Source organism: Saimiri boliviensis, chromosome 1, assembly GCF_048565385.1.
Source record: "Saimiri boliviensis isolate mSaiBol1 chromosome 1, mSaiBol1.pri, whole genome shotgun sequence".
In the NCBI taxonomy this organism is placed as follows: domain Eukaryota; kingdom Metazoa; phylum Chordata; class Mammalia; order Primates; family Cebidae; genus Saimiri; species Saimiri boliviensis.
The window spans coordinates 69,557,199-69,629,287 of record NC_133449.1 but is presented as its reverse complement, the minus strand read 5'-3'; the positions used below and the strand labels follow the sequence as shown (position 1 = coordinate 69,629,287).

The following is a 72,089-nucleotide window of genomic DNA, read 5'->3' as shown; positions in this document are numbered from 1 at the left end:
AGAGACGAGGGTTTTCCTGGCACTGAATTTAGGGAGAAATCGTGTACATGTGTGGGCTCTTGTGTAAGGTACATACAGTAACTTAATGGCTATTATCTTGAAATGTGGTTTTACAAAAGACAAAATGTTCTCCAAATGGATTTTTATATTAGTATGGTATAAAAACTAAAAGACTCACAGTAAATCTTAACATAATGAAGATAGCTATGCAAGATACCAAAATAATAAGGCCAGATAAATTTCATTCTTCAGGTATGAACCTAATGTAAGGAAATCCCAGCTCTTCCTTTCACTTACCTAAAAGCATCACTTCTTCCAACATAGATCTAATTCACAGCATTATTCTTAACAAGTGGATGTATTTGTGGTTAGTCTGCGCACATTCCTCATTGAACAGCAGAAATTTAGTCAAACATATCCAGTTGAATTTGCTCTTCTTTCCGGTTATCTCTTTCACTTCTTTCCCATCCCCAATTTTCCATACATCCTCTCTGATTCAAGTTCACCTCTTGACCTCAACTAAGGAGATTCAAGGTTTTGCCTGCCTTACTCAATAAAACAAAATATGGGTTAGTTAGTAGAATTATTTCCATTTATTGTTCTTAGACAAAGGCCTTCAATGCCTTACCAACCTACCAAAAGATATTCTCTTGGGACTTCTGCTTTTGACATGATGGTGAACCATACAGCCTTAAAGAGCTCTCCCCTTACCAAACAACTTGATCCAACACAAAACCTAATTTTTATAATGTTGCTTGTATCACAGAAAATAGGAAGCTTTCCAAAGGAAAACAACAACAACAACAATAACAACAGACATCCAGTGAGTCTTGAGTGCCTCTGAGAAGGCAGAGTTGAAGAGGGGGCAAACAAAATTAAGAGATCAGTCCTGCAGTTCATAAACTCAGCTGATGCCCAGTGGTAAGATGAGGGAAGTTGGGGGAAGGGACAAGTTTGAAATGCAAATTCAAGATGCTGCAAATATAGATTAAAAGTGTTTGCAGGTTTGTTAACAGTCCCCAAATCCTTGACAAAGTGAATAAAAATCATCTCTGGAGGAATAATTCTTAATTTAGGCCTATACATTTTTCAACAGGCAAACTTCAGCAAAATATCAGCTTGTCATCAAAGATCACCAAAACCATATAGAAGAAAAAAGAATAAGATTTCACACAAAAAATAAGCAACACACTTAGACCATTAATGACTTCAGTTACTGGAACACAAGATAGGAAATATAAAATAGCTATCGATGAAATGTTTAAAGAAATAAAAGCTTTTTGATGTGCTGTTGCAATCGGCTTGCCAGTATTTTATTGAAGATTTTTGCATCTATGTTCATCACGGATGTTGGCCTGAAGTTGTCTTTTCTTGTTGAGTCTCTGCCGGGTTTTGGTATCAGGATGATGTTGGTCTCATAAAATGATTTGGGAAGGATTCCCTCTTTTTGGATTGTCTGGAATAGTTTCAGAAGGAATGGTACCAGCTCCTCTTTGTATGTCTGGTAGAATTCAGCTGTGAACCTATCTGGACCTGGGCTTTTTTTGGGTGGTAGGCTCTTTATTGCTGCCTCAACTTCAGACCTTGTTATTGGTCTATTCAGGGTTTCGACTTCTTCCTGGTTTAGGCTTGGGAGGATGCAGGTGTCCAGGAATTTATCCATTTCTTCCAGGTTTACTAGTTTATGTGCATAGAGTTGTTTGTAATAATCTCTGATGATGGTTTGGATTTCTGTGGAATCTGTGGTGATATCCCCTTTATCGTTTTTTATTGCGTCAATTTGGTTATTCTCTCTTTTCTTTTTTATTAATCTGGCTAGTGGTCTATTTTATTGATCTTTTCGAAAAACCAGCTCCTGGATTTATTGACTTTTTGAAGAGTTTTTTGTGTCTCTATTTCCTTCAGTTCTGCTCTGATCTTAGTTATTTCTTGTCTTCTGCTAGGTTTTGAGTTTTTTTTATCTTGCTCCTCTAGCTCTTTCAATTTTGATGATAGGGTGTCAATTTTAGATCTCTCCTTTCTTCTCATGTGGGCACTCATTGCTATATATTTTCCTCTAGAGACTGCTTTAAATGTGTCCCAGAGATTCTGGTATGTTGTGTCTTCGTTCTCATCGGATTCGAAGAACATCTTTATTTCTGCCTTCATTTCATTGTTTATCCAGTCAATATTCAAGAGCAAGTTGTTCAGTTTCCATGAAGCTGTGTGGTTCTGAGTTAGTTTCCGCATTCTGAGTTCTAACTCGATTGCACTGTGGTCTGAGAGACTGTTTGTTATGATTTCCGTTCTTTTGCATTTGCTGAGGAGTGATTTATTGCCATTTATGTGATCAGTTTTAGAGTAGGTGTGATGTGGTGCTGAGAAGAATGTATATTCTGTGGATTTGGGGTGGAGAGTTCTGTAAATGTCTGTTAGGTTTGCTTGTTCGAGGTCTGAGTTCAGGTCCTGGATATCCTTGTTAATTTTCTGTCTGGTTGATCTGTCTAATATTGACAATGGGGTGTTAAAGTCTCCCACTATTATTGTGTGGGAGTTTAAGTCTCTTTGTAAGTCATTAAGAACTTGCCTTATGTATCTGGGTGCTCCTGTATTGGGTGCATATATATTTAGGATCGTTAGCTTTTCTTGTTGCAGTGATCCTTTTACCATTATGTAATGTCCTTCTTTGTCTCTTTTAATCTTTGTTGCTTTAAAGCCTATTTTATCAGAGATGAGAATTGCAACTCCTGCTTTTTTTTTTGCTCTCCATTTGCTTGGTAGATCTTCCTCCCTCCCTTTATTTTGAGCCTTTGTGTGTCCTTGCATGTAAGATGGGTTTCCTGGATACAGCACACTGATGGGTTTTGGCTTTTTATCCAATTTGCCAGTCTGTGTCTTTTGATTGGGGCATTTAGTCCATTTACATTTAGGGATAGTATTGTTATGAGCGAAGGATATGAACAGACACTTTACAAAAGAAGACATACAGGAGGCCAACAAACATATGAAAAAATGCTCATCATCACTGGTCATTAGAGAAATGCAAATCAAAACCACATTGAGATACCATCTCACACCAGTTAGAATGGCAATCATTAAAAAATCTGGAGTCAACAGATGCTGGAGAGGGTGTGGAGAAATAGGAACACTTTTACACTGTTGGTGGGAGTGTAAATTAGTTCAAACATTGTGGAAGACAGTGTGGCGATTCCTCAATGACCTAAAAATAGCAATCCCATTTGACCCAGCAATCCCATTACTGAGTATATATCCAAAGGATTATAAATCATTCTACTATAAGGACACATGCACACGAATGTTCATTGCAGCACTGTTTACAATAGCAAAGATCTGGAACCAACCCAAATGCCCATCGATGATAGACTGGATAGGGAAAATATGATACATATACACCATGGAATATTACGCAGCCATCAAAAACGATGAGTTCGTGTCCTTTGTAGGGACATGGATGAACCTGGAAACCATCAGTCTCAGCAAACTGACACAAGAGCAGAAGATCAAACACCGCATGTTCTCACTCATAGGCGGGTGTTGAACAATGTGAACACATGGACACAGGGAGGGGAGCACTACACACTGGGGTCTATTGGGGGGAAATGGGGGAGGGATGGGGGTGGGGAGGTGGGAAGAGATAGCATGGGGAGAAATGACAGATACAGGTGAGGGGAAGGAAGGCAGCAAACCACACTGCCATGTGTGTACCTACGCAACAATCTTGCATGTTCTTCACATGTACCCCAAAACCTAAAATGCAATTAAAAAAATAAATAAATAAAAGAAAAAAATGAGAAAAAATTTGGAATTTTGAAAACTGCCTTGTACAGAAATTGATCTTAAAAACTCAATAAAAACTCATCAGTGTTGTTTCATTTAAAAAAGAAAAAGAAAAAGAAATAAAAGATGAAGCCCCAAAGATGGGCTCAGTCATGAGACTATAAAATATGCTAAGGTGGCCATAAAAAATAATTTAAAATTCAATGAGACCAGGTAGCAGTGATTAATTTCCAAATAACATTATAGAGCTGGGGAAAGAATCATCTATCCACCAGCAGTAGAATGGATACATTATGGGTAATAGAACACCATGCATTAATGAAAATGAACCAACTAGACCTCCATGTAATAATACAAACGCATCTCTCAATACCAAACAAAAGAAACAAGATCTTCAAGAATAAAAATAATAGGATTCCATATATTTCAAAAACAAGTAAATTATTATACCAGTTAGAGTACACTTTCATTTGTGTGTTTATATGTGCACATAAATGATAAAGGAAATCAAGAAAATGATTATCATGCAATCAAGATAACTAGAATCCTGGGAGTGAGTGAAGGAGGGATGCATGCAGGAGAGAGGCACATGGGGTTTCTAGGACGCTGGAACTATTCTGTTTCTTAACTTGAGTGGTTACACACACATTCATTTCATTATTTTTCTTTCAACTACACATTTTATGCCCTACTCTGCATATGCATTACATGATAAAAGCAAAGAAAAAAGCCATACAGGGACCTACACACCCATAAGTGAGGACGATTATGTTATTCTTATCTGACCACAATCCATCAGTAGGCAACGTATCAGAGCTGCCTCTCAAAAACAAAAACAAAATAACAACAACAGACCAACAGTAACCCCCCAAAAACCTAATCAAAAAGTAGAAAAAGTTATTAAAATGGATTGTACTACAATTAAGAATGCTTGTTCATCAAAGACACCATAAAGGAGAGAAAAGACAATCTAAAGAGTGTGAGGAGATACTTATAAAAATTCCAGAAAAGTCAGATATACACTAAGGGCTCATCTGGGGTAACTACCTCATTCTAGATGCCTGGTGTCTCTGTCTCTAATTTTGCTTGTAAAAATAGTTTTATTATCCTTTCATATTATAAAAATAATACATATTCATTATTTGTTGTAGGAAATATAGTCAAGGAAAATGAAAAGAAAAGCAACTGTTACTTTAAAAATCTTATTGTATATTATCTGATTCTATATCTTACTGCCGTGCCCCAACTGCATTATTGTTATTTGGTTGCCAGTAAGAAAAATTGACTCTGACTTACCTAAATAATAATAATAATAATTTTATATATATATATATATATATATATATATATACTGTGAATTCACAAAAGAATCTGTGAATTATTTTGTCTGGCTTCTTTTGATAAGTGTATTTTTGAGATTCATTGTTTGGCAGCTGTCTGTCCATGCATATGTTATTAGCCTTTCCACTGAATAAAAATACCATGATTTATTTGGTATATTTATTTACTGCTGAGGGAAAGTAAGCTGTTTCTACCTTTTAGTTAGTACAAAGACTACATTGATGAACTCTATACAGGTTTTTTTTCTTTTTCTGGTGAACATACGGATGCATTTGCAAATGTTCAACTTTAGCAAATATTGCCAAATAGCTTTCCAAAATTGTTTTGCTAATTTACACCCCCCCATCGGTGTACAAGAATTTCCAGTTCCTCAGCATTATTGTCAACAGTTGTAATTGCTCATCTTCGAAATGTTAGCCATTTTGGTGGGTGAGTATGGTATCTCACTGTGGTTTTATGTCTAGATTTTAAATTACATTTCCATAGTGACTAATGGGATTGTTTCCCCCATAAATTTAGTGGGGCTTTAAAATATTGTCTTTTGTAAAAAGTACCTGTTTGTGTCTTTTGAAAATTAAAAAGTCTATCTTTTCTTATTTATTTGTAAGAATTATTTGCATATTCTGGATATGATTCCTTTGTTGCCTAAATATATTCCCACTACCTGTTCCCACTCTGTAACTTATACTTTCATTCTTTCCAATGATATCTTTTGATAAAAAGAAGTTCCTAATGTTAATATAATTTTATTTCTTAATTTTATATATTTCTTTTTGCTTAACCTAAGTTCTTAAATATCTTTCCCCATATTTATTCATTAAAGCTTTCATTTTCCCTTTCACATTTAGATCTATACACATTCGGGATTGGTTTTAATCTCACTTCCCTCCACTAAAAAATAAGGTATAATTTTTAAACAGTAAAATATACTGCAGTGAGATATTCAGCTCAGTGAGGTTTTTTTTTTTTTTTTTTTTGAGACGGAGTTTCGCTCTTGTTACCCAGGCTGGAGTGCAATGGCGCGATGTCGGCTCACCGCAACCTCCGCCTCCTGGGTTCAGGCAATTCTCCTGCCTCAGCCTCCTGAGTAGCTGGGATTATAGGCACGCACCACCATGCCCAGCTAATTTTTTGTATTTTTAGTAGAGACGGGGTTTCACCATGTTGACCAGGTTGGTCTCGATCTCTCGACCTCGTGATCCACCCGCCTCGGCCTCCCAAAGTGCTGGGATTACAGGCTTGAGCCACCGCGCCCGGCCTAGTTTTAACAAACACATGCAGTTATATAACTATTACCACAGTTGAGATATAGAACATCTCCATCACCTCCCCAAATACACTCATGCCTTGTAGTCAACTGTTTCCCCCATTCTCAGGTCCAAATAACCATAGATATTTTTACTGTCTTTATATTTTTTCTCACCCAGAATGTCATATAAGTGGAATCATACAGTATGAGGCTTTGAGGCTTTTTCACTTTGCATAATGCAATTGAGAGTCATCCATGTTAGTGTGTATCTTTTTTATTGCTGGATAGTATCCCATAGTGTGGATATATCATTGTTTACCATTTACCAGCTGAATTACATTTGAATTGTTTTCAGTTTTGGACAATTATAAATAAATGCACTCTAAACATTCATGTTTATTCATAGAATTTTAGGTTAGCTTTACTTATCATTTAAGCGGAATGATAAGTAAATTGTGGAATTTTTGGGTAATGTGATAAGTATATGTTTAACTTTATAAGAAATTACCAAATTATTTCTTAAAATTTCTGTGCCATTTCATATTTTAACCAGCAATATATGAGATTTCCAGTTGTGGAAATCTCAAATACATCCTCACCAGTACTTGGCATTATCAGTTTAAATTTTTTAGCTATGCTAGTAGATGTGCAATGGAATCTCATAGCTTTAATTTGCATTTTTCTAATGAGTAACGATGTTGAACATCTTTGCATGTGCTTATTTTGTCACATATATATCTTCTTTGGTGAAGTATTTACTCGTTTCCCATTGCTGCTGTAACAAATAACCACAGAGTTAGTGGCTTAAAAAATCATAAATGTAGTATCACGCAGTTTGGAGGTCGGAAGTCCTAAAACAAAGTGTTGGCAGGGCTGTGTTCATTTTGAAGGCTTGAAGGGAAAATCAATTTCTTTGCCTTTTTCTAGCCTCCAGAGGCCACCTGCATTCTTTGGCTGATGGACTGAGTCAGCAGCATATTATCTTCCAATCCCTTTCTGCTTCCGTCATCACACTGCCTTTTCCTGACCTTGACACTCTTTCCTCTCTTTGATAAGAACACTCTTGACTACATCAGACCCCCCTGGATAATCCGTGTCTCAAGATCCTTAACTTAGTTACATTTACAAAGCCCTTTTTGTATGATAACAGCTTCACAAGTTCCAGGATTAAGATATGGACATCCCTGGAGATGGAGAAGCATCATACAATCTACATAATGTGTTTGTTTAATTTATTTTGCCCAGTTTTGTACTGGGTTGTTTGTGTTTTATTATATGGTTTTGAGAGTTCTTCATATATTCAACACAGAATGTGATTTGCAGCTATTTTCTCCCAATTTATGCCTTGTTTTTTCTTCTTCTTGATGATGCTTTTCAAGGAGCAGAATTTGTTCATTTTGAAGGATTTCAGTATTTCAGTTTGTCTTTCTTATTGATCATGAGTTTGTTGTATCAGACAAACCTTTGCTAACCTAAGGTTGCAATGATTTTTTCCTATTTCTTCTGCAAGTTTTCTAGTTTTAGTATTTATATTTAGAGATATTATTCATTTTTAGTTAATTTTTGTGTATGATGTAAGGCATGGATCTTTTCTAGGAATTTAAATCTTGAATAAATGATACGAAGACTAAAACATAGTTAGAATTCACTAAGCCAGGCATGGTGGCTCACTCTTGTAATCTCAGCATGTTGGGAAGCTGAGGTGGGCAGATTGCTTGATCCCAGGAGTTCGAGACCAGTCTGGGCAACGAGGTGAAACACTGTTTCTAGAAAAATTACAAAAATTAGCTGGGCATGGTAGTGCACACCTGTGGTCCCAGCTAGTAGGGAGGCTGAGGCAGGAGGATTGCTTGAGTCCAGGAGGTAGAGGCCGCATTGAGCTGTGATCATGCCAATGCACTCTAGTCTGGGTGACAGAGTCATATCCTATCTCAAAAAAAAAAAAAAAAAAAAAAATCATCAGCCGCAGTGGTAGTTGGTGGTGGATATCCTGAAGCAGCAGCCTCCTGGCCGTATTGTTTTTTCCACAGCTCCTTTAATTTCTGTCTTTAAGTATGATAAAATATCATATTGTGATTTATAAGAAGAAATATATATTTTGGTTTTTATCCCCAGTTTCTGGCACAGAGCTTCTAAGACCTTTGCAAGTTCCAGAGTAACAATAGTGTCTGACATAGAGCTCCTAGGTCCATTGGAATTTCCTGGGTGATAGAAACATCTTTTGTTCTAGCAAGGTGACTCTTAGTGGGCTCCTGGATGTTGGGGGTGGTCACCAGAAGGATCAAGCCATGATTAGACACTTGGAACTTTTAACCCTATTCCCCTACTCTCCAGGAAGGAGAGAGAGCCTAGAGATTGAGTTAATGATTGATCACGCCTATGTCATGAAGCTTCCATAAAAATCTCTAAATGGTTGGGTTTGGAGCTAAGCAGGTGGCGGTGCCTAGAGGGTGCTACACCCAGAGAGGGTCTGGATGCTCCACTCCCCTTCCCATATACCCCGCCCTATGCATCTCTTCCATCTGGCTGTTCATTTAAATCTTTTGTGATATCCTATATGATACATCTATAAATGTAAGTAAGTGTTTCCCTGAGTTCTGTGAGCCATTCTAAAATATTAATCGAACCCGAGGATGGGGTGCAACTTGGAATCCCGAATTTGTAGCCAAATTGGACAGAAATTGTGGATAACTAGACTTGTGATTGGCACCTGAAGTGGGGTGCAGTCTTTTGGGAATGAGCCCTTAATTTGTGGGATCTGAGTCTCAGGTAGATAGTGTCAGAGTTGAATTAAGTTATAGGACACTAGCTAGTGTCTGCTAAAGGACTGCTTGGTGTGTGGGGATAGCCCCCCCACACCCACCCTCCTACATTCTGGAGACCCGAGGTGAAGTGTACTGTGATCTGTGTTGACTGGTAAGAAAAAAAGACATGCTTAGTTTCTCTGATACTCAAGGCAGCTATACTGAAGATAGCAATTTTATGTTCAACAAAACAAAAAAATCCCTAAGCAAACAAGATCCTTGGATAATAGCAACAAACAAAAACATCTCCTTAGAAACCAGTGTGAGATGATAAATATGCATTTCTCAACCACATTTAAACATTTTAAATTAAAGGATTTGTTATAGGTACTGAAAAAGAATGTGACTGATTGACATTGTACTGCTCATATGAGGAGTTATGTGAGAAAACTTGAGCTGAATAGTATGATTTTTACTTATCCTTATGATTAGGTCAACAGGTAGACTAATGTCCTGGAATATATATGTGTGTATATATATATATATATATATATATATATATATATATATATATATATATATTTTATGTGGAGTCTTGCTCTGTTGCCCAGGCTGGAGTTCAGTGGAACAGTCTTGGCTCACTGCAACCTTGGCCTCCCAGACTCAAATGATTCTCCTGCCTCAGCCTCCTGAGTAGCTGGGATTATAGGGACTTGCCACCATGCCAGGCTAATGTTTATATGTTTAGTAGAGATGGGGTTTCACCATGTTGGTCAGGCTGATCTTGAACTACTGACCTCAGGTGATTTGCCTGCCTCGGCTTCTCAAAGTGCTAGGATTACAGGCGGGAGCCACTGTGCCCAGCTAATGTTCTAGAATATTGCTTGTTGGGCCCATTCCTTGTTTATGTATCTTGGTTCCCATAATGGAAAGAGATCTTTCCCTTATAACTAATATTATGTTATTATTTGGTGGAAAATTGAGAGAGAATTAACTATGAGTTCTTAAAACATTCTGGACCTCTAAATGCTTACACTTAATTTTTATGTTTACCTTTACCTTTATTATATCATGCATTGTATTTATTTTATTAGTAGTGACACAAGGATTTCCATGAATAATTTCTGAATGAGCACTTGCAAATGCTAACTACTACAGGATCAGAGATGAGAGAACATGAGCATGTGTACCAGGTTGGACATGGGTTTCAATCCCAGCTTTGACATTCATTAGACTTTACAGAGGTTCTTAGCCTCTTTATGCCTCAATTTACCCTTCTGCAAAATGGAGATGATGATACCTTCCTGGGATGCACAGATTAGGTGCTCTATAAATATAGCTCTATAGAGGAGGACGGGGGGTTGAGAAGAGATGGAATTTGCATTCTCAAGGATATTTATTGAAGAGCATTTTGGAGTGAATCCTAAAGGATGGATCTGACTTTTGCTTTTCACCTGCTTTTTTGTAGCTGTGACAAACTATGAGTTCCTCCCTTACTGCCTGCCTGCCTCTGCTGTTACCATGGTGATCCAGGTTCATTTTAGAAGGAGTCTGTGACAGGACAGATTGGTTTTTGTAATTTGTAAAAATCTCACTCTCTAAAAATAAGGACCAGGCAGCCAGGGTGGCAGTAACAACGTGGTGTTGGATAGCGTTTCTGCTGCCTCCCAGATAGAAGGTAGTAGTGAGGAACCTATTGTGAGCTTGGTATACCACCAGATTCTTGATCTCTGGGTTTATCTGAGGAATATTCAACTGACTGATAAATTATAGCAGTTAAAGATTGCTGTTAGCTCTTCAGTTTCCTTCCCTTCATTTTCTTTTTCACACCGTGTGCCTGCATGTTCCACCCCTTTCTAGCATCAAACGCCTGCTCTCAGATCATTCATTCTTACCAAGTGGACACAGTAGAAGTCATTTAATGGGCAATAAACATAGAGATTCCTATAAATTAATTTAAGAAAACTTTTTATTATGGAAAATCACAAACATGAAAAAGTAGACTGAACTCATCACTCAACTTCAAGAATCACCATCACCCTTGGCTATATTTTTGAGCAAATCCCCCTAATTATTACTACTTAGTTCATAAATATTTCAATAGAACCTCTAAAAGATGAAAGTTAGGTGTGTGTGTGTGTGTGCACATGTATGTTTTTAACATGACCACAATACTATTTAAGTTGACCTTGGAGATGCTCTTTATCACTCTTGGAGAAGTTTTGAAGACAAAAACTATTTTCTTGTGCTTCTTCCAGTGAAGGTTTAATGGCTGCTAGAACTTCCCTCCTGTAACAAACAACTAGAAAATTGAAGAAGTATATATAACAACTGTTTTCAGACAGTGGACAACAGGCAACTTAGGACTACGAAACCTGAGAGGAGGGAAATCAATACGACGAGCCCTGTGATGGTTGCAGCTCACTGTCAGAAACCAACTCAGGGCCACCGAGCAGGAAGGAGAACTGAAACAGAGCCTGGCTGACTCACCAAGTTAAGGAGGCAGCAAACAGAGTTAGGGGAGCCTGGCTCGGATTTGCAGGGCAGGTATCAGTGAGGAGGGGATGGCAGGGGCAGGGACCTTGCCTTTTTTCACATAATGGTATATTCATTAATTCATTCATCATTTAAAAATAATTTCAAGAGTTCCTCATATGTGCCAAGTCCTGTTCTAGACGCTGGCATTGCAGCCTGCCTAATGATATATTGTCCATATTAGCGGTAGTTTTGGTTTCAGACTGGCCATGCAACCAGTAAGACACAATGGGACTGAGTCTAACACTAAGTTTACTCTATTGACTGGAAACAGCATGCAAACATCTTTGGTCTCATCAGTGATCCAAAAACTGCTTGCTGGAAATGCAGTTACCAAGAACCAGGTCAAGGTATGTGCAACTCATTTTGAAACAGAAAATGTACTTCCCTAATACTCCACCTGTCTTTTGATATGCTTTCAGTTACCTAGGCCCAAGACTTAAGTGCCACTTTGCAGCTCCCACAGTAAGCAAGACAGATAGCCAACTCATGGTATTACTATTTGACATTTATGCAAGGAAATTGCGCTTTGAGAAGGAAATCCCAGGGTCATCTCTCCAAGCAGGCCTGCAGTTTACCCTTTAGTCACCTGCATACTTTTGATGGGGATACTGACAAAGCCAAGTATATCATAAAGACAGTAATCATAAATGTTATGATGGTCAATAAAATAGAAAATGATAGAGGATGATGGAAGTTGCTGCTTTATACCTTAGTGGGGGGAATCCTTGTATGTTTATCATTTGCACACAGCTAAGTATATCCATGAGACAATTGCTCAGCACATTTGCTGAGTCAAAGTAGATGTGCTTTTATAATTTGGTAAATATTGCCAAATTTCCTGTTGCAGAGTTGTTTCATTTTGCATTTCTGAAAGTAGTCACAGCGACTCTCCCTGACCTTCATCAATACCGGGTACAATCTAAGTTTTGCATTGGAACCATTTGATATGTGAAGAACAGCATTTCATTATTCCTTTGTGCATTCCTTTTGTTATAAGTGGCTTTGTACATTTTTCACAAGATTGAGAATCATTTGAGCTCTGTTTTCTGTCATTTCATGTCCTTTATTCATTTTCTATTGTCCTTATCATATCTCTCTGTATGAATTCCTAGTACTTTAGAGAAATTAGCCTTTTGTCCATGATCCGTAATAACTTTTTTTTTTCAATTTGACATTTGTCTTTTTACTTTGCTTGTGATGTTTTTCTCACACACACTTTTTTACTTTTGCAAATTAATCTACCATTATGGGATTATAAAAATAATTTCATCCCATGGTTTTGGATAGAATTTTCCTGATGTCATTTTTAATGTTTACATTTTCGATCTATCTAGAATTATTTTGATATAAGGTATGAGATATAAAATCTAAATTTATCTGTTTTTCCCATTTGACTATCCTTACAATCCCACTATTTATTGAATAATAACTTGATTATATTTAAAAGCATACATATTTACTCTTTATTGGCCACATAGAATATGCACTCTTTAGGGCTTTGTCAAAAACTATAACCTCAAACCTATTGCTGCTCAAGTTTTATCCAAAACACTGTGATGAAAAATGATTTATGTGGAGGGTTTTTTTAAAGGATATTAACCTGATATTTGTGTGTATTTCTTCTTCTTTTTCCAGTTTCATTTTTGAAAGACAGATGATTAGAGTTTTATATATGGCTCCTATTGTCTTAATATCCATCAGAAGAAGGGCTTGCTCTTTCTTTCCTTTCTTCCTTTTTTTTCTCTCTCTCTTTCTTTTCTTTCTCTTCTCTCTCTCTCTCTCTCTCTCTCTCTCTCTCTCTCTCTCTCTCTCTCTCTCTCTCTCGCTGTCTCACCCAGGCTGAAGTGCAGTGGCATGATTTCGGCTCGCCAACCTTTGCCTCCCAGGTTCAAGCGATTCTCCTGCCTCAGCCGCTCCATTAGCTGGGATTACAGCCACACGCCACCATGCTCAGCTAATATTTGTGTTTTTAGTAGAGATGGGGTTTTACCATGTTGACCAAGTTGGTTTTGAACACCTGACCTCAGGTATTCCACCCTCCTTGGCCTCCCAAAGTGCTGGGATTATAGGCATGAGCCACTGCTCCCCGTCTCGGCCTTCCTCAAGTTGAGCATTTACTTCCTTCCTTAGGATCTGTTGAGAGATTTTTTTAAATGGCTGTACAGAATCTAAGACTGCATTTACCATAGAGATTATTTTTTTCAGTGCTTTCTATATGAAATACACAGGAAGCAGTTGTTTTTCCTCTAAGAATCAAGAGTCAAAGAAGCTTTGTTTATCCTGTGGGAATGTGGCTCTTTTGGGGAGTTGATGTTAATTTAATGATTGATTTCTTTTGGCTGCCAAGCCAAACAGCCTAGGGGCTTAGGCATGCAGGCTGTTGTTTGGAGCTTGCAGGCTCTGGAGTGGGGCAGATCTGGATCAAGTGCCTACTGTTACTCAAATAAGCTGAGTTGCTCTAAGCAAGCTATTTAACTTCTCTGTTCTAGCTGCCTTATGTGTAAGACAGGAATAATAATAATGATAGCTGTCTCATTAAATTGGGAGGATTCGGTGAGATTAAAAATAAGTAAAAGATTTAGCATAATGCCAACATAGAGTAAGCAATACACATTAGCTCTTGCTGTTACTGTGGAATCATATAATTCCAAAAATTATATGATTCTTAATACCTCGATCAAAATACCTCATTTTGATCGAGGTGTTAAGAATCATATAGTTTTTGAAAAGGTTGATAGCATTTGGAAGATTAACAAAAGCTCTAGATGCTTTGACATCTGTCCCTCCCATGAAAAAGTGAATTATTTCTCTTTTGTTATTGTTCTGAATAGCCTATAAACTATGAGCTTGAACAAGATTGAACTATCCAAAGATAAACAAAATGTGAATGAATCCTATTTATTTTATAGAATTTCAGAATCCAGGTGTTGGGTTGGAACTTAGATATTATCTAGTCCAATCTCCCTTTACAAAGTTATTTGGTAAATCATATGTAAATAAATTCAGATTTTACCTTTTTCCCCTACGCATGAGACTAAAGTGTCTTTTAAAGAAATGTGAAGCCTACTTGAATCAGAATAAAATATAAACACATTATTCATATTATTTCTAAACTTTAGAGTGTCAAAATATTCTCAGAATTGAATTGTAATCTGACATTTCATTTGGTCTAAATGTCATTGGGAAGCAGTTTCCTCCACTTTTTAAGGGAGGTGGGAAGCTGCAGGGCGTGAGAGCCCTCCGCACTGAGGGCACCACATCCAGCTCCATGCCCTGCGCAGCGCAGCCAGGCAGTACCCAGCAAGGACTGCTGCTGCTGCAGAGAGGAGGTTGTACTGACCCCAGAATAACAGCTCTGAGCTGATGATGTCAGTAATGTTTAAAATAGCTTATTTAAAAATCTTTTCAGTGACCTCAGCTACACTTAATGCTAGTTAGCTCATCTGGACATGGGTAGGAAATGTAAGAAGGATGAGTGACAACTGGAACTCCAAGCAGCTGTATCCTAAGAAGCCCATTTTAGGAAAGAACTTGTCTGAACAAGTTGGAGATTGAAGATACCATCGGTATCTGGTGACCATGATGTAGATATAGATGCAGTGTGTCCCTGGCCGTGCAAGTCTGCTGAAAATCTGGCATCACAAGAACAGTTACACATGGTGTTTCTAGAGCTCTGCCCATATCTTCTGTGATGGCAACTCTGGTGCCCTTTCTGGGTCTCCTCTGTGTTTTGGAGTTTCTGCGGATAACTCACATGGACTCGTGAACTTCATTCTATCAGTCTCTATGTGTTTCCCCTATTGCCCTTCCTTATGATTCTCTCCTGCAGCCATGTGGCCACTGCAGCCGGTGACACCTGGATTCTGCTGCATCCAGGCTGCAGATGCCAGATGGCTGATGCTCTTGGGTGCTGATGTCTGCACCAAGAGCACGTCTTCCAACTGCAGAGTCCAGGTTGATGGTGCTGCCGCCAACAGAAGTGCTGATGGGCCAACCTCCTACAAAGTTTTTTTGGTCCTCTGGAGCCTTCAGTGTGTTGAAGCCACACCAAAGCAGAAGGCACTTTCTTATTAGTTCGACAGTCTGTTAATTGGACACCAAAGCTATGCCACAAAGTCACCCACATTGTATAGTGTTACTATTGAAATGCTTATGGTCCATTAGTAAACATGTTCTTATTAAAATTTTGACCACTTATTCCACAGCACCCAAATCATCACAGGACTAGAGACATCTTTTCAGCATAATAAAAATTACAAGTTTGCTTTGTAAAAATCAGCATATTAAAGCCATCAATGGGCTCATGTCCTATTTTTTCACTTCTACTGAATGCCTTTTATTTTATTCTAGATATATAATAATTCATTTACCAATCATCTGTTCTTGTATATTTAAATTTTCCCTCCAACTTCTTGTTATTATAAACTATACTGTGATGGACATCCTCATGGCTATTTTGTTTTCACAGCAACAGTTATTTCCTTAGGAGGCAAAGTCCTGATTGCTTCACAAAAGGGTTTGTAGTTTTTAAGGCATTTGGTATGTACTGTTTTAGTTGCCCCCTGAAATGGTGGGATGAATTTGCATTCCTACCACGTACTTGACAAGTTGTGGTGAATCACTAAAATAAATGTTTATTAAATAAAAATTTATTGAAAATGATACACGTTGTAAGACACTCAAACAATATAGAAGTGATTAAAGTATAAAGTGAAAGCCTTACCCTTCCTTCTCCTCCCATATCTTGAAACATTTGGTATCAGGGTAATGGCTTTGTGTGCGTCCTTCCAGGCAAACTTCTGTGCACATGCAGATGGAAGGAGGTAATTCTAATATTTTGGCATTTACCTCTTCTGATCTGATGAAAATTACCCTCTTGAAATATAAAATCACCAATTTTAATAGAAGACATTAATTCACTCTCTTTCATTTCCATATTAACTTTATTTGAAATGTTCACGTTTGTATCATTTTGATAATCCAAAACCACTCCAAAATATACAAAAATACTTTCAAATATGTTAGAATTGGATTAACCTCTAAGGGATGCTAAACCACAAAACAACATTTGTTGTATTTATTTTAATATATGCATATTGCATTTGAAATACTGACAAAATGGTTAGAAATTTAGTTGAGGATTTTTCTGTTGCTGTCTAGAGTTGAAAATGAAGGATTGTTCTATACCCCATTTGTTTAATTTGATCAAAGCAGGAATCCCAACCATTAGATTAGAGGTGGACAAACTGTGGCCCATTGGCTAAACCTAGCCTGCCACCTCTTTTTGTATGGCCTGTGAGCTAAGAATGTCTTTTACATTTTTTAATAGTTGAAAAATCAAAATAAGAATAATATTTTGTGACTCATGAAAATTATAGGACACTCAATTTTAGTGTCTATAAATAATGTTTATTGGAACAGAGTCACACTCACTCATTTATGCATTGTCTAGGGTGGCTTTTATGCCACAATAGAGCTGAGTCATATCAACAGAGACCTATGGCTTTTAGCACCTGAAATATTTGCTATCTGGTTTGTTTTTGTTTTTGTTTTTGTTTTTGTTTTGGAGTCACACTCTGTCACCGAGGCTGGAGTGCAGTGGCATGATCTCAGCTCACTGCAACCTCCACCTCCCAGGTTCAAGTAATTCTCATGCCTCAACATCCTGAGTAGCTGGGATTACAGATAACATGCCACCACATCTGGCTATTTTTATATTTGTATTAGAGGTGGGGTTTTGCCATATTGGTCAGGCTGGTCTGGAACTTCTGACCTCAAGTGATCCACCTGCTTTGGCCTCCCAAAGTGCTGGGATTACAGGTGTGAGCCTCCATAACCAGCCTTACTATCTGGTTTTTTACAGAAAAGGTGTACCAACCCTTTATTTTTATTAATAATTTTTTGAACTCAGCAAAATACTACCTATTTACCAGTTTATTGTAAAGGGTATAACTCAGGAACAGCCAAATGGAAGAGATATAAAGGGCAAAGGAACATGTTGAGGGAAGATGATGAGTAAGTAATTCTCCAACCCTTGATTTAGATTTTCAAATGAAAAAATAGATTAAGTTCCACTATTGAACATAAATTTAAAGAAGATGAATAATCCCACTTTGGATTTTGAAGAGGAGTTAGAGTATTACATTTGAGGTGCAGATCACAAGTGAAATCTTGAAGAACGAGTGGACTTTTCTTAGAAGAATCAATGCAATTGTTCTTTCAGGGATAAGCAAATGTGGGAAGTATATGACTCTTGAGACATATAGTTGATCTGTCTCACAGCATGCATTTAAAATTTTGAAGGGTACTGACACATTGTTCTCCAAAGAGATTTTTACTAATTCATATTCTCACTATATTTCATAGAGTGTCTGTCTGTAGGCTCTTACCAATATGAAAAAATTTTCAAGTCTGAAGAGCAACAAATAACACATCCTCGTTGTTTTAAGCTGCATTAAAAAATTACTAGTAGTGAAATCATAGCAGTCTCTGAGACCACAGTGCAATCAAATTAGAACACAGGATTACAATTCACTCAAAACCACACAATTACATGGAAATTTAACAACCTGATGCTGAATGACTCCTGGGTTAATAACGAAATAAAGGCAAAAATCAAGAAGTGTTTTAAAATCAATGAGAACAAAAAGACAACGTACCAGAATCTCTGAGACAGCTGAAACGGTGTTAAGAGGGAAATTTACATCACTAAATGCCCACATCAGAAAGCTAGAAAGATCTCAAGTTGACACCTTAACATCACAGTTAGAAGAACTAGAGCAGCAAGAGCAAACTAACCCCAAACCTGGCAGAATACAAGAAATAACTAAGATCAGAGCAGAACTGAAGGAGATAGAGATACCCTGCAAAAAAAAAAAAAAAAATCAATGAATTCAGGAACTGGTTTTTTGAAAAAATTAACAAAATAGACTGCTGGCTAGACTAACAAAGAAGAAAAGAGAAGAATCAAATAGACACAATAAAAATATGATCAAAGGGATATCACTACTAACCCCACAGAAATACAAACTACCATCAGAGAGTACTATAAACAACTCTATGCCAATAAACTAGAAAATCTAGATGAAATGGATAAATTCCTGGACACATACATTCTCTTAAGACTAAACCAGGAAGAGGTCAAATCCCTGAATAGACCAATGACAAGTTCTGAATATGAGACAGTAATTAATAGCTTACCAACCAAGAAAAGCCCAGGACTAGACAGATTCACAACTGAATTCTACCAGAGGTACAAAGAGTTGCTGGTACCATTCCTTCTGAGATTATGCCAAACAATTGAAAAGGAGGCACTCCTCCCTAACTCATTTTATGAAGCCAGGATCACCCTGATACCAAAACCTGGCAGTGACACAACAACAAAAAAAAGAAAACTTCAGGCCAATATCCGTGGTGAATATTGATGCAAAAGTACTCAATAAAATACTGGCATACTGAATCCAGCAGCACATCAAAAAACTTACCTCCCAAGATCAAGTCAGTTTCATCCCTGGAATGCAAGTCTGGTTCAACATATGCAAATCAATAAATGTAATCCATCACATAAATAGAACCAAAGAAAACAACACATGATTATCTCAATAGATGCAGAAAAGGCCTTTGATAAAATTCAACATGGCTTCATGTTAAAAACTCTCAATAAAGCAGGTATTGATGGAACATATCTCAAAATAATAAGAGCTCTTTATGACAAACCCACAGTGAATATAATATTGAATGGGCAAAAGCTTGCAGCATTCCCTTTGAAAACTGGTATAAGACAAAGATGCCCTCTCTCACCACTCCTATTGAGTATAGTGTTGGAGGTTCTGGCTAGGGCAATCAGGAAAGAGAAAGAAATAAAGCATATTCTAATAGGAAGAGAGGAAGTCAAATTGCCTTTGTCTGCAAACAACATGATTCTGTCTTTCGAAAACCCCATCATCTCAGCCCCAAAACTCCTTAAGCTGATAAGCAACTTCAGCAAAGTCTCAGGATACAAAATCAATGTGCAAAAAAATCACAAACATTCCTTTACATCAACAATATACAAACAGAGAGCCAAATCATGAATTAATTCCCATTTACAATTCCTAGAAAGAGAATAAATACAATTGCTAGAACGAGAATAAAATACCTAGAAATACAGCTAACAAGGGATCTGAAGAAGCTCTTCAAGGAGAACTGCAAACCACTGCTCAAGGAAATAAGAAAGCATAAAACAAATGGAAAAACATTCCGTCCTAATGGATAGGAAGAATTAATATCATGAAAATGGCCATACTGCCCAAAGTAATTTAATTTATAGATTCAATGCTATCCCCATCAAATTACCATTGACTTGTTTCACAGAATTAGGAAAAAAAAAAAACACTTTATAGCATCAAAGAAGACCCTGTATAACCAAGACAATCCTAAGCAAAAACAGTAAAGCTGGAGGCATCATGCTACCTGACTTCAAACTATACTACAAGGCTACAGTACCAAAACAGCATGGTACTGGTACCAAAACAGACATGTAAACCAATGGAACAGAACAGAGACCTCAGAAATAACACCACACATCTACAACCACCTGCTCTTGGACAAACTTGGCAAAAACAAGCAATAGGGAAAGGATCTCCTATTCAATAAATGATGTTGGGGAAACTGGCTAGCCAAATGCAGAAAACTGAAACTGGACCCCTTCCTTACATCTTATAGAAAAATTAACTCAAGAAGGATTAAAGACTTAAATGTAAAACTCCAAACCATAAAAACCCTAGGAAATACCATTCAGGACGTAGGCATGGGCAAAGACTTCATGACAAAAATGCCAAAAAGCAATTGCAACAAAATTCAAAATTGACAAATGGGATCTAATTAAACTAAGGAGCTTCTGTACAGCAAAAGAAACTATCATTAGAGTAAACAGGCGACCTACAGAATGGGAGAATTTTTTTGCAATCTAGCCATCTGACGAAGGTCTAATATCCAGAGTCTATGAGGGAATATAAATCATTCTACTATAAAGACACATGGACACGTATGTTTATTGCCACACAATTTACAATAGCAAAGTCATGGAACCAACTCAAAAGCCCATCAGTGAGAGACTGGATAAAGAAAATGTGGTATATATACACTATGGAATCCTATACAGACATAAAAAGCAGAGAGATCATGTCCTTTGCAGGGACACGGATGAAGCTGAAAGCCATCATCCTTAGCAAACTAACACAGGAATGGAAAGCCGAACACTGCATATTCTCATTTATAAGTGGGAGATGAACAATGAAAACATACAGACACAGGGAGGGGAACAACACACACCAGGGCCTGTTGGGAGTGGGGGACGAGGGGAGGGAACTTAAAGAACGGGTCAATGGGTGCAGCAAACACCATGGCACTTGTATACCTATGCAACAAACCTGCATGTTCTGCACATGTATCCTGGAACTTAAAGTTAAAAAAAAAAACACGCTAGTTAGATGGACATTTCTTCATCATTATTGGCCATCTATATTTCTTTCGTAAAATAAGTTTTCTTGTCTTTTGTCCACTTTTTTCTCTTAGATTTTCTTTCCGCATATCACTTGTAGTAGGAGTTTTTCCTGTGTTATAAATAGTAACTTTTTAAATTTTATACTTATTTCAAATATTTTTCTAGGCTGTCATTTGTGTTTTAACTTAAAAAAATAGCTAATATTAACAAAATACTTACTATCTACCAGACATTCAGCTAAGAGTTGTACGCGTACTACCTCATTTACCACTTCTTCTTCTTTTTTTTTTGGCGGGGCGGGTTGGGGCAGAGTTTCACTCTGTTGCCCAGGCTGGAGCTCAGTGGTGCAAACTCAGCTCACTGCAACCACTGCCTCCTGGGTTCGAGAGATTCTCTTGCCTCACTCAGCCTCCCGAGTAGATAGAATTACAGATGTGTGCCACCATACCCAGCTAATATTTGTATTTTTGATAGAGATGGAGTTTTACCATGTTGGCCAGGCTAATCGCAAACTCCTGACCTCAGGTGATTCTCCTGCCTCTGCCTCCAAAGTGCTTGGATTACAGATGTGAGCCACCACACCCAGCCTACCTCATAAACTTCTCATTGTAAATTTATGAGGAGGGGAACTCTTATTACCCTGGTGTTACAAACAAGAAAACTGAGTCACAAAAAAGCCAAATAACTTGCCCAAGGTCACATGGCTAGGAAATATCAGAGCTGGGGTTTGAACCCAGGCAGGATCTTCACCAGTCCTCCATACTGCCCCCATCACAGGCATTACTCAAGATCTCATTTAATCTTCACGATGACCCTGGAGGTGAGACGATTGCTCTCTGCAATATATCTCATTTCACAGATGAGGAAACTGAGGCTCAAAGAGGTGAAAATCTTTTGCCCGGGATAAGAGGTAGGGCTGGAATTTGAATGCAAGTCTGTCTGAGTCCAAAGCCCGTGATGTTTCTCCATGTTACAATTCCAAGGCATCTTTCTTTTATCTTGAGGGCCTCTCTTGAAAGATAAAAGAAAGGTAAAAGTTGAGGTGGGCTTGGGAAGACCTTGCTAAGAACTGATGGAATCACAGAGCTTTTTGCTCAGGACTTCTAGGTTCCTTTACAGACCTGCCCGGTTTTCTGACTGCACTGGTTTAGAATACTCCCTTTCTCTATCCTAAACCTGAACGAGCATCCTAGTACAATATGCCATCACTGCACTGGTCAGTGTCTAATGGGACATTTGAGTCTGTAGGTCACTTGCATCTAACAGAACCTCTTTTCCTTTGCTTTGGACCACAGCTTGCCTCCTACCCACTTCTACTTTGGAAAACATGAGTTGAGAATGTGGGGGAAGGTGGTGCTAGAATACATCATCTCTGTGAAAAGAGATTTCAGGGTCTGTATCATGGGCACCCTTCAAGAAAATTTACCTTATTGTGGGAACCAGGCATCCAGATTGAGGGGATCTGGCTCCACAGACTGTACAATGGTTCTGGCCTTAGATAGTTTGTCACATGAGAGAGGAATAGATGTATTTTGGATAAGCTTGTGTTTTATATAACAAATACCCACTTTCATGCTGAGACAGCTAATAAGCAAATAATTATTGGTAATTAGAGAAAAGACAAATTAAAACCACGAGATACAATTTTATCTTCACTAGATTGGCACGAATTTAAGTCTGACAATACTAATTGTTAGAAATGTGGACCAACAAGAATCCTACTAATGTGAGAATAAGTGTGTTAATTTTGTAGAACAATTTGGTGGTTGTTACCTTGTAAAATATGATGTTGTGGTCTGGGCGCAATGGCTCCCAACTGTAATCCCAGCACTCTGGGAGGCCGAAGCAGGTGGATGACCTGAGGTCAGGAGTTCAAGACCAACCTGGCCAACATGGTGAAAACCAGTCTCCACTAAAAATACAAAAAATTAGCCAGGCATGGTGGCAGGCACCTGTAATCCCAGCTACTGGAAATGCTGAGGTAGGAGAATCATTTGAACCTGTCAGGTGGAGGTTGCAGTGAGCCGAGATCATGTCATTTGTACTCCAGCCTGGGCAACAAGAGCAAAACTCCACCTCAAAAAAAAGAAAGACTCTGTGATTCCAGTCCTCACTATATCCCCAACATAAATGAGAGCACATAGGCACAAGAGGACAACGCTCATAGGATGAACATTTGTAAAAACAAAGAACTGGAAATAACTCAAACTTCTATTTACAGGAGAACTATAAATAATTTTGGGTATAGTCACAGAACAGAATGTTATACAGAGGTGTAAATAGGTGAATACATATTCAGCTATATGTACCAACATAATGCCTGTGATATTTGAACTTTAGGAATTAATACTGAGTAACAAAAACAAATTACAGAAGAATGTATATAATATTATGTTTCCAGTTCTTGTGCGCTATATGCTGTTAACTCTCTGAGGTTATTAATTATAATAAATAGATGTTTTTCTTTTGCTCCTTGCATTGTTCTTCTCACACAGTTCTTTGTGATTTGCTTGTTTGTTTTCATTTCTAGCTTCATCTTAACTGTTTTCTTCTCGTGCCCAGTTATCTTTTGATGCCATTCATGTTCAGAAATAAGGCACTAAAAGTCTTATTTGTGCTTGGGTGGTATTTTTCAACTTATCTTGCTCCCAGTGGCTGACTGGGCAGAGACCTGGTTGTTTGTTAGAGACCTTCTCCATGTTCATATCTGATAGTTGTTTCCCGAGGAAGGTATACCCCAATCATCCGCTGGGTGGGTGTTGGCTTGGCTGCCAACATGCCTCACCCAAGAAGAGGCGGTGAATTGACTATCTCACTGTCCGCTGTGCAGACTTTCTCTGTTTTCATATATGCTTTTTCTCCATTTTTAGCTGTGATGGTTTTTTCAGAATTCTCTCTTGTCTTTCTTGTTCAATATATCTGAAATGAGCAGTTCTCAAAGTATCCTGAGGGGCTCTGAGACTCAAGAGTCTAAGAAGTCAAAACTACTTTCATAAATAATGCCAAGATGTTATTTGATTTTTAAATGATGTCAACATTTCCACCAACAGTGCAAAAAAAAAAAAGTGAGTAAAATTGCTGACACCTTTGCATAAATCAAGGCAGAAATTGTGTCATTTCACTGTGATTCAGTCAGAGAGGAAAAAAAAAAAGCAAATAAACTTTGAAATGTCCTTGAAGATGAAGCAAAAGTTATTAGTTTTATTAAATCTTTACCCTTGGGCGCGTATCTTTATAATATTCTGTGTTATTATAATATCCAAAGGAAAAACATACATGTGTGATTCTTGGAGCTGTGAGCTGAACTAGCCACATTTTTGTAGAAACACAATTTTTGCTTGAAAGAAATGGCAATCTAGCTATTCAGACTTGGGTATTTGGTAGACATTTTCTTGAAAATGAATAAAATGACCCCATCAATTCAGCCAAATGGTGTTGGTTGCCAATGATATGATTCAAACTTTCAAGTGAAAATTAGAATTTTGAAAAACTTGTATTTGCTACCATAATCTTGATAGTTTCCCAATAATTTAATATTATTGTTATGATATTGGGGATGATATTTTCAAAAATGTGATTTAAAAATGTTGTGGAATAAGCCATCAATATTTAGAAGATTCATATAACTTGGTGAGCCAATATTTTTCAAATGATCAATGCATGATCCTACTAAATGGTACAAGGATGATATAAATCTATTCAAAGTGCAAGGCAGATCAATAATTTAGATAACAGCATACCAAAAGTTTATTGATATGGCTTTAAATTTTACATCATGACTAACCTTTAGAAACATTGAGTTTTGGTGTGTTTGTAAGAAGAATATACACAATTATCTCAAAAGACTATTAAAATACTGTTTACTTTTTCGTATCCATGTGAGGTCATATTTTCTTCATTTACTTCAACCATAGCAACATATTACAACTGTTCAAACACAGAAGCAGCTATGAGAATCCAGCTATGATTTATTGAGCCAGACATTAACATGCTTTAAAAAAATGTAAGACAGTATAACTCACCATCAATTATTTTTATTTTAGAAAACAAAACATTTTTGATCAAGAAATGTTATTTGTGTTAACTTGTAATGGGCTATTATTGTTATTTTTAAATGAATGAATGAATATTTTTAAATTTCTCAGTTTTAAATTTCTAATTGGTAAATATCAATAAGAATTCATATAAACCAAAGCTCCTTGGGAGTCCTCAACAATTTTTAAGAGTACAGGCTGGGCACAGTGGCTCATGCCTGTAATCCCAGAATTTTGGAAGGTTGAGGCAGGCCAATTGCCTGAGGTCAAGAGTTTGAGACCAACCTCATCTCTACTAAAAATACAAAAATTAGCTGGGCATGGTGGTGGGCTCCTGTAATCCCAGCTATTTAGGAGGCTGAGGCAGGAGAATTGCTTGAACCTGGGAAGCAGAGGTTGCAGTGAACCAAGCTCACACCACTGCACTCCAGCCTGGGCGACAGAGGGAGACCCTGCCTCAAAAATAAATAAATAAATAAATAAATAAATAAATAAATAAAAATAAAAAGAGTATAAAAGGGTCCTGAGACCAATAATGCTTGAATTTGAGAACCATTGCTCTATGAAGTAAACCTTTCCGCTTTTATTACAACAGGAGTGGGCCAGTCATTGTGCTGTGCTGGTCATGAGAGAGTAGGAATCAACTTAACTCTTCCATAAATGGACTTTCAAATATATATATATATATGTGTTTTTTTTTTGTTGTTGTTGTTGTTGTTTTTTTTTTTTGCCAAATCCCATTCTCTGGGTATGAGGAAACAGGCTTCTTACTGATGTTTCTTCCTGCAAATGATTAGGGTTAGTTTGAGTACTTAATTTTTTGGTTAGCTCATATAGTTCATCAAGTTCTTTTTCTAAAAAGTGAAAAAGGTATATGCGTGTATACTTTCTAAGCCCTTAAACACATGAAAATGTCTTTTTGAAAAGTCTTCAAACATATATGATAGATTGGCTGTGAGTCTGGGAAAATTTTGCTGCTAGTTTTCTGATTTGTCAGTTTGGTTTTCTGCAGCTCCATTCTGCTCTCCTTCTGAACTATTGAATTTGTAGCCATATGTCGGACCAGATCTTGGAGTTTTGCTGGAAGCTCCATGCCAGAAAGGAACTCACTAGTGTCAAATACTTATACATTCTGAATGTTTCTAGACCAGGAGTCAGCAAGCTTTTTCTGTGAAAGGCACAATATTTTTTTCTGTGAAAGGTAAATATTTTAGGCTTTGTGGGTCATATAATTGCTTTCACAACTCACACTACTCAACTCTGCTTTTGTAGTGTGAAAATAGGCATAGACAATATGGAGACAAATAAGCATGCTTGTGTTCCAAGAGCACTATTTATTTATTTATTTATTTATTTATTTATTTATTTATTTAGAGATAGGGTCTTGCTCTGTTGCCCAGGCTAGAGTGCAGTGATGTGATTTCTGCTCATTGCAGCCTCTGCCTCATGGGCTCAAGTGATTCTCCTGCCTTGGCCTCCCAAGTAGCTGGGATTACAGGTGTGTGCCACCATGCCTGACAAATTTTTGTAGTTTTAGTAAAGATGAGGTTTCACCATGTTGGCCAGGCTGGTCTTGGATCTCCTGACCTCGAGTGATCTGCCTGCCTTGACCTCCTAAAGTGCTGGGATTCCAGATATGGTCCACCATACTCGGTCAGGAACACTTTATTTATGGCACCAAAAAGTGAGTTTCATATAATTTTCATGTGTCACAAAATGTTATTCTTCTATTGATTTTTAAAACCATTTAATCATGGAAAAACCAGTCTGTGCTCATGGACAAAGAATGAACAAGATAGAAAGGGTGGAGGGGAATATCATCTGCAGGCCGTGATTTGCTGACCCCTGTGTTAAACCGTTCACCATTCACGTAGGACTTGCTAACGCGGTAAAAAGGTTCTACTACATCAGCCAACCGCTGGGCTACCGCTGCTTACTGAGATTGGGAAGACTAAGGAGAGGATTTCTCTGGAGCCTGGGCAGTGTTATAACTAGAGTTATATGGAAATTAGACTGATCTGGATTTTATTAAAGCTAGGAGGTATTAGGAAACCTGGGAAACCTGCCTAAGATTTCGTCCAAGGGACAGAAGAAAAACCTGATTGTCAGAATGGGGAGTATTGAGAAAAAAATATGATGTTATGATTGTTCCATATGGGGTCCAGCTCCTTTATGAATGTGTTGCATTTGCAGCTATCAACTTTTCATAGGGCTAGTTTTATTGTTGTTGTTTACTCTTTGTCCTTCAAGAGGCAGATCTCTATATTTCAATGTTAGAATTGACTTTAACTTCTGTTCCTGTTCCTATTGTTGTAGGAAAGAACTAGATTCGTGTCACACAACCAGGAAAGATTAGGTATGCGGACACTTTGAAGGGTGAGGGGCTGCAGAAATTATTGGGCAAAAAAGGAAAAAAGACTCTCTCAGCAAAGCAAGAGGGGTTCCTGTTAACAGGCCTCTATCTCATAGATTGAATCCCAGGTAACCACCCAGAAATACAGGAGACCAGGCTCCTCTCTGCTGCAAATGGCATGAAGTTCCCATGGTCCCACCCTGTCCTCCCAGTGCATAGGCTGATCAGAGATTCTCTGGGGAGCCCTTTTTCTCACTGTCCCACTATCATTTGAGTCCTAATAAAAAGTAGAGTAAATTTTAGATTCATTATATCTGGGCAGGTGCAACTCCATGAGCGCAGGGTTTAACTGGAGGAGGGTACTATTGTACACAAGAAAAAGGTACCTCTTCCCCAGGGCAGCCTTGACTTGTGCTGGAGTGCGGCACTGGGGACTTGCAAGACACAGCTTGGATCCCAGCCTTCAGTTGCCTTCATGGCCGTCACTGTTAACAAACAAACTACACAGTGCTGTGAGTAGCAAAGTTCTTTGTCTCATCCAAAACTCCAGAAGTCTTGCGTCTTCTGTGAGCACCCATGAAACTGGCAGTCTGACTTGTTAGCTTGCAAGTAGGGTAACATCTCAGACTGTTCTCACAGGTTTTGATACCTTTTACTTAATCTATATTTAGCGCTAGAGGTGTTCTGATATTTCTCAGCTAAATTTAATGTCTCTTTTGAGTTACCAATGCTAAAGAATAAATTTTAAAAAGATAAAACTATGACTCTTATATATAATAGAATGAAAACATGTTAAAATTTTATTTAACTCATGAATTAGAGGGGAAACTAGCCAGAAGTCACAACTGGTTCAAAGGAAAAGTCAAAGACCAATTTATACAGAGTAAGGTATCTTTGAACTTAATTTACCAATGGACACAAAATTGGCTTTTTTCATGGGAGGTGGGGTGGAGTGAGGGTGTAGGGTGAGGTGGAGTCTACTGAACTTCCATAAGTCAGAATTTATTTGCCTGCTTATAGACAAGAATTATTTGTATTTAAAATCTACAGAGTTCCGAAATAACTCCAAGACAAGAAAAGACACAAATTTCATAGAAACAAATACGTTAGAAAGGTGTGCTGTAAAGAATGGATAGTTTTCCACTGGAGATGCTCAGTAATCATTTTTGCTAATTCAAAAGTCTTAACTTTCCCTTACAGCAATAAATGTACTACAAGTATAATGTTCCCAAGGTTATTTATCAAATGTGTACAGAAAGAGATTTTAAAAAGTCATTCTAGGCTTGGTGCGATGGCTTATACTTATAATCTCAGAACTTTAGGAGGCCAAGGCAGGCAGATCACCTGAGATCAGGAGTTCAAGACCAGCTGGCCAACATAGTAAAACTACTAAAAGTACAAAAATTAGCCGGGTGTGCTGGTGCGTCCGTGTAATCCCAGCTACTCAGGAGGCCGAGGCGGAAGGATCGCTTGAACCCAGGAGGCAAAGGTTTCAGTGAGTGGACATAGCGCCACTGCACTCCAGCCTGGGCAACCGAGCAAGACTCTGTCTCAAAAAAAAAAGGTAATTGTAGACACACATACATAAGAAAGATATTAAAAGAGGTTCTAATGATCTGGTCTGGGAGGAGGATCTGACACAGCAGAAAAACACTTGCTGAAACCGTTGAGCAGAAGTCTTAGCCGGCGTCATTGATTCAGACCGTTCTCTTTACTGACCACTAGGTGTCGCTAAGCAGGCACCGTGACACGTGGCAGGAGGCAGAGGGGTCAAGGCGGCAACATTCTAATCCATCAGTGGTGCCGTTCAGCAGATTCACAAATGCGGGAGGTTCCTTGGTGGCAAGACATTTTTACCCCTGTACCGATTCCGGCGCCTGGCACATATTAAGCACTTAATACTATGATTCTTGAAATGAATTATTCAGAACGCAGGGGGTGCTTTTACATAGTAGGCATTCAAAAATAATATGAGGTTTCTGAATGAGGATTCTTTCTGAATGAGGATCATGCTAGGATGAGAAAAACGGAGAAAACGAGAACATTCCAAATTAGAAGAAGTCACTTGGTCAGTTAAACAAAGGGAGATAGGTTTAGCTATGAAATCAGACTTGGTAAATCTATGAGTGGTTTCCATTGACTGTACAGACATAGCAAAATACTTGTTTGAATGCAGATACAGAAAATTACCCTTTTATTTCTTCTTGTTTTGCTCAGGGGCCATCAAATGTTGATTCCTCTACTCTTGGCTCCCAATACTTTATAATAATTTCGAATTAATTTTGGTGCAATGAAAAACTGATGAGAAACCATCAACAAGTTTATGTAATGTATGTTAGCATAAAATGAAAAGTGGGAAATACAGGGGCAGTGACTGTTGGCTAGAAACAGCTGGCGGGAAGAGGAGAGGTAATCAGGAAGCTCTCAGAAAACCCCAAGAACAGAACTTCTTCTTTCCCCTAACTTTTCTGGCTCCTCAGATGCTGTTGCAGATGTCTGCCAGTTTTGCCTTCCTAGGGGCCATTTCTCTTCTATTGTTAATAGCAACTTGGTTTTGCTTTAGAGGACACCTCCCTTCCTACATTGAGCATGGTCCTCCCGGGGCTGTCGGTTCACATGTTCTCCCTTCAGACACCTGAGAGAGGAGCACTAGGCCAAGTTATGCCAGTCAGAGGCCTGATCCCTGGAGACTATCACAGAGTCCAAAACTTTCATCTTAGTGTCTTGCTTCCTGGAACCCCACAACTGCCTTGATTCTTGTCCTTTCAAAGACCCCAGTCTTCATTTTTCCTTCAGTCTGTGGCCCATCGCATTCTCTTCCAGTAAATTCCTATTTGCCTCTATTAGCCAGAGTTGTTATCTGTTGATTGCAGCAAAAGAACACTGAGTGGTGTAATGAGGAAAATCTGGCCCTATGATTACTTTTATCATCTCTGTTGAACTTATCGTTGAAAAAGATCAACTCTAGAATAATGGAGATTTGCCTTGAAGATGAGGAATAACTATTATTTATGGACACTTGCTATGTTTCAGACACTTCTAAATACTTCCACATGTATCTTAATCTTCAGAATGACCTCATTGGAGAGGTGTTATCCCCATTTTACAGATGAGAAAACACAGGCACAAAGTAATTAACGAACTTGCTCATTTTCACATGGCCAGATTAACATGTCTCAAAATTTGTTTTATGGAATATTAGCTTTTCAGAATTGCATTGGTTTCGTGGGGCTGCCATAACAAAGTACCACAAACTGCTATCTTAAAACAAGAGAAATGTATTGTCTCACAGTTCTGGAGGCTGTAAGTTTGAAATCACGGTGTTGGCAGTGACATATTCTCTATGGCAGCTCTAGGAGAGAATCGTTGCCTGCCTCTTCCAGCTTCCGGGGGTTGCTGGCCATCCTTGGCATTCCTTGGCTTGTAAACACATCACTCTGTTGTCACATGGTTGTTTTCTGTGTGCCCTTTTCTTATAAGGACAGCAGTCACATTGGAGTAAGGGCCCACTTGCTCCAGTATGACCTCATCTTAACTAATTATATCTGTAATGACCCTATTTCCAAATAAGGATGCATTCTGAGGCGCTGTGGTTTAGGACTTCTGTTTTGGGAGATCGAATTCAATCTATGACAAAAATCGTTAATAGAAATTGTTCAAAAAAGAATTCTATGGCCAAGTAAGTTTGGGAAACTCCATTGTAGGATACTTTGCTCTCGTACTTTGGCAGGGCAAGGGTCTTTAATTTGTTCATCATTGAGAAGAGTTGCCAACCTGGGACTATTATGTACTGTTTCTTAAAAACGTGTTTGATGATGGACTTCTTTTTACAGGCTGACTGTGTGATCAGCTGTCAATGTGGAACACCTGTTCTCATTCCTGACGCAAGGCAGTGGCACCCTAGCGCATTCCTCCCTGGTCTTCTGCTTTCTCCTGTGACCTGCAGCATCAACTTAAGACAACTTTTTCTTCTCTGAGCCTGAGTTTCTTTATCCCTATGTTAAGGAAAATAATATACTTTCCCTGTGGGTTTCACATGCAGACTCATTTTTGTCGTTGTTGGTTTTGAGATGAAGTCTTGCTCTGTCGCCCAGCCTGGAGTGCAGTGACACCATCTCAGCTCACTGCAACCTCCACCTCCTGAGTTCAAGCAGTTCTCCTGCTTCAGCCTTCCAAGTAGCTGGGATTACAGGCACACGCCACCATGGCTGGCTAATTTTTGTATTTTTAATAGAGATGGGGTTTCACCATGTTGACCAGGCTAATCTTGAATTCCTGACCCCAAGTGATCCATCTGCCTGGACCTCCCAAAGTGCTGGGAGTACAAGTGTGAGCTACCACGCCCAACCTTTGTGCAGCCTAATTTAATTTAAAATAGGTAGGCTGAGAAACACATGGTACAGGGCTTGGCATAGAGAGAAGCAGGCGTTCATTAATTAAATTTTTTTTTAATTTAAATTTTTATTTTGAGATGGAGCCTCACACTGTCACTTGAGTTGGAGTGCAGTGGTGTGATCTCGACCCACTGCAATCTTCACCTCTTGGGTTCAAGCAATTCTTCTGCCTCAGCCTCCTGAGTAGCTGGAATTACAGGTGTCCACCACCATGCTCAGCTAAGTTTTTGTATTTTTAGTAGAGATAGGTTTTCACCATGTTGGCCAGGCTGGTCTCGAACTCCTGACCTTGTGGCTTACCTGCCTCAGCCTCCCAAAGTGCTGGGATTACAGACGTGAGCCACCACTCCTGGCCAGCATTCAATTAGGAGTTAACTATGTTATGTTAACCAGATGGTTCTAAATTTCTTGGCATTTTTATTAGGTATTTCCAGGATCTCAAAAATAATCCCTAATCAGGACAATTTCCACCAACAAGTTTTTCTTGTTCATCTTCCTCTTCCTTTAATCACTTCTTTTTCCCTTTAAAAGAGTGATTTTCTGTATGGTAGTAAAAATTTACCTTAGGTAACTATTCAACACAACTGTGGTTTTAATAAGTCTTCTCCAGCATTTGCAAAGAATGGGTGGTTTGCTCTGCAGTTCCTTATTCTGATCTTCCACCCCAGTGAGGGGAAGAGGATGTGATCATGCGACCGCCAGCAGAAGGGAAATTGTGAAAGCGATCCAAGGTACAAAAGGCAGCCCACAGCCACCTCAGCGCGCAGAGGAGGCCCCGCTGCTGAGAGGAGGTGCCCGAGAGTGACCTTTGCATCTGCCTGTGCAGCTAGCATGGAACCAAAGCGGATCAGAGAGGGCTACCTTGTGAAGAAGGTGAGCAGAGATGCCATTTACAAGGGTGTCACTGGCCACGGGCTGGGGAGGCTTGGGTCTAGCTCCATGGGCTACCTGCTCATCTTAGGAATGTTTCCTGCCCATCCATTGGGTTGAAATAGGAGAGTGTGGTAGCACATAGAATGTTGGAATGGGGTTAGGAAAGTGGAGATACTCATCCAGTTCCGGCTTCCTTACAGTTTGATTTTATCGTCTGAGAATTCCAGATGGCAGGGTCTGGAAGGTGGGGGTCTAGGCTAAGTCCCTCTAGAATTAGAATATCTTTTTTAAGAGCCACACAAATGTGTTCTGTCAAAAGATATACTCCTCTTCAATAGAGATTATGTGGAGAGACTATTCATTTTTTTATTTAAATCCCCTTTCCCCTCAGTTATTTTGTTTTGGGAGGGAAGGGAAAAAAAGTGATTAAAGAATTGACATAATAATACAGTAATTACAGCTTATTTCTTGGGCCATCTTCTTGGAATTGACATGTAAAAACACCTCATCTTTTGTTTTTTTTAATTGGTCTGAAATCTCTTCACTCACAATTCTTAGTAAATTTGCATAATGTGACAGCGAGGTGGTGGATGCACCATTTAAAAGATTAGTGTATGGAAAAAGGCGCAGCCTTCCTGGGGTGGTATCAGGAAAATTAAATTTTCTCAGCACTGATGGTCTTTATTCAGATGCTGAGTGTGTGCTGTGTTGTTGTGGAAGCTCCCTGGGATGTGAATTCACACATAGGACCTGGCATCCTATGGGCCACGTCTGTACACACAGATATGCTCACAGTAACCTTAGTGAGTGGATTGTTTCAGAACTGAGCTGAATGTAGTGGCTTCCTTCAGATGCTTAGCTTTTTAATTGAATGAACAGCAAACGTGAGTTTGTTTTGAGCCATTCATTGGTTTCATGTTTTAGCCTGCAATGTTCTATCTGTAAGGGGGGTAAAAGAGCACACATTGCTGCCTGCTTCCATTTTGACTTCCGGCTGGAGGGACCTTAGGTCATCTGGCCCAATTCCTTCATTTGCAGAAGAGGAGACAGACCCAGAAGGCTCCGCGATTGCCCCAAGTCACATGGGTGTGACAGTTGGGACCAGCAACTCCTCTGACGCCTAGGTTTCTGACTCATGGCACTGACCTTTGTTCATTACTCCAGCATTTTCTTAACGCAAATTTATTCTAAGTTAGGATTTGTAGTGTATTTGTGATGGTGAGAGTTCTGAATTGGTACTGGAGAATAAGCGGGCCCTCAGCTGCTAATCTCTCTAGCCAGCTGTACTTTGAAACATCCTTTGGAAAAGACACACATATACGTAGCGGCATGAAAGATTCCTTGCAACAGGCACTGACAATAATTGGTGAGATCTAGTAATAATGAATGTTGACTTATTCCTTTCCTGATCACGTGCGCTAGTGTCCCGATAAGAGTAAGTGAATGGAAACATTCCTGCAAGTTTTTGTTGGTTCGTTTTTTAAACAATTAAAAATATCTTGCAATGAAAATTGCTGTTATAAAACTTGTATGCTCATATTTTAATCTCCCTAAATTACAAAAATATGAAGACTAAATTTCTAATAAGTGAGGCTGCCTCACTAAAAAATGGGGATGATAAAGTCAGGGTTGTCAAGCACCTGGGATTTAAATTAAAAAATGGTTTTTAATGAGTGAAAGTAGTTCTCTCAGATTATAAAAGCCAATCTAGAAAATGTACCTGAAATTAAACACTGAAATTTTTTGTATCTCCATAATTTTCATGTTGACAAGTTACATCTTCCATAATTTTTTCATTTTTCTCTGGGACCTTTTGAACAATCCCTGATATAATGCATTAAGATTCTCTTTTTATTTTTTTATTCTTCTAAAACTTGTATTTTAGGTTCAGGGATATATGTTCAGGTGTGTTACAGAGGTAAACTCCTGTGACATGCGTTTGTTGTACGGATTATTTTGTTACCCAAGTACTAAGCCTAGTATCAAATAGTTTTTTCTGATCCTCTCCCTCCGCCCACCCTCCACTCTCACATAGCTCCCAGTGTCTCATTTGAGATTTTTGAGAAATGTTTGGTCCAGAAATATTCCCTTTGTCAGCTGCAGAACTAAACCTAAAGACAGAATTTCCCAAGAAGGTATTAAAGTTCTTAACTTCTTTAGGCATTAAATTTCCCTCAGTTACCTCATGTGTGGGTTAAAAACTATATATGTCAGGAACCTGACACATAGCTGGTGTCACATTAGCTGCATAAGACACTAATTATTTGTATCAGCATCAATATACATTTCAGTAGTTAGTGGGGCCTCTCCTAGATGTTAATGGGAGTATGTACTGGTTCCTGGGTTGGTTGCCAAATTAATCATGAAGGAAGGGCCATAAAAATCTTTGAAAAGACTGTTAGAAGCCTTGGCTATGGTTTTTGATGTTAAAGCAGAATCTCCCTCCATTCACCTTTTTCTCTTATGCAGTTCAAGACGCCTGGGTAGTAACAGAGAACATCTTTGTCCTGTGTCTTGTTTTATGGAATAATTTTATTGCGGATAAGATGTTTTGGGTGGGAAAAATACAGCATTAGAAAATGCTGGTGCAGGAATTTTGTCAAGTCAGAAATCTTGGAGTCAATAATGTGAAGTGTAAAACGTTTCTGCTTTTCTTCTGTGTAAGATAACTGTTGACATTTCATAACCCAGATTTCCTCTTTTGCTTCCTGATTAAGATCTCTTAATAAAAACAGTGGTTAAGAGGGGGAGGGAAAGTACACGATTCTGTCATTTTCCAACTTTTTTATTCCAAGTAACACCCGTGTCTCTTTGCCTCAGAGTGTTTCTCCTTACTTTTTTGTTTTTTAAAAAAAGCACATCTAGCCAACCATGGAACAGTGAGCTGCTATACAAATATGACCTCATTTGATCCTAACCACCCTAGGTGATCGCCATCTCATAGATAAGAAAACTGAGGCTCACAGAGAATAAGTGACTTGCTCACAGTCAAACAGCTGGCAAGAGGATGACGTAGGATTCAAATCCAGGCCTCCCTAAGAGCAAAACCTACCATCTCATTGATCCTAGGCTGCATTCTGAAAGGGAGGCTTACCCAGCCTGCAAAAGAAAGGTCAGATGAACTCACTAGAGCCAGAGTGAGGCATGAACAAATTGTATTGTGGGCAAGATTGGATTTAATAACCTCAGCCTCCCTTCCTCTCTGTTCAGGGAGTTTCTTTCTGGGCAATAAACATGTTTGGAAGGTCCTTGAATACTTAATACTGAATTAGATATGTTCATCATCATAGCTGGAAAAAAAAAGAGAGGAGAAAATTATATGCCCTGCATAGCCTAGACTCCTCCAAGCCATGTCTCAAATCAGCCTCATTCTGAGAGGTTTATGTCGTTTCCAGGACAACCAACCCCACAAGCACTTGGCACAGCAGGACTGACTCAGAAAGCGGCTGAGGGATTTGGATGTCCTGTGTCTGGGAGAAAGCGTAGGACTCAGGGTGTTGGGAAAAAGAAGGGCAAGCAGCAGGGACAGGAAAGAAAAGGGCTGCAGAAAGCTGTGGTAGAAGCGGAAAACCAGGGGCAAGAGAGAGAGCAGGAGAGTCAGGGTCCCGGCCCAGGAGTTATCTCCTGTGTCTACCTTGTCTTCTAGGTGGGGTGACATAATCTCAAGTGATTTGCACCTACTGATTCATCATCATTGTAATGGCTAACGCATGCGGTGTTTACTCTGAAGCAGGAACAGTTTCAAGCATTTCATGCCTTAATGCATTTATACAACATGCTTATGACAACTCTGCAAAATAGGGAACATTATCCTTACTTAACAGATGAGGAAACTGAGGCACAGCGAGGCAAAGGGCCTTGTCCAGAGTCGCACGGTTAATAAGTGGCAGAGCCGGTTTGGAACCCAGCAGTGTAGTCCAGCATCACGCGCAGCCTAACCACTTTCTATGTGGCCCTCGCAGGCTAATATTGCAGTGACTTTCTTTTCCAAAGCACTGTCACGATGATGGGTGGTACCAGGAGAACCTTTGCCAGAATGACTCTAAAGTGTTGCCTGCAAAACCGTACTCTTACCTGTCTCTGTGATCACCATTTTTCAAATGTCTACTACGTGCTAGCCACTGTGCAGAATGCTTTATGTATATTGTCTTGTTTAATCTTCACAATAATGGGGAACAGGTACTCTGTTACTTTCATTTTACAGGCGAGGAGACTAATGCTTGGAAAAATTAAGTAACTTGCCTAAGATTACAGAGCCTGGAAGAGGCAAAGTTGAGATCTGAACTTAAATCTAAGGCTCCAGAAATCATGCTGTTAAGCATTCTCTGTGCCATTTCTGTATTGCTTATTTAATATGTTGTCACTGAGAAATTTTCCAACCTGGAAGAGTTCACTTATGTTAAAAATATGCTACTAGGGCCGGGCGCGGTGGCTCAAGCCTGTAATCCCAGCACTTAGGGAGGCCGAGGCGGGTGGATCACGAGGTCAAGAGATCGAGACCATCCCGGTCAACATGGTGAAACCCTGTCTCTACTAAAAATACAAAAAATTAGCTGAGCATGGTGGCGCGTGCCTATAATCCCAGCTACTCAGGAGGCTGAGGCAGGAGAATTGCCTGAACCCGGGAGGCGGAGGTTGCGGTGAGCCGAGATCGCACCATTGCACTCCAGCCTGGGTAACAAGAGCGAAACTCCGTCTCAAAAAAAAAAAAAAAAAATATATATATATATATATATATATATATATGTGCTACTAAATAGACTAGTTCCTTTGCCTTCAATGAGTTTATATAGGCACAGAACAACAATTTGTTTGAGATGTTATGTCAGTGATTTGATGGATCAGGTTGGAAAACTAGATGATGTGATTTATGCTGTACCTGACATAAGGGCTTAATTGAATGCAACATCAACTTAAAATAACATGTCCCATGTGATGTGAGAATAGATAATAGTAGTTGACAGTTCTGCTTTAGACACGTAGTTTTGATCACAGTGTAATTTTCCTTTGAATTCCAGCCATACATCAGTATGTGAAAAGAGAAATTTGAGGGAAAGGGGAAGTTAAAAGAGATGTTTTCACTTTGTAGGGAGTATTTGAGAGGAGTTCTAAACACAAATATCCTATTGCCCCAACCCTCAGCCATTGGTTGTGGCTTCTTTCTGTGATGCTGGGTGTACACAGAAAGGCAGACCTGAATTTGTGCATTCATCACACTAACCTGGAGATCACTCTCTCCCATGTGAGATTGTGAACTAATTAAGAGTAAATATAGAGTCTTGTTTATTTTTGTTTTTATTTATTTTATTTTATTTATGTATTTTGAGGCAGAGTCTTGCTCTGTAGTCCAGGCTGGAACGCAATGGTGCAATCTTGGCTCACTGCAACCTCCACCTCCAGGGTTCAAGTGATTCTCTTACCTTAGCCTCCCGAGAAGCTGGGCTACAGGCATTTGCCACCATGCCCAGCTAATTTTTATATTTTTAGTAGAGATGGGGTTTCACCATGTTGGCTGGGCTGGTCTTGAACTCTTGACCTCAAGTCAAGTGATCCACCTGCCTTGGCCTCCCAAAGTGCTGGGATTCCAGGTATGAGTCACTGCACCTGGACTTGATTATTTTTATACCCCAACAACCAGGCCAGTGTTGGAAGCATAGTAGCCATTCTATCATTATTTGTTGAATGAATGTGTCCCAAATAAAGAAAGTTGCCTAAAATAGACTCATAAAGACCAAAGAATCAGGATTCTACATTAGGGTAACTTTTTAAAGTCTTAAGCAAAGTAATTTCAAGGGGGTAGTCATTTTTAGATGATCATGTAGAATATATTTCAGAATTTATATTTTTTGGCTTTCAAGGAAGCTAAGGATTGGCAGGGACACCTGGAAATAGAGGACTAAAGGGAGAAAGGAGGGACAGTGGGTTTCTTGGAATAGATGTGTAGGATCTCAGGGTAGAAAGAGCTGTTACAGATTTAATTCAGCTTCTCATCTGTGGCTTGCATTTCTTTTATTCATCTGTTAACAAGCATGCTTGAATACTTCTCTTGTTAGGGAACTTACCAATTAAATTTTCTCCCTTACGTTATGCAGAAAACTGTTTTCCTAAAACCTCCAACTACTGGGACTTCAAAGCAATCCACGTGTTCACACCTGCTCTGCCTGTTCCTTTATGGGCTAAAACCTAGCCAGTTTCTCCATTAGTTATGGAGAGATGATACCATCTTGGTGCTCTGTTTCAAACAGGCTCTGGTTTCTGTGCAGCTTTGAGGTCTCTTGAACTCAATGTAGTTCTCCAGGGGCACCTGATAAGCTAAAACTGTAAGGAATAGGTACTATTTAATGAATGATTACTATATGCCAGATATTAATTTAAGCAATTTACGTGAATTATTTTCATCGCCCAGCAACCCTAAAAAGTAGATATCATTAGTATTCACTTGCTAGATGGAGAAAATGAGGTTTAAAAACTTGCTCAAGGCCATACTGCTAGAAAGTGGCAGAGTTGGGATTTGAGTCTGAGCCATCCAGGACCCGAGCCCGTGGTCACCTGCAGGCTATGCTTTGTTTAAAGACAGAATTATCATTTTCCTTGCTTTGGATATTGCACTTCTATTTATATGACCACAATGAGTTTAGTTTTTTTTTGACAGCACACATCACACTGCTGACTCATAGAGCTCCTTTTCCCCCTCATGCTCATTTTTCTACACCTTACAAGTTTTAAAAATATATATTATTAAAGAGAAAGACAGTATCTTATTTAATTTTCATTTTCATTTTTTATTGCTGTTGAAGCAATCAATTATGTTTTATTGAACCCAGGTATTTATTCTTTTGAGAATTACTTGCTTATATTGTTTTCCCATGTAAAAAATTGTGAGAGTTTATATATTTCTTATTCTAAAGAGTTTTAAAAAATTAAAGATAATAACTTTTAATCATATGATGATACAAATATCTATGCATTTTCATTTGCTTTTCAGTTGTTGCAGTTTTTTAAATATAGAGAAGTTTATTTTGTTTTTTTTTCTTGAGATGAAGTCTCACTCTGTTGCCCAGGCTGGAGTGCAATGGCATGATCTATGCTCATTGCAACCTCCACATCCTGGGTTCAAAGGATTCTCCTGCCTCAGCCTCCCAAGTAGCTGGGACTACAGGTGTGCACCACCACGCCCAGCTAATTTTTGTATATTTTTAGTAGAGATGGGGTTTCACCATGTTGTTCAGGCTGGTCTCGAACTCCTGGCCTCAAGTGATCTACCCACCTCAGCCTCCCAAAGTGCTGGGATTACAGGCATGAGCCACTGTACCCAGCTGAGAAGTTATTTCCTAATATGGTTAAATCTCCCATTCTTTATGATTTCTTCTTTTGGTGTCATGCAATGTCAGACTCTTAAGTGCCAAATTATACCAGTCGCATGATGATGAACAGTTATTTACCAGAAAACTTCAAAACTGACTCAGCATCCCTTTGTGGACATGCACAGGTTTTGGCATATAATAGATGAAAACACACATATACTAGACACACACACACACACAGCATATGGAGAGATGTGTGTGTGTGTGTGTGTGTGTGTGTGTGTGTGTGTGTGTGTGTAAATATATATATCTCCTTTAAAGTGAAATGCTATCTAAGTGGTCTAAAGAAACTGACCCAGATTCCAGAATGACTTAGTGTTAGGCAAAGACCAAAATGAAGATTGCATCTGAGGGGAAGGGAAAGAGCATACAACTGAAAATCAGGAGACCTGGATTCTAGTCTTAGTTTTACATTAACTGGTCAGATGTACTAGGCCAATCACTTAACTGGGCCTCCACTTTCCTATCAATATGGTGACAGGGCTGGTAGATGATCCTAAATTCCTCTGTCATTTGGACATTCCATAATCACACTTCCAGGTTTGGGTGAGCATCAAGTGGGTGGGGGCCAGAAAGGGGAAAATGTAGGGATGGTCGAGGAGAGGTGCTGCCAGCTTGTCCAAGAGAAGTTGGTAGCTGCAGTAGCGGCAAAGAAGAGAGAGAAAGCTCCCCAGATTCCATCACCCTGACCTAACTTCAACACTATCAGGCCTGGAAGAATTTTTAAGCTTTCTAAGTGGTCAGATTTCTCTTGTTTCATAAAGTGCAGTCCTCTTCATTGTGTATAATGACCCTGAATCCCAAGTGACACATCCTCTTCAGAGTCAGACCCCTGAGGCTGCACTTGAATTAGAAAAATGTGAACTCTTATTGGACAGTTGACTCCGAAGGCTTTGTCTACTGAAGAAATGCAATGCTGGCTTAGCTCTACCGATGCATCCCAATTTCAAGGTCAAAAGCCCTGAGTGATGATGATAGTTAATAATCTCAGCTAGTGCTGAGGTTGAATACTAAATTTCAGGTTTGAAAGGGATTCTGGCAATCATCTAGTTTAACTTTTCATTTCTAGCTCTGAGAACATATCTTTCTTTTCTTATTTCCAGTTATTTTAAAAATTCTTTATTAAATAGCTGCGTCTATATATTTCCTTAAGAGTATATTCTAAATTGTAATACATAGCAGAGTCATACGTGATTCACTCATTCAATAACTTTCCCAAGTTATTTTAAGAAGTCAAACCCACAGAAAAATGGGGAAACTAGTACCATTATTCATATACGCTTTACCTAGATTAATAAATTGATAATGGATGGGCATATTTACTTCGTCTCTCCCTATCTCTACATTTCTATATAAATATACACACGTATCATTTTAGGTTGAGTTAGTTGAGAGTAATTTGCAGACGTCATGCTACCTCACTCCCAAATACTTCAGCATACATCTTCTTTTTTTTTTTTTGAGACAGAGTTTCGCTCTTTTTACCCAGGCTGGAGTGCAATGGCGCGATCTCGGCTCAGCGCAACCTCCGCCTCCTGGGTTCAGGCAATTCTCCTGCCTCAGCCTCCTGAGTAGCTGGGATTACAGGCACACACCACCATGCCCAACTAATTTTTTGTATTTTTAGTAGAGATGGGGTTTCACCATGTTGAGCAGGATGGTCTCGATCTCTTGACCTCTTGATCCACCCGCCTCGACCTCCCAAAGTGCTGGGATTACAGGCTTGAGCCACCACGCCCGGCCTTCAGCATACATCTTCTAAGAAAAAGGACATTTTTCTATATAATCACAATGCCATTATCACACCTAAGAAATTTATTACTGATAAAATGCCGTTATCTAATACACCTTTTACATTCAAGTAATGCCAGATCACTCAATAATATTCTGCAGAGCAGATTTTAAGAGAATCCACTATTCAATCAAGGACAATTCATTGCATGAATTTGCTGTTTTTCCAGTGATTAAGTGAGAGAAGTAACTCATGTGGAATAGTTTCCTTCTATAGCAGCAACTTGAAGAGGGGGTGTTATTATAATCACTGTATACACCGCCATGAAGTTAACTAACAGGACCTGTAGTCAACAACTTTGTTTTTTAATTGAAGGATAATTTACATACAATAAGGTATACAAAGTGTGTCATAATTTTTACACACCTATGCCTCATGTAAGCAACACACAGATAAAGATGGAGACATTTCTAGTATACCATAAAGTTCCTTTGTTCCCTTCCTAGTCTATCCTCCCATTCTCAGTAACGATTATTGTAAGATTTTCTCATGAGCTATACCTGTTGTTGAACTTCATATAAATGCAATCATACTCTATGTTTGGCTTGTTTGCTTTTCACTCAACACCTATGAGATTATTTATAATGTTCCAGGTACTAGCGATTCATTTTTCTGGTCAAATTGCTAAGTTGTCTTCCATAGTATACATTTACTGTGTTAATAATGAATTTATGTATTATATTGTATTATACACTTATTCATTCTCCTGTTGATGGACATTTGGGTTAGTCTCGGTTTTTGGCTACTATGAATGAAGGTGCCATGAACGTTCTTACATGTAACCTTTGTGGCGATATGCATTCATTTCTCTCAGATCTTTGCCCAGGAGTGAAATTGCTGCTGCGAAGGACACATATGTGTTTAGCTTTAGCATAAAACCGCCAGATATTTTTTTCTGAGTAGGACATGATATTCTGCACTCCTGCAAGCTAAGTACGGGAGTTCCAGTTATTCTCTCTCCTTGTCAAGTCTCATTCTCCTCTGTCTTTTAAAATGTTAGGTACTCTCGCAGGTGTGTAGAGGTATCTTATTGTGATTTCAATCTGCATTTTCCTGATAAATAATGACATTGAACACTTTTTCATAAGCTTTTGGATGTTTTCGTTACTAATTTGCCTGCTCAATACTTTTTTACCCATTTTAAAATAGGATTGTTTGTACTTTTCTTATTGATTTGCAGGAGCTCTTTGTATTCTAGATATGTTTCCTTCAAATGTAAAACAGAAAGGCATTTCCCTGGAATTATTTCATGTGTTGGCATAGTGTCTTATCTTGCTCATTTTTAAAAAGGGAAATAATCCAGTGTTAGTCTGGAATAGTTATTCTGCCCATGCAGAAAAGAGATAGGGTGTTTTAATTTAGAAAATTATTTTAGTAACTAGAACAAAGGAAATGTTTGGACAAGCGAAGTGATAGTCCCACAAGTATTTATCTTTGCATAAATAGTCTTCCTTTTGGGTAACTGGACCTTTATATAGAGGCCCTTTGTATTTTGAGATAAGCAGCAGGGTATCTTGGGAACTGGATGATAATTCTATTTTGTGGTAGTCATGACAGGGTGATGTCATGGGTTAAAAAATAGACCTTTGCCAAACTCTCCCAAAATATAGACCAGAAACAGAGACTTCCCTGTTTTAATTGGAATGGCCAATTTATTGCTAAAGGGGCAGCTGGCATGAACCCAAACTGAAAACATTTTAAGTAATGATTTTCTAAAAGGCTACATTGATGTGGATAGCCTCATTCTGGCATTATAGATCTTTTGCAAGTGATTTTCATACAACTTAGCCATGCCTGCACACAAGGCTGCTGCCTGAGTTTCTTTTTGACATTCATATTCAGATAAAATCTGATTAGCCCAAGGGATGGAAGCAAATTCAGGGTTCATGCCACCACTTATGGCTGCTTTGCCCATGAGAGACACGGCTATGGGATGCTTTTCCACTGAGACCAGCCTCAGGCACCCACTACTACTCAGTCTGAATTAACACTTGAGATAGATTCTACTTGCCATTCTTGAACTGAACTCAGTGGGCAGGTTTGGGAGCAGTAAACAAACCACAGAGAATCAGCCTGAAATGTGTCAGATGGAAAGCAGAGATTCATGAGGACCTTATGGACTGACTGTGAATGTATATACATTTTATCTTAATTTAAAAAAATTCCTGTAGAATGACAGTTCTCCTCTCCCCTGAAGGCATCTTTCCTGCACAGCCTGGTTGGGCAAATGTGGACCACCTTCCTCCACCTTGGCCAAAGCTGTGCTACATAGTGGTCTATAGAATCATTTTAGGAAATACTGTCACACTTATTGTGTCTATTCTTATGTTAATTATCTTATTATGTCTTCTTTATTCAGTCTTATCTATTCATTAATACATAATGTGATTTAATTTTTAATTTTTATTTATTTTAAACATTTTAATTTTTGTGGGTGCATAGTAGGTATATATATTTATAGGGTACATGAAATGTTTTGAAACAGGCATGCAATGCATAATAATAACATCATGGAGAATGCGGTATCTGTCCCCACTAAGCATTTATCCTTTGTGTTACAAACAATCCAGTTATCCTCTTTTAGTTATTTTAAAATGTACAATTAAGTTGGCATTAGTCATGCTGTTGTGCTGTCAAATCATAGGTCTCATTTATTCCTTCTGTTTTCTATTTTTTGGTACCCGTTAACCATCCTCACCTTTCCCCACTTCCCTACCTCCCTTCCTGGCCTCTGGTAACCATCCTTCTACTCTCTGTGCCCATGAGTTCAGTTGTTTTGATTTTTAGATCCCACAGATAAGTGAGAACATGTGATGTCTGTCTTTCTGTGCCTGGCTTATTTCACTTAACATAATGATCTTTGGGACCATCCATGTCATTGCAAATCACCGGATCTCATTCTTTTTTATGGCTGGATAGCGCTCCATTGTGTATATGTATCATGCTTTCTTTACCCATTCATCTGTTGAGGGACACTTAGGCTGCTTCCAAATCTTATCTATAGTGAACAGTGCTGCAAAAAACCTGGGAGTGGAGATATCTCTTCCATCTAATGATTTCCTTTCTTTTCAGTATATACCCAGCAGTGAGATTGCTGGATCAAACAGCAGTTCTGTTTTTAATTTTTTGAGGAACCTCCAAACTGTTTTCCATAGTGGTTGTACTAATTTACATTCCCACCAATAGTGCACAAGTATTACCTTTTCTCCACACCTTCATCAACATTTCTTATTGCCTGTCTTTTGGTTAAAAGCCATTTTAACTGAGATGAGCTGATATCTCATTGTAGTTTTGATTTGCATTTCTCTGATGATCAGTGATTTTGAGCACCTTTTCATATGTCCACTTGCCATTTGTATATCTGCTTTTGTGAAATGTCTATTCAAATCTTTTGCCCATTTTTTTGAATGGATTATTAGACTTTTTTTCCTCTAGAGTTGTTTGAGCTCCTGATATAGTCTGGCTACCAATCCTTTGTCAGATGGGTAGTTTGCAAATATTTTCTGTCATTCTGTGGGTTGTCTCTTCACTTAGTTGACTGTTTCCTTTGCTGTGCAAAAGCTTTTTACCTTGATGTGATCCCATTTGCTTATTTTTGCTTTGGTAGTCTGTGCTTGTAGGGTATTGCTCAAGAAATCTGTGGTCAGACCAATGTCCTGGAGATTTTCCCCAATATTTTCTTATAGTTATAATGTGATTTTAATTACAACCATTCATTCCACAAATTACTGATTGAATATCTGGCAATATCATAGTGAAGTAAGTTCTTGCCCCCCTGGAACATATAGTTGGGTGGCAATAGTTGACAGAGTGTTTTTATACACTTTACATATAAAACATGTGTATACATATATATTTAAAAATATATATATATTGTATGATGCATATGTACACTGTTCATGTATCAGCATATTGCATGCCTTATGCACTTATATATACACATTTTATACATGATTTAAATCTCATGAATACTTATTATGCTTTAAGATGGAATTATTATCTCCCTCTTAGGAAAAAAAAAAAAGGCCAGGCACAGTGGCTCATGCCTGTAATCCTAGCACTTTGGGAAGCCGAGGCAGGTGGATTACGAAGTCAGAAGTTCAAGACAAGCCTGGCCAACAGGGTGAAACCCCATCTCTCTAAAAATACAAAAATTTATCCAGATGTGGTGACACGTGCCTGTAATCCCAGCTACTCAGGAGACTGAGGCATGAGAATCACTTGAACCCAGGAGGCAGAGGTTGTAGTGAGCAGAGATTGTGCCATTGCACTCCAGCCTGGGTGACAGAGCAAGACTTTGTCTCATAAAAAATAAAATAAAATAAAATAAAAAACTGTGGCTCAGGAAATTAAATATTTTACCCAAAGACATATACAACTAATAAGTGGTTGACATGAGGCTCAAATGTAAGTTCAAGGTTTGACCCCAAATCATAGCATACATTCAGGCATCTTAAATACTTCAAGCATCATTGTATGACATGTTATCCAACAATGGAGGAGGCTGGCAAGTATGAGGCAGGCCAGATTCTTTCCAACCCCAAACCTCATTCTACCTGAAGAGAAACCAAAGGGAGGTGTGGTTTCTCACAAATACATTCATACAGCGCCTCAGAGCCCTCAGCTTTCCCATTCATTACTCCAAATGGCAACTGGCTAAATACTTTTTTTTTTTTTTTGAGATGAAATTTTGCTCATGTTACCCAGGCTGGAGTGCAATGGCGCGATCTCGGCTCACCGCAACCTCCACCTCCTGGGTTCAGGCAATTCTCCTGTCTCAGCCTCCTGAGTAGATGGGATTACAGGCACGTGGCACCATGCCCAGATAATTTTTTGTATTTCTAGTAGAGGCAGGGTTTCACCATGTTGACCAGGATGGTCTCGATCTCTTGACCTCGTGATCCACCCACCTCGGCCTCCCAAAGTGTTGGGATTACAGGCATGAGCCACCGCGCCCAGCCCAGCTAAATACTTTTGACTCTTCCCTCATTGGGACGATAGTGATACCAGTTCATTATCATTTTCCAAGAATAAAGAGGATGAAGGAGCAGCTGTTTACTATGTTGGAAACTCAAAGCATGGAAGACATTCATACATGACCATCTCTCGAGATATTTAATAATATAACCTCTTGTTTGTAGAGCACATTCAAACTTACAAAGTCTTATCCAAATTATTTCACTTCATATGTACCAGGAATCTCTAAGGTAGTCATTCTTGTCATTTTAGTGCTGGGAACTGAGCCTTAGCAAGGGTAAGTGGCTTGCCCAAGTGTGGGAACTAAGGAAGCAATAGAGCTGGCTGGGTGTGGTGGCTCACACCTGTAATCCCAGCAGTCTGGGAGGCTGAGGCACTTGAGGTCAGGAGTTCAACAACCTAGCCAACATTGTGAAACCCTGTCTCTACTGGAAAAAAAAAGCACAAAAATTAGCTGGGTGTGGTTATGTGCACCTGTAACCCCAGCTACCTGGGAGGCTGAGGTGGGAGAATTGCTTGAACCCAAGAGGCGGAGGTTGCAGTGAGCCAAGATCATGCCATTGCACTCCAGCCAGGGTGGCAGAGAGAGGCCCTGTCTAAAAAAAAAAAAAGAGAGAGAGAGAGAACACTTGAGCTATATCATCGAAGATTCAGCCAGCCATCTCAGCAGTGTTACTAAAACTTATAAGTGAAGGCAAATTTGGGGTAAAACCAGCTTTTATTTATACCCATCTTCAGTGAGTCAGATTAATTGGTTTGCAGACCATATTTTGGAAAGCACTAGGAAAAGAACTTTCTACATTTTGACTTTAGGATATTTATTTCTTTCTCCAATTCTGACTCACCTGTTCTAAAACCCTTAAAAATAAAAACCCAACCAAACACCAATAATTATCATTTTTATATTTTTTCTCCTCAAAATAGTCAGTTAAACATGTAAAAATAAATGAAGACCTCAAAAAAAAAAAAAAACTGTAAGATATGTGTAAGATGTAGTTTCAGAAGCAAGATCTGCCGGCAGTTCTCACACATAGCAGGGGTGAGAATGTTTCTTTGAGGTGTATCCTTTGTGGTTCTTGGTGATGTGAACCAGGCATGAAAAGGGAGGTGCAGGGGAAATTATAGCAGGAAAGGGTTTGGGTGGGGATGAAGTAGACAGTAAGAAGGATTGGTTGCTCTTCTCAATGAGGTGTGACAGCTGCTAGCACTTGGCAGTTTGGGAAATGATCTTCTTTTCTATTATTTTAATAAACATCCCCTGTGTGCTCAGTATGATGAGCCAAGGAAAGTACCTGATGATGTAATTGCCATGGAGAAGGAAAGATAACTATACTGAAGACAATTAAAGAACTATATGAGGAAATACATGACAAAGTTCCGGGATGTGTGGCATAATCAGTGAGAAAAGTGGGAGGGGCCCCTGAGATCAGGGTGGGTCTGTGCAGTTTGGGAAGCCTCATCCATGAGGTGGGCAAGATGAGCCTTCAAGGATGGGGAAAGGTTAGGCAAAGGGAGAAAGAGAAGAGGGCAGAGTTGGGAAAGAGTGTTCCAGAGAGTGGGGTCAGCTTGAGTAAAGAGCCAGGGGTAGAAATGAGAATGACTCCCCAAGAAGTCACTGATTTGAGAGGACTTAGGTTGAAGGAACAAAGATGATGTCACAAAACATTTTTAAAGCCAACTGCAAGTAAATATAGGATCTTTCCTATTAGGAAGAAAACACAGTTTGCGAAGAGCCCTGCCCATCTCAGCTCTTTTCGTTGTCATTTTAGGGGAGCATGTTCAATACCTGGAAACCCATGTGGGTTGTATTGTTAGAAGATGGAATTGAATTCTACAAGAAGAAAAGTGACAACAGTCCCAAAGGAATGATCCCACTGAAAGGGAGCATTCTGACTAGCCCTTGTCAGGACTTTGGCAAAAGGATGGTGAGTTGACATCATGATTTGCTGTGAGCCCCTGGTCAGGCACTCACCTTCTGGTGCAAGCATCACCCTCAATGTGGGTGGTGCTCCTCGGGCTTGTCCCTCTCACCGCTACCCACAGCCAACCCTGGTATTTGGGTGTCTCTTGGCCAGAACAGGTTTAGGCCGATGGCCTCTGCTTCATGAGGGGCCTCAGCCCCTTGAAATAAGTCTTTCCTAATGGGATGTGTCTTGATTTTCAGTTTGTGTTTAAGATCACTACAACCAAACAGCAAGACCACTTCTTCCAGGCAGCCTTCCTGGAAGAGAGAGATGCCTGGGTTCGGGATATCAAGAAGGCCATTAAATGCATTGAAGGAGGCCAGAAGTTTGCCAGGAAATCTACCAGGAGGTCCATTCGACTGCCAGAAACCATTGACTTAGGGTGATTTTCTGTGTTTACTTCTCTTTACCCCTTCCTTCTGATAGACACAAACACAGCAGATCCTGCTCTAAGGCTTGCTTCGGCCACCTCTGACGTTGTATCCACTCTGCCAAGTCAAGCTTGGCGCTTAGTGTACTAAGATGTTTACCTGGATCTGAAGGAGTGATCCAAGGCCTTCCAGCTGAGGCAAGGAGGCCAATGGAGTACAAATTCCCTCACAAGGCGGGGTGGGTGGGGGGGGGCGGGGGGGAGAGAGAGAGAGAGAGAGAGAGAGAGAGAGAGAGAGAGAGAGAGAGAAACCTCATGATTGCATTTAAAAAGTAGCCATAATAAGTCAGTCTTGAAATAAATCTTGAGGATCTTTAGGTAGAAAGGAAAAGGCAGGGGCTATGCATCCAAACAAGCAAGGTTTGAAGTTGAATTTCATGGATCACACCGTCAGGAAGAGCCAACCAGGGTAAACACCCATCCTGGTGGAAACCATTTATGCCCTGACCTGGTTTAATGGCCTCTGATGTTGGCTGCTTGGAATTGCAGGTGACAGTTGTAGCCTAAAGGTGGTCAGAGGTCAACAGGTAAATCTAGCTCCTGACAGAGGTTGGGAATGAGGCTTCTTCCTTCCCGAATATTTCACATCTTTGGTCATATGAACTCATTTCTAGGAGTCCCTTTCTTCTTAGTAGTTTTGCTTTTTTGTTGAGCATTCCCTGAAGCAGCAACCCTGTTGAGAAGAATCCTATATTGGCTGCTTAAAATGTCCAACAGAAATTTTCTTTTTATGGAGGGTGGGGTGGGGAGAGGCACTGAGAGGAGCCTAAAGACACCCCTTCTCACTTCTGCATGACAAACACATGACTTAGCATGGCACAGGAGTTTGACAAAGTTTGTGAACTGAGTTGAGTGAGACTTAGCAGTTCCCCTCAAAAGCTTTTTGGCAAAGAGCTCTGAGGAGGAACCCAATGTAGCCACAGCTGCTGACGGGGGCCATCGAGTGACTACAGCCTTGGCCAGGGCGGCCAGAACTAAGTGGGAAGGATGCTCGGACTAGAGGGAGCCACGGGCCGCCTGGAAGGGGCCTTCTGTTTTGTTGCTTAAAACTTCTCTTGTAAGGTTATCTTTGGTGCATTCTTCAGGGACAAAAATGAAAACTTCTTACTATTTTGCCTTATATCTCATCATTTTAAAGATAAGACATATGCTTAGTGGAAGCATTCACTTCCTTAAAGGAAGATGTCTACCACGCACGGTCCCTTGAAGAGTATTAAAGAATTGGGATATGAAGATTGAGGGATATGAAAGATCTAGAATGTGTAGAAAATGGACCCTGAGAACCTTTCATCTTTGACCTCTAAAGTGGGGCAACTTTGCATCCCAGGCACCAATAATTAAATCAACAAAAAGCTAAATGAATTTAAGAGAATTTAGGAGACTTTAAGTACCTTCCTGCATTGCTAAACGCTGTGCAGGCTACAGAGTTATGTAGATATGAGTGCTGCCCCTCCATTACCTGTGACCTGACGGAGGAATATTAAGCTCAGGGGATACCTGGGGTGGGGGAGCTTTTGTTCACTTATGCCCTAACCCAGTTTAATGGCCTCTGATATCAGCTGCTTAAAATTTCAGATGATAGTTGTAGCCTAAAGTTGGTTAGAGGCCAACAGGTAAATCTAACTTCTGACAGAGGTTGGGAATGAAGTTTCTTCCTTCCTGAATATTTCTATCCCAGGCACCATCCTGGCTCTGCAACTTACTAGCTATAAAATCTTGGGTCAATAACTTAGCCTCTCTGTGCTTCGCTTTCTCTGTCTATAAAATGGGGACACAGTGCACCTACTTCACAGGCTTGCCATCATGTGTGTAGAGCAGTGCCTGACACACACTAAGTGCTATATGGTGCAAGCTCAAGTGGTTATTGTGTTTTAAGGGGTCACATGTCTGTACAACCAATTCCAGGGTTTCAGAAAAGACAAAGAGCTCAGGGGATGATGGGGTGAGTAGGAGGTGGTACCCAGGCTCTTCAAGGTGACAACTCCCAGAGAGAACTTACCATTCTGAAATGTTCCCCACTCATCCAACTGTTTTTTTTTTTTAATTTCTGTGCAGTGCCTTATATTTGTCCATGAAAGACACTGAAAAAGGAATAAAAGAACTGAACCTAGAGAAGGACAAGAAGATTTTTAATCACTGCTTCACAGGTAAAAGCACTTGCGGGCCTGAAATAGGGCAACTGGGAAGGCGATATGGAGTCCTCCTTCAGCTTCATGTGTGAGGTGGGGGTGTAAAGTGTGGGGGTTGGAAAGGGTCCCAGAATGCAGCCTGGTGAGCCTGAGAATGGAGCTTCTGCAGAGTAAAAATAGAAAGAACTTTGTTGTTCAAGCTAACATTTTTGTTCAAGCCCTGTTTGTTCAAGTTAACACTGGTTCAAGTTAACGGTCCAATCAAAGGATTTTTTTTTTCTCAATAAATGGCATTATGTTGAGAGTTGCTAGAAATAGACACAGAATTGGATAAGATGCAACCCTTACTACAATAAACAGGCATCAAGGCATATAATGTAAGATTTAAATGACAATATTAGGGATATCAGAGCTGCACAGGGTCAGGTATTGAGTGTTATGAGTTTAGGTAGCATGGTGCAGTAGTTAAAAACATGTTCTTTAGAGCCAGACTACCTTGGTTCAAATCCTGGCTCTGCAACTTACTAGCTATAAAACCTTGTATCAATAACTTAGCCTCTCTTTGCTTTACTTGCTCTGTCTATAAAGTGGGGATAATCACAGTGTACCTACTTCACAGGCTTGCCATTATGTGTGTAGAGCAGTGCCTGGCACACATATGGTGCAAGCTCAAGTGATTATTGTGTTTTAAGGGTCACATGTCTGTACAACCAATTCCAGGGGTCCAGAAAAGAGAAAGAGCTCGGGGTTGATGGGGTGAATAGGAGGTGGTACCTAGATTTGACCCTGAAAGATGGGTAGAATTTCATTAAGTATTTATGGGGAGGATTTTTGATGAGGAGGTAGGACAGAGGATGGGCAGAGGATGGTGAGGTCAAAGTTATGGGGCAGACATGCACAGAATATGCATCTAGAAAAAGAAACTGACCAGTCTGGTAGGGCAGATGGCTCATCAGGAGGAACAAAATGGGATGTACAATTTAGTACTAAGTTTGTCAGATGCACGCCATGGCCTTCTTATGGTGACAAGAGAGAACAAAGGAAGAAAACTCTGAGATAATACAACAGATGTGGAATATAAGACCTTGTGCTGTCAACAGATAATCTGTGAAATCGATCTGGGTCAGGATTGGCAAGGCTAAGGGGAAAAGGCTATGGCTATGATCAGTGGCGATGAGGTAGTCCCCTGTGGGAATGAGCCTCAAAGAGTCAAGGCAGCCGCCCATGAGCATCAGACAAAGCAGGGGTGAGATTTGGGATCAAGACACTAGGCTGTGGGTGGTGGTATGAGAAACTGACAACCTAACTCTAGCAGGACTGAGGTCACTGCAACAGCCTCAAGCAAAGGGAAGAGGAAGGGGTTTCAAGGTAGACTTGAGCACAAGATCCAGGTCAGACTGATTTCTGTGTAATGTGTTACTGAGTCCCAGAGTATTGGGGTGGTACTTTTTCTTCTCCGCACCCCCCCTTTTTTTTGAGACAGAGTTTCGCTTTTGTTGCTCATGCTGGAGTGCAGTGGCGCAATCTTGGCTCACTGCAACCTCCGCCACCTGGGTTCAAGTGGTTCCTGTGCCTCAGCCTCCTGAGTAGCTGGGATTACAGACATGAGCCAGAACCCCTGGCTAATTTTTGTAGTTTTAGTAGAGATGGGGTTTCACCATGTTGGCCAGGCTAGTCTCAAACTCTTGAACTCAGGTGAGCTGTCCACCTTGGCCTCTCAGCGTGTCCTGTAATCTCAGATTACAGGTGGGCTAGTACCTCTTAAATCCTTCTTGCTGAAGGTGATGGTGGATTCTAGAGATTTCTATGGTGGAGACTTCATGGAGGAGTCAAGTGGCCTCAGCTGGGAGATGAAGGCTGCAGCAGAGACTGGGACCCAGCAGTGCTGACACATGATGGAGGACCTTAAATTTCCGATGACTGGGAGATTAGACCATACTTGTCTTTCAAGCTTCAGTATGCCTCACTGAGTGAGCATGGATGCAAGGGTTAGAACACTTACAAGTGACAACCCAGAGTAGTTGTAACTTTGGCTTAAGGTCACTCAAATTCCCTTAGCCTTAATTTTTTCATCCTTAAAATGAGGACTACAATTACTACCTTACCTCTTTGACAAGGTTACTATGAGGACAAAAAGAAGAAATGCAGTGTCAATTAGTTTATCCTTGTGGAGAAAGAAACGTGAGCACAAGCCTTTCGTATATGAAATTCACGGAAGGCTTGTTACTCAATTTCTGTCACTCCTGTTTTGAGGGCGGCATCCCTACTGCTTTTGCCTGAATAACACAGGACAGGCAGGCTGCTGTGTCGACTCCCTTCTTGGCTACATATGTAAGGAACACACTGCTTTTTATTTTTATTATTTTTTTAAATTGACACATAATGTACATAGTTACGGGGCACAGTTAATGTTCTGATATATATATATACTGTTCAATGATCAAATCATGGTAATTAGGGTATCCATCACCTCAAACATTTATCATTTTTTTGTTGTAAGAACAAACATGCTGTTTTTAATACAAAACTTTCTTGTAACCAGCTAATAATCCAATGTAGGGGTCAATTTCATTTTCTTCTCTTTGCAATCATCTCTTGAGGCGGAAGCATGCTTAAATGACTTCTCAAGGTCCCTGCTAGACTCTGCAAAGGCATGACAATTAGTGCAGGTGATGTCATCAAATTTTAATTTAGGACATATATTCATCACGTTACTTCCTGTTTAAAAATTTGCAATGATTTCCCATTGCCAAATTTCTTACTGTGCCATCAAAGTTCTCCCCACCCACCCTTCACCTTCCTCCTCCTCTTGTTTCCTTTTGTCTTCTCTTCACCAACTCCTTCCCTGCCCCATGGGGTTGCTTTATGCCTGTGTGCGTCTGTTCACACTGCTGCCCCCTCAGCCTGTGCTGGTTCCTCTGCATCCTGCCTCACATGCTTGGCAAACACCTACTCATGTGTTAAGCCTCTGCGCAGTGCCATTTCCTCTATGAATCTTTTCCTGATTCTGCACACACAGCCCCCTTCCCTCACCTCCTCCACCTCTTTCACACCTTCAGATTTGACCCAGTGGTCTCGAAATTGACTTACATAGCAGGGCACTTGTTACAAGACTTACTTATTACAATCATCGTGCCCTTTTACAGTCCCTGAGGGAATTTCTCCAACACCCCGCAGATCACCCAGCATCCAGTAGGTGCTCAGTAAATGTTTGTTCATTAATGGGATAAGTGAATGGGTTAGTAAAACCAATTTCTTTGATGCGTGTGTTGCTTTTTTTCTTTTTTTAAGATAACAACTTTATTTTTTAATTTTTAAAGTTATTATTTTTTGAGATGGAATCTTGCTATGTTGCTCAGGCTGGTCTTGAACTCCTGGGCTCAAGTGATCCTGCTGCCTCAGCTTCCAGAGTAGCTGGGACAAGAGGTGTGCAACCACGCCTGGCCATATGTTGCTTCTTAAGCAGCATGTGGTTGGTCTTAAAAACCCTTTGCATAGTTTTTGTTTTTGTTTTTGTTTTTTTAAACTGGGTTTCTATCCCATTGATTTTGTTTGAAATAACAGGGGAGACAAGACAAGTCAGACCTGTGGGTGCTCTGGAGTCAGTTCAGGGGTGATTGTCAGGGCTTGTTCTTTAGTAAGGAGAGTTAACCTTTCCTGTGCTGATCCCATCTAGGTAACTGCGTCATTGATTGGCTGGTATCCAACCAGTCTGTTAGGAATCGCCAGGAAGGCCTTATGATTGCTTCATCACTGCTCAATGAGGGGTACCTGCAGCCTGCTGGAGATATGTCCAAGAGTGCAGTGGATGGAACTGCTGAACACCCTTTCCTGGACAACGCTGATGCCTTCTACTACTTTGTAAGAAAAGCTACCCATCTATTCCTCCTATAAGAAAGGCTGCCCTGAGCAGATTCTAGGTTGATTTCAGTTCATAGACACATATGAAAAATAAAGGCCCCAGCCCTACAGGGGCTGTTAGGCAGGGGGTAGGGAAGTCAACTGGGAAGAACGAGGGAATACCTGAAGCTTCCAGGCCCATTTAGAGCTTCTGTTATACCAGTGTTTCCCAGCTCAACAGCTGCCCTCTCCACAACACTTGCCCTGTCCAAATAAATTCGTTATTATGAAAGGATACTACTGTTTACTTGAAAAAAAATTTTAAATGGACTTTAAAAAATGTATTGTTTCCTTTATTTTATTTTATTTTTATTTTTTTAGACAGAGTCTTGCTCTGTCATCCAAGCTGGAGTGCTGTGGTGCCATCTCGGCTCACTGCAACCTCCACCTCCTGGGTTCAAGCGATTTGCCACCATGCCCACCTGATTTTTGTATTTTTAATAAAGATCGTGTTTCACCATGTTGGCCAGGGTGGTCTTGAGCCTCTGACCTCAAGTGATCCACCTGCCTTGGCTTCCCAACTATCTTATTCTAAGCAATAATTCATTTGTAAAAATGTCTTAGGCCCTAGTCTATGGCAAGCACTCTCATAGACAAGGAGATACAACCACCTAGACAAGCATACTGGAGGAACAGGCAAAAATCCCACCCTCCTGGAGCTTCTTTCCAGAGGGGAATCCATAAATCACAGGTGTGATGTGTTAGGTGCATTGTTCCAAATGTACATTAAAATACATGACTCTCAATACACGATGTGTCCATCGATGTCACTTCCTGCAGTCATCTTGTGTAACTCTCGTGGTATGCTTACCTAGGATTGGGAAACACTGTATTACACAATGTGAACCTATTCTTAGGCCATGTGAGAAATCCAGGAATGGTGGATTTAGCGGGGGATTTTAGTAGTTTTGTTTCTATTTTGCGTCAGAGCACGGAAGTTAGGAAGCTACTTAAGAGAAGCATTCTTCTTATAAACATGAAGCGAGCACCATAGAGAGTTTTATTTCATTTTGGGGGAAGTTCCACAGTCTTTTTTTTTTTTTTTTCTTCTTCAGTCCTTTGATCTGGTTGCTTATAACCATTTCAGTGCAGGAGTCTAAAAATACCCATCACCATGGCTTCTCTTCCTTGGTTTGATTCATCATCCACTTTTGCTGAGCAAGTCCTAATTACCTCATAACCTCAGGGGAAGAGGCTGGACACGTGCTCTCAGTTTTCTTCAAGAGGGGGCTCACTGGCAGATGTTGAGCTGGTGATAGCAGCCCTGCTTTCAAGGATGTGACCATGACATCCCAAGAGAAGGAAGGCTTTGAAGGCACACATGTGCCTGGTGAGGAAGCTGAAGCTGAAGTTAGAATTCAGCTTGGGAGACCCTCCAGAATAAAAGGATATGGACAAGAGCACACTTGAGTGGAAACAAGAAAGGAACAGTCCTAAAGAAAGTAAAAGGAGGAGAAACTCGCTCACCAAGGGTGACCTTTGAAGTTCAGATTGGGACGTACACAGGAATGGAAGGAAAAGGAGGAGGCTGCCCTAGTGGCTGGAAGGGAGTGGGAGATGGAGATGGCACAAGTTGCAAAGTGCCTAAGACTGGTGATGTCAGCTTGCTGTTTGATTTCCCAACAGCCAGACAGTGGGTTCTTCTGTGAAGAGAATTCCAGTGATGATGATGTGATTCTGAAAGAAGAATTCAGAGGCGTCATTATCAAGCAGGGATGTTTGCTGAAGCAGGTAAGTGGCCACTACTGCTTTCATCTTGCCTGATCCCTTTTTTTTGTTTCTAAGTTATACAATGACATTTGGTTTGTTTTGTTAATAGTCAAGCAAGCAGAAAATGAAACCCGCAAAATGGAAGATAGATGAATAGCTATGTAGATATCGAAGTGGCTTTAGGCCGGGAAGATTGAGTCAGACAAGGCAGACGATGCCCCTAGAAGTAGGAAAATGCCTTTTTTATCAATAGCACAGGGGAAAAAAATATGTTTCAAGAAAAATATGGCCAGAGGAGATAAATTGTCTAAGAGATGCTATCCAAAAGACAAAGATGTCTCATGGTAAAACTACTTCCATTTTACCTGTCCCTTCTCCTTTTAAAGTAACCGGGTAAACAGGAACAGGCTACACCCAGAAGAAGAACATCATATACCACTGAGGACAAAGAAGTGTCATTCCAGTCTGTGGGTAGGGCATGGCAAGACCAAAACCCAGGCATGTGGAGGCCAGTTCACAGAAACAGCAGGTGAAAGTCAATTGCAGACTGAGGGCATAGACAGAGTCCTGAGGGAATGTCCAGGTGTTCACAGGTACAGGCCACCATCAGTGTTGGAGGCAAGGGTTGGGGAGTGCTGAAGAGCTCTAGTCAGTTACCAGGTGCCAGGGCATATGATGCCAGCAGGTAAGAAATGAACAGGGGCTGAGATGACTGAGGAAGCCAGGGCCAGCACTTGGTGGAAGAAGTTGCAGGAAGACATGAGAATGTTCAGGGGGAAGCTAGTTGATACTAGCACAAGGCGTCACAGAGGCCAAGCCTGCTTTACAGGGCCAACGTCTTGCCTTCCTGGCTGCACTGTGAATTGTCTGCTCGGTATATAATGGGGAGAATCAGTTGCCATCAGGAGATTTTCACGTACTGTCTCTAGGCTGCATGGGACTGAGGGATTTGACTTACTTCATGTTAGGACCCTGAGTATACATCTTAGTGATTAATGGGATGGGCAAGGAGGGAAGAACCAGAGAAGAGCCTATATTTACATTTACAAAGAGGGACTTTGGGCTGTTGCTAGCTGAGAGTAGGTATAGGTATGGATCTTGAGTTTCAGTGGGGGAAGTGGGACATTAGAATGGAAAACTTAACTTCACATCAGGTTTTAAGAGAACACTGTCCTAAGAAATATATGGCAAGGATTTATAAAGAATTCATGGACTATTATAATATCTTTTTATACAGAGTGACCAACTGGTTAGCTTAAAGGAAAGGCATAGGGCATGGCCAGCCTTATCCAGGGAGGCTCGGGCATTTGCCCATGGACAGAGTTTGCCCTCTGCTGCTTTCCTGTTAGTTCTGCCAAACATTCCTGTGTTCCTGGCTCTTCAGTTGCAGGTGCTGGAATGTGGCCATTAAGGCAAGAAGAGTAACTTGGGAGGGAATTTTCTTATGTTGTTGGGTTTTTTTTTCATAATTCTATCTCTTTATTAGCTATTTCTTGAATTAGTTTTTTGGACAAGCCCTAGTATAGAATGGAGCTCTTGGAAAGCCAAGGATGAGGCTTAACAAAGGGTAAAATTGGGACTGGACTGCAGTCGTGTCTCAGTGAAGCAGCCCAGTAGGAGACCTGGGATGGCCAAAAATTGTGTGTGGTAATGGGTGCCTGGGTGTATTTTGAATACAGTAGGGACAAGGATTGAACTTACTTATGTGTTTTCCTTTGCCTGGCCTTGATAGGTACAATTTAGCCTTAGCTAGCTCAGTTGGTACACATTTGAATCTCCCAGGGAACTGTTAAAACTGCACACAAGGCCAATTAAATCAGAGTCTCTGGATTTTTACAGTTCCCACGTGATTCTGATGTGCAGCTAAGGTGAGAACCACTGAGCCAGCCTTTTTCTTAAGAGCTAATTTATTCTATTATCAATATACAAGTTAAATAGCCTTTCTTAGAAGCTTCCTTTTTATGTGAAAAAAACAGAAATCTATGTGCATTCAGGAATTTTGTTCTTTTGTAATATTCTTTCCTCTGAACTTTTATTTTTTCAGGGGATGGGGAGCAAAAACCTCTTTAATTTGAATTGACACTTCCCCTTAATGTTTCTAATCTCTTAGCTCAGTGGTTAGTAACTGTGGTTTACATCAAAATCACCCAAGGGAATTTTAAGAATTTTTAAAACTTTTTTCTTAAAGTTCTAAAAGTAAACCTCCCTGTGTCTGCTGCTGGGAGATAGCCAGGATTCACCTCATAGAAGGCTTATTATAATGAAGAAGGACACCTGTGGTCCACCACGCACAGATGAGAAGTAGCTGTGGCCAATTGGAGGCCATCACCCCTACCCTATTATTTCCACTTTTCTCATCCCAGGAGAAATAATCCTATTTGGCAGCAAGTTTTAGGATGAATGATCTTGGATTATATTCAATATGATCTCTTTTTATATAATTCTTTCTGTTATGGTGATGAATAAAGTATTTGCTTGTTTAATTTTCAACCACATGTAGATTTCTTGAGGGAGAGGGACAATGTATTATAAATGTTTCTCTTGTATCTGCTGCAGAGTTTAGCATCCTTCTTGATTTATAATAGGCAATGAACACTTGTGGAGCTAATTAAGTCAAATATAAGTAGATGGTTTTGACAGTTCAGCAACAATTTTTGGAAACCTGAGGCATGCATGTATTTCTTAATATTCCTTCGAAAATACTCATTAAGTGAAAGATGACCAGACATGTATCTACTAACATTCAATGCGTCAACATGCCACATTGTGATGTCATGGAGAGCTTAAAGGGAATATGATGGTTGAGCAGCATTGGTTGATTTCACATCCTCTTGTTACCTTCCTCTTCCATTGACTCATAGTAAGTTGGTGATTGCCCAGCAACTGCATAAGATAGCATGAAATAAGGTTCTGTCAGTGAAGAGGAAATGGTGTGGCGGGGGCAACTTGAGTGTTGTTATTTTGAAGGGCAACATCAGTTAAGGCGAAGAGCAGGAATGTACACTTTTGGAAGTCTATGCTTTGCAAAAGCCATTTTGGACATGATACAGCAGGTAGAAATATTTTCTGTCCTTGCATATGACTTTACAGGGGTTCCAGCTCCATCCTTTGGGAAGTAGAAAGTTCTTTGGAAATGAGTTTCTTCACCAAATGTTTAGCCAAAAAACTTAGGCCCATTTCTGAAAGCTTTGTTGAAACTCCTCTGGATTTATGAAGGAGGCACTGTTTGCTAAAACCACACATGTTTTATTACTTTCAGCACAAGTACAATAAAAAATGTTGGAAAATTTGTATACATGCTTGCCAATATGTGGTGCTTTAGAAATTACAAATAATATTTCTTGTATTGGCAAGATGGAAACTATGTATCTTTTAATCTAATATTATTTTTGGCTTCTGGAGTTAAGTCATTTGAATTCCCTGTGGGAAATCATAGGTCAGGTTGACCATGACATTTTAAAATCTGCTATACACTAATGGAAATAACTTGGTAACTCATGGCAAGTACAGATATGAAGCAGCTGCTATGTGCCAGTCACTGTGGTGCTGGGGAACAAAGACAAGCAGGACACAAATCCCACCCTTAAAACTAGACAATGTCTAGACCAAAAAAGTCTAGACAATGTCAGTGTTTAATTCTATTGGGAAAGACCAAGTCATCACCTTCTTTCTTCTTCTTCCTTCCTCTTTCTTTCTTCCTTTCCTCCTCCTCCTCCTCCTTCCTCTTCTTCCTTCTTCCTCATGTCTGTTACAGCAACACACAATTTCATTCCCACTGCTGCTATCTAAGATTTAGTTTCTAATAATTTTATGCCTGGATTATTGTAATCCTTCCCTAATAAATTCCTTTTTACTTATCATCTTTTCCCTGGCTTTCTTTTAATCTAGCTGGTTGGTCCATCCTGCACTTTGTCACCATATTAATCTTCTTAAAATGTGATTGTAATCCTTTCACTTCTTACTCAAAAGCCACCAACAACAAACCCTGCCTTTTATTTCTATTAAACCCCTGTCCACTTTCCCACCTTGCCTCTGCCACTCTTCACAAACCCTACATTCTAAGCAGACTGGTCTTATTCATCAACACCTGACTATGTCTCTTGCATTCCCACTTCTGCTCTTGTGTTGTCAGTTGTCCTCCCGCCCACCTTTGTCTTGCCCATCTAAATCCTGTGTCCTGTAGGGATAAGAGCAGGTCTTTATGAGGCTTTCTTTGATATCCAAAGCCAACAATTACATATTCTTCATTTAATGCCGTTGAAATCCATTATCTAAACCAATTATTTGACTTAAGCATTTGCTACTTTATATTTCAACATAGGTCACAAACTCTTTAAAGATCAGGGTATCTTAAGCCTCCTTATTCCCCCTACATTACCCAGCGTAGTACATCATACTTAGTACTGCCTTATATCACACTACAGCTGGAAGACAATAATTAGAAATAATTTAATCCACCTGTTTCATCTAATAACATCCAAATCATTAATTGGCTTTAGTGCTATCTCCCTGACAAAGACCTAGGCTGGGATATTGTTATCCTGGAGTTAGTATTTCAATTTTTCTTTTTTTCTCAATTCAGCAAGACTTACTCTGTAGGTATTGTATGTATTGAGTGATGCTGGAAACTCATCATTCCTTTCTTTTAATGGTGATCTTGGATATAGGGGCATAGGAGGAAAAACTGGAAAGTGAGGAAGTTCATCCTGAGAGAAGACCCTGCCTACCTGCACTACTATGACCCTGCTGGGGTGAGATCCTGTGGTTGATAAACCCATTCAAATAAATAAAACCACTGCATTTATAATCTGGGCTTCCCATTCCTCTTCTCTGCTCTGTTGATATCCACTTTTTCTCTTCACTGGCCCATTTTTTTTTTCCTCCCATTCTCCTCTACCTTTTTCTATCCCCTTTCAATTCAAAGCTCTGAGATCTTGGGCCTCTGAGGTCAGCATAAGCTTAGGGATGGAACAAAATCTCACTATATTATAATTTATTTGGTCAACTCAGCATATTTTTTTTTGTTTGTTTTCCCTAATCTGATATTTTCAGGGGAATTCAATCAGTCCATGGTTTAATTATGCATAAAGGTGATAATTCCTCATCTAGGTCAAGTTGGATGAGGGCATTGTTTAAGTCCAGCAATTTGGGCTGTTAATTGTCAATGAGGGCTTTTTCCACCATAAAAGGAACCACCCTTAAAGCGTGAAGACAACTCTGGGTTGGGTGCTCAGCTTCTGCTTGCAGCACTGGGCTCTTTGACTCCCCCTTGATGGTTATATTGCTGCATCAGGTGCATGGGACCAAAGAGCTCTGGAAACACGTAGCTCTTCTCTAGTGGAATATGGTGACCTGAGCCTGTCCACCTCCCCTGCTGCTTTTCTTCAGACTGAAGTCCAGATTGACTTGCATTTTCTCATCCAGCCTCCTGGCCCCACTGAAGCTGGGTGTGGAGGATCTGGAAGAACCCTGGATCTGGAAAGAGTTTTCTTTAATCTCCTTCTGCTCTTACTTATTTTGGGGGCCCTGATCTATGCAAGAGTGAATCTGGCTTTTTCACCAACAGGATGAGGTCTATGTATATGCTGTATTTTTGAAAATATAATGAACAACTCCTTTCTTCTTTAGGGAGAAGATCCCCTGGGAGCAATTCATTTGAGAGGCTGTGTGGTGACTTCAGTAGAGAGTAACTCAGATGGTAAGATGAATTTCTGTGTGAGAGAGGTGTGTGTGCTCAGACTCCCCTCCCATGCCTAGATCTCCTGGGTCAACATTAATCAATCAATCCATCAGGATAAGCAGTAATAGGTCAGGCATGGTGGCTCATGTCTGTAATCTCAGCATGTTGAGAGGACAAGGTGGGCAGATCACTTGTGGTCAGGAGTTCGAGAGTAGCCTGGCCAACATAGTGAAACCCCATCTCTACTAAAAATACAAAAATTAACTGGGCGTGGTGCCATGTGCCTGTGAATTGCTTGAATTTGGCAGGTTGCAGTGAGCCAAGTTTGTGCCACTGCACTCCAGCCTGAGTGACAGAACAATACTCTATCTTACAAAAAGAAAGAAAGAAAAAAAAAAACCCGCAGGAATGAATTTACTGTCTGAAAACCTTGGAGAAACCAAGAGTTATTTTTTGTCCGCCAGCTGCTCTCCAGGCTTTCCAGGCCTTGGGGAGTTGGATGGCTTTTGTGGATGCCTTGAGCAAGTCCATAAATAATGCCAGGAAAATTCCACTTCACAATGGCTTAGAAGAATAGCAATGAGGGGGTTGCACTAGAGGACCCCAGACCACAAGGCTGTGATTTAGTACATGGAATAACCATGTGGGTGTAGTTCAACTTTCTCAGGTGCTGAGGACAAATGTCGTCACTGGGGAGATGTGGTTTTGACATCCCAAACCCTGGTTTTGTCCTGCCATTTTTGGTTTGTAGTATGATCAAGGCTGACAGGAGAACATATGAACTGCAAGTGCCTAGAGTTTTACTATGCCTGAATTTGCCCACCTCCACCCCACCACCTAGAATTGTACTTTGGTTTTAGGGCAGGACGCATGGTTCATTCTTTATTTGGTTTGCGATGTTTTAAGTCTCATCAGAGTGTTGGCCAGGTTATTGCCTTTTAGTCTTCAGCAGAGCTCTGACTTAGCTCTGGATAAAAAACAGTTCAGACTATACTTGTGGTACTGGTGGTAGGTCTGGCTTTGTGTATGTATTTAAACACATACATAAACACATATATTATAAACATAAATCTATATTGATAGAAAGACAGGTAGATAGACAGATATCAAGAGCAACCCTTGGTTTTGATTATGAGCAGAGGAATGGTACCCATTAGAAACTATTAAAGGTTACTCATTAAATACTGTTGCTATACAAAGGTGAAAAATTTAGTTTGCCTGTAAACTATGAAAGAAAATGTTTCCCCTCAAGTGTTTTACCTATTTTTTTTAAAAATATGTATATACACAGACAACCATACTATGGATCTACTATATCAATACTATATATAGAATTATGCAATGAATTATTTTGTAATCATACGTTGTTTGCATGTTTGCAAGCCACATAAGTTCCTTAAAACACTAATAAAAGAGATTTCATGGCTTGCACAGGAGGGTAGACCACGTGGTCTTTCCTGTGCGTGCTGCCATTTCCCTTCTTTTTCCCCAGGCAGGAAGAGTGAGGAAGAGAACCTTTTTGAGATCATCACAGCAGATGAAGTGCACTATTTCTTGCAAGCGGCCACCCCCAAGGAGCGTACAGAGTGGATCAAAGCCATTCAGGTGGCCTCCCGAACTGGGAAGTAAAGACACACCTGCACTCCTCATCCCCTCCTGAGGGAAGCCCATGGACAAGCTCAGCCCAGGACCTGTCCATTTCTGTGACAGATCAACAGGAAAGGGCCCAGGGGTGGGAAGTTTTTGTCTGCAGGGGATTCTGAATGTAACTCGCTGCATGGTGTACAAGGTTCCCCGGTAGTCCCTATGTCCCTCTCTGTAGCCCCCATGCAGATAGAACAAGCTGTGCAGCCTCAGTAGGCTGCTCACCCTCCCCTAGGCCTCAGGGCCACTTCTGGAAAATGAAGAAATTCAACTAGGAGATTCTGGAGGTCCCCCCTAGCCTAAAAAAAAAAATTAAAAAAAAAAAAACACAAAAAAACAAAAAAAAAACTTCCCTGTGATTCTAACACTTGCAGAAGTGAAAGTGTATCTAGTTGTTCTGCTGGTGTCCTTCCTTGGCTAAGTCTTGGCCTTCAGCTGTCTTCAAATGTACTGGAACCTGAGCCAGCACTTCCCTTTGACACTGTTTGAAACTGTTGCTGATCTGTAGTATAGTACCAGCAAGAAACCTCTTTTGTTCTCTTTTGTCATCTTCTACTTGCTCTTTGCCTTGAGTCCTGTAACCAAATGATGGAGAGCTCTCTCTGTCTTCCTCATCCTACTCAAAAATGTCCCGAGAGCAGTGGTGGCTTTGAGGGTTTTGCCTTCTATTACTTTTCACAGCCTGGAAAGTTGTGTCTTCTGGGAAAGAGACCTGGGGAGGCCAGGAGTAGCTGAGGGTCCTTTCTGTGCCCTGAAGCCACCCAGAGGAGCCCTATTCCACTCTGGTTTGAGGCTGATCTGAGAGGGTCTCCTTTTGTTCCTTTCTGGAGCATTTTTCTAACATTTATTGCAATTAGGAGGGGACCTCCACATCTGTGAGATTCTGTTTCATTTGAGGTTTACAGAAAAAAAAAAAGTGGCCAGATGGGTTCCCCCCCCATGGGTGAGTGTCCTGGGCAACTGTCTGGTGAGTGTGTCTCGCCACAGCTGCAGGAAGTGGAGGTGCTAAACTACCGGCCCTTCCACTTGCTGGGAGGGGTTAATGTCACAACTGCACTGAGAGGACTCAGAGCCACACAGAACTTCTGAGGGGAGCTGTTAACATCACGCAGCACCTTCAGTTCTCCAGCTAATGATATTATGTTTGTGCCTGAGCTTTAAGCACAAGCAGTAGCAGTTCCTGCTTGAGTTCTGAGGGTGTCATGATCCTATGAGTAACCAGAGTGAGCTAACCTAGATGGAAATTGGGAACTCGTTTGCAATTTTTGACCCTGACCACTAACTAGTGATTCTTTTCCAAAATTGAGAAAGACAGCATCTCTTGAACCAGATATGTATGTGGAAACATATTTTTCCATTCCAGAGTTTTAATTTTAAGGCCCCAGGAAGGAGAGTAGAACACTTTTCCGGATTTTATCAATTCCTCTTTTGCCCTCCTTCAATTCCCCTGTAACATGCCTGAGGCTATTCCTACTCCCAGATTTTTTTTATCAACAGCATAGAGGTAAAGAACTTTTTCTTTGATTTTTTAATAACTTGTCTTTATAGAATATGCACAAGTTTTTCTACACTCAGTGTTAAAATATTTATTAAAAGAAAGTCAACGTAATGTTTTGAAATAAATATATGACTGTGTTTAATGCATTTTTGGTGTGATGACTCTGTTTTGCCTCCCACTGAAAACTCTCCCTTCTGGCTTGGCACGGTGGCTCAAGCCTGTAATCCCAGCACTTTGAGAGGTTGAGACGGGTGGATCACTTGAGGTCAGGAGTTCGAGATCAGCCTGGCCAACATGGTGAAACCCTGTCTCTACTAAAACAAAACGAAACAAAGAAATAAGTCTTCTTTCTTACAGCTTACTTTTATTTTCTGAGGATAACACTACCTTTTATTTTTCATCATCTCAATAGCTTTATTTTTTTAAAAAAATAAAATCTATTCTAAGAGATCACAAAAATATAGGAAAAGCGTATCTTTACTTTCTTAAGAAAGTAGGCTTAAGAAATAGGAAAATATATGGACAGTCTGTATCACTGACTTTTAATATATAAGATCTTGATTACAGTAGTTAGGAAAGAAAAAGAATCCACTAAAGAAATAAAAACTATTAATGTTAGGGGAAAAGAAGATTCCTACTGAAGGGCTACCAGGTGTGGTTGAGCAGAATGTGCACTGCAGAAGTCCAGAGGGCAATATTCACATTGTAGTCTAGGTAACTGTTGTCCCCTGGGGCTTGCATTACACAGTTTGCATGTTTGTACACAGTGGCCTGATGAGTATTCAGAGTATCATCAAGGCTTCCTAACATGGACAATTGACTCTTCCTGGTAGAATGAAAGTGTCACTTGTCAAAGTGGATATTTAAAGGATAGGTATAGATGTTTATGTCTGAATCTCTTTGGCTAAGAAATCAAGCTTAGACCCTCTCAGACATAGTACTAGGATAATCCACATGGGTCTGAACCTCAGAGTGACAGACTTGTCACTTGTCCCCCAGTGATGTGGAGGAAGGCATACACAAACTGCCAATTGCATTTGAAGAACACTTAAAACTGAAAAGAAAGGGTGGTTAGAGGCTGGCCATAGTGGCTCATGCCTATAATCCCAACACTTTGGGAGGCTGAGGTGGGAGGATCACAAGGTCAGGAGTTCGAGACCAGCCTGACCAACATGGCTAAATCCTGTCTCTACTAAAAATGCAAAATTAGCTGGGTGTAGTGTTGTTTGCCTCTAATCCCAGCTACTCAGGAGGCTGAGGCTTGAACCTGGGAGTTAGAAGTTGCGGTAAACTGAGATTGTGCCATTGCACTCCAGCCTGGGTGACAGAGCGAGACTCCATCTCAAAAAAAAAAAAAAAAAAAAAAAAAAAAAAAAAAAGAAAGAAAGAAAGAAAAGAAAGGGTGGTTAGCATTTACTCAGGATTCCAGTTTAAAGAAGAAAGAAAACAAATTATAATCAACTGTGGAGCAATTAACAAAGTATGTGTAAGAGAGGAAAATATCTTTTGTATCATGTGACTGATAATAACTCACCTTTGGAACAGATGCTTGGTGCCACAAAGAAAAATCAGCACTGAGACAAAGAAACTCTCAGCAAGGCAATTTTAGTTTCTGCAGAAACAGTGTTCCTGTTAGTCATCTTGCCAAAATATATGGACCGTCTGTATCACTGATTTTTAATTTACAAAATCTTGATTACAAGAGTACAATGAAAAAAGGAAAAGCAGACATACCTATCCTTTATCCTTTTGGGTTGTCCTTACTACTGTGTCTGATCTCCGTTGGTTGGAGCCAGACCTTACAATCTAAACTAAGACCTGATGGCTAACAACTTAAAACTTTTCTAAACAGGTAAAAGCAATGGAGAACAAAAAGGAAGTCCAAATAAGGAAGGGGTATAGGCTGTGAGCTGGGACAGGTCTGTGAGCACATCTAGCACAGATATCTTGGTTAAAGTACAAGGACACAGAATGTGCTACATGCCTGTGAGCATGTCTAACACAAATATCTTGTTTAAAGCACAAGGACATAGAATGTACCTATTCCTTTATATCTAACAGCTACATAGGATAAGGCTTAACAAAGAGTCACTAGTAAAAAAACAAGGCTTTGAAGAAAGTTAGCCTTTAAAATAGACTATTGTTTCTAACATTTATTATTATTCTTTAACAAGAAAGAAAACTTTGAAGAGGAACTTTTCTACTTCCCACAGTGAGAAAAATAAAGAATTCAATCTGAAAAATTTAACATCCTTTGGGAAAAATAGAAGTAGGAATGTAAGGTGAGAATCTTACACATGGTTGAAAATACAGTACTGAGTTAAGGAGAGATATTAAGTGTCTCTTGTAGATACACACAGAAACATACACGCATACACGTACAGTGGCTAAAATTCTACCCACAGAGAATGGTTTAGAAAAGCAGAATGAGGAACTTGCTTGGGTTAAAATAGCAGCAGTGAGCCAGATGAGGTGGTATATGCTTGTCAGCTACTTGAGAGGCTGAGATAGATGGATCCCTTGAGACCAGAAGTTCAAGGCTGTAGTACGTAACCATCATGCCTATGAATAGACACTGCACTCCAGCTTGTGCAACATAGTTTATGTCTGAATCTCTTTGGCCAAGAAATCAAGCTTAGACCCTCTCAGACATAGTTAGACCCTGTCACTAAAAAACAAACAGACAAACAAAACCCCAGTCTCTTCGAGTTTGTTTGTAGCAAGCTAAACAGCGTGTCAACATCATTTCTTTTGGATGTTGTGTGAAGCCTGATACACAGTCCTCATCAGCCTTAGGGTAAAAAGAAAATCACCAAAGTAATTCCTTAATATTTCAGATTTCATTGAGTGATCCGTTCTGAATAAGGAATTTCAGAACTGCAGGGTGTACTGGGAAATGTCACAGAGGAAAGGGTAGAAGAAAGAGAAACAAAGTTATGAGGAAGTTTATTTAGCTGCTTAAAAAAAATAAATTTAGTGTGAAATTATAGCCCTCAGTGGTTTTGGCTCAGTTTCTGGGTAAAGGGAAGGTAAAATTTAGCTGTTACTGAGGGAGAGAAAAGAGGATGTGAGGAGAGGGGAGTTTTTTAACACCACATTTGCGACTTAATTTGAGCTTCAGTAAATTTCAAGGGGAAAATGCACTGGGCTGTTCATGGGAGGCCAAGTGACAGAGTGGGAAGCGCAGCGGTCTTGGAGCCTGAGCCTGAGACTGAATCCCTGGTTCTATTGCATTCGTGACATCTTTTGAGTATCAGCTTCTTTGTCTCTAAAATAAAAGTAATATTATTCTGATAGTGTTGTTGTTAAGACTAAGTGAAATAATACCTGTAAGTCACTTGTAAGTCACTTAGCAAGTTCTCATTTCCTTTCCTCTGCCCCCTCTGCTGTAGAAGGCACTAGTGGCAATCTACACTCTAGCCGTGGCTTGCAACTTTTGGTTTATGTCACAATTGCCAGGGGAATTTTTTCATGGAACATATGCCTGAGGCCCAACTTTAGGGATTCCAATTTCCCATGCAGGCGGTTGGGTCTATATACTTGCACTGCTGCTTTAAAAACAAACAAACAAACAAACAAAAACACATTGGTAATTTTTACCAAAATTAAAGTTTAAAACTACCAATAAATTGCTTGACTCTCCACTGTTTGCCATTCAGACACTGATGCAACAGCCTGGCATTTAAGGCCCTTCACAAACTGGCCCTGACTTCCCTTTCCAGAAGGATTTCCCCTCTGCTCTCCTTTCACTCCAGACATACTGGCCTCTCTATGGTCCTTGGAGGATTATCAGCTTTTGCAACCTTGTCTTGCCTATGCAACCCCATGGCCCAGAACATTCTCTGCTCCAGCTCTCTGTTTCTTTCATTCTTCTTTTTTCTTGAAGGCTTAGCCCTCCCTGCTATTCACTGTACTTTCCCCCACTTCCATGATAGACCCACTGCTACAGAATTTCTCTACTATCTATTTGCACCAGGCATTTACAAACAGTCACATAACATGTTGTCTGTTTTAGGGTTTGTGGTTTTTTTGGGGTCAGAAAAGTGTTCGTGCTTCACCATTTCTTCAATCCTTTCTAATGCTTAGTTTGGTGCTTATGTATAGTGGTGCACTGTCAACAGCTATTGGGATGAAGTAATTACTGTCATTGTGAGGAGGCTCCTTATACCAGCATCCCATGTTTTACTGCATGTTGCTTTATTGTGCTCCTCAGAGATTGCATTTTTACCAATTAAAAGTTTCTTGCAATCCTGCACGGAGTAAGTTTGTCGGCGCCATTTTTCCATCAGCACGTGCTCACTTCATGTCTCTGTGGCACATTTGGGTAATTCTTGCAATATTTCCAACTTTTTTGCGCTTGTTACGTCTGCTAGTCATCTGTGATTGGTCATCTTTGAAGTTATTATTGTTATTGTTTTGGGACACTAGGAACCATGCCTATTTAAGTGTGCAAACTTAATCAATAAACAGTGACTGTTCCACTGACTGGCTGTTTCTCTATCTCTCTCCCTTTCCTCAGACCTCATTATTCTCTGAAACAGAATTTTAAATATTGAAATAAGGACAATTAATAACCCTACAATGGCCTCTAAGTGTTCAAGTGAACGGAAGAGTCACACATCTGTCACCTAAAATCAAACGCTAGAGGTGATTGCTCTTAGTGAGGAAGGTGTCCTGACAGCCGAGACAGGCTGAAAGCTAGGATTCTTATGCCAGATACTTAGCCAAGTTGTGAATTCAGAGGAGAAGTTCTGGGAAAATTAAAAGTGTAGCTCTAGTTTACACATTAATGATAAGAAAGTGAAGCAGGCTTTTTGCTGATATGGAGAAAGTTTTAGTGGTCTGGACAGAAAATCAGGCCGGGCCAGTGGCTCATGCCTTAATCCCAGCATTTTGGAAGGCCAAGGTGAGCTTATGGCCTGAGCTCAGGACTTTGAGACCAGCCTGGACAACAGAGCAAAACCCCGTCTCTACCAAAAATACAAAAAAATTAGCTGGGCATGGTGGCATGAGTCTGTGGTCCCGGCTGCTTGGAAGGTTGAGGCCGGAGGATCGCTTCAGTCTGGGAGGTTGAAGCTGCAGTGAGCCAAGATTGTGCCACTGCACTCCAGCCTGGGTGACAGAGGAAGACCCTGTCTCAAAAAATAAAATCAAACCAGTCACGATATTCCCTTAAGCTAAAGCCTAATCCAGACCAAGTCCCTCAACATCGAGGTAAGACTCTCCACCAGCAAAAAAATTATGACTCACTGAAGGCTCAAATGATTGTTCATATTTTTTAGCAATAAAGTGTTTTAAATGAAGGAATGTACATTGTTTTCCTAGACATAATGCTATTACATACTTCATAGACTACAATGTAGGGTAAACATAACTTCTATATGCAGAGAAACCAAAAATATTGTGTGACTCCCTTTATTGTGATATTTCAGTGTTTGGAACTGAACCTGTACTATCTCCAAGATATGCCTGTGTATTGATGTGAGCTGAGGAAGATCACTGAAGATGTAATAGCAAATTCATCCTGTCAGCTACCACCATCCTATGTACTTTATGCTACCTCAGTTAACTTTCATAACAACCTCAGGTTTTGCCATATTATTCCCATTTTACAGATGAGGTTTTGTGGCACAGAGAGGTGAAGATACTTGTCCCAGGTTACACAGCTAGAAATAGACAGAGTCAGTGTTCTAGTCCATTCTGGCTGGTCCCAGAGTTCATGCTGTTCATTCTCATTTTAAAATTCCCATTCATTATATCAGCTAGAGTTTAGTTAGTGCTCACTATGTGTGCCAGGGTCTTTGCTATATACCACACAAATTTCTCACTTAATTTGCACAACAATCAAGTGTAGCTTCAAGGTGAGGCAGCTTCATTCCCATTTTACAAATGAAGAAAATGAGGTTGATAAGCTTGCTCAAAAGCCCTAGGCCAGTAGTGGAAAGAGATTCAAATCCAGGTCCACCGGGCTTCTGAATCTATGCACTTAAGCTCTTGGCTCTGTCATGGGTCTATTTGGTTCATGCCACTTTTTGGCTAGCTATCTTGTTGCCATAGGAACCCCTGGCTTATTGTGCCCACCACTCAAGTCCTATCAGCTGCAACAACGTTTCCCCTTAGGCCACAGCCAGCCATGACATTGGGTTCTAGGCTTTTCTTCGTTTAAAGGAAAACCCCTATGGTCAGATACAGCTACACAAGTAGCTCTGCCCTG

The 72,089-nt window shown here is 39.9% G+C and overlaps 1 protein-coding gene across 1 annotated transcript; it reads left to right on the top strand.

The window, feature by feature from the left end:
• The first annotated feature begins 32,587 nt into the window (after positions 1 to 32,587).
• On the top strand, positions 32,588 to 66,256 carry PLEK (pleckstrin). Its single transcript, XM_003922674.4, has 9 exons — positions 32,588 to 32,787; positions 48,690 to 48,845; positions 49,085 to 49,266; positions 51,370 to 51,461; positions 55,120 to 55,304; positions 56,970 to 57,074; positions 61,721 to 61,804; positions 62,682 to 62,751; positions 64,226 to 66,256. The coding sequence occupies exons 1-9, from the start codon at positions 32,746 to 32,748 to the stop codon at positions 64,360 to 64,362; spliced, it is 1,053 nt and encodes a 350-aa protein (XP_003922723.1). The 5' UTR covers positions 32,588 to 32,745; the 3' UTR covers positions 64,363 to 66,256.
• The last annotated feature ends 5,833 nt before the right edge of the window (positions 66,257 to 72,089 follow it).

Coding starts and splice junctions, on each gene's coding strand:
- PLEK (XM_003922674.4), top strand. CDS start 32,746: ATGGAACCAAAGCGGATCAGAGAGGGCTACCTTGTGAAGAAG. Junction 49,267..51,369: donor CCAGAAACCATTGACTTAGG/GTGATTTTCTGT, acceptor ATTTCTGTGCAG/TGCCTTATATTTGTCCATGA. Junction 62,752..64,225: donor AGTAGAGAGTAACTCAGATG/GTAAGATGAATT, acceptor CTTTTTCCCCAG/GCAGGAAGAGTGAGGAAGAG.